The sequence below is a fragment of the Pempheris klunzingeri genome, chromosome 17, assembly GCF_042242105.1.
Source record: "Pempheris klunzingeri isolate RE-2024b chromosome 17, fPemKlu1.hap1, whole genome shotgun sequence".
Classification (NCBI taxonomy): Eukaryota; Metazoa; Chordata; class Actinopteri; order Acropomatiformes; family Pempheridae; genus Pempheris; species Pempheris klunzingeri.
The window spans coordinates 75,713-147,801 of record NC_092028.1 but is presented as its reverse complement, the minus strand read 5'-3'; the positions used below and the strand labels follow the sequence as shown (position 1 = coordinate 147,801).

The following is a 72,089-nucleotide window of genomic DNA, read 5'->3' as shown; positions in this document are numbered from 1 at the left end:
AAAACAGATTAAAAAGATATAAAATAATAAAATAATGTTACAGTATAGTTAATAAAAGGCATCAGCGAACAAAAAGGTCTTCAGTGTTGATTTAAAAGCACTGAGGGTTCTGGCAGACCTGCAAGTTTCTGGGAGTTTGTTCCAGATAGTGGGTGCATAGAAACTAAATGATGCCTCACCCTGTTTACCTCTGACTCTAGGCACAGTTAGAAGACCAGTACCGGATGATCTGAGAGTTCAGGACGGCTCGTAGTAAAGTAGGAGGTCAGAGATATATTTCGGCCCTAAACCATTTAATGCTTTGTAAACCATCAGCAGGATTTTGAAATCTATTCTGTAAGAAACTGGAAGTCAGTGCAAAGATCTGAGGACTGGGGTGATGTGTCCACTTTCTTGGTGTTAGTGAGGACTCGAGCAGCAGCGTTTTGAATCAGCTGCAGCTGTCTGATGGACTTTTTAGTGAGACCTGTAAAGACACTGTTACAATAGTCAAGCCTACTAAAGATAAATGCATGGACTAGTTTTTCCAAGTCCTGCTGGGACATAAGTCCTTTTATCCTTGATATGTTTTTAAGATGATAGTAAGCTGACTTTGTTATGGTCTTAATGTGGTTGTTCAGATTCAGGTCTGAGTCCATGACTACACCTAGATTTCTGGCTTGGTCTGTGGTTTTCAGCATTACTGCTTGGAGTTGAGTGCTAACTTTTTGTCGTTCTGCTACGGCACCAAAAACAATGACCTCAGTTTTATCTTTATTTAACTGAAGAAAATTCTGGCACATCCAGTCATTGATTTGATCAATGCAGGTACACAATGTTTGTATGGGACCATAGTCCCCTGGTGATATAGTTATGTAAATTTGTGTGTCATCTGCATAGTTATGGTAACTTATTTTATTGCCCTTCATAATCTGGGCTAGGGGAAGCATGTAGATATTAAACAGAAGAGGTCCTAGGATGGAACCTTGGGGAACCCCACATGTAATTTTTGTTCGCTCAGATATGTAGTTACCTATAGACACAAAGTAGTCCCTGTCCTTTAAGTAGGATTTAAACCAGTTTAGAGCTGCGCCAGAGAGTCCTACCCAGTTTTCCAGCCGATTGAGTAAGATACTGTGGTCAACTGTATCGAATGCAGCACTGAGATCTAGATTCAAAGATTCAAGATTCAAGATTCAAAGCGTTTATTGTCATGTGTACAGTGCAGAAACGGGTTTCCCCGTACAATGAAAATCTTACTTTGCCATCCGCACTGAATGCCAAAGAGTGAAAAAAGAAGAGGATAGAATAAAATATATAAAAACATATAAATATAAACTACTATTGCTAAATAAACTGCTATTGCTTGAGATATAAATATATTTACAAAATGTGCAACTTAAAATAAAGTACAGTCAGTGTGCAGATGAATGTGCAGATTAGAGGTAGTTGTGACTCCTATCGGCTGTTAAGGAGCCTGATGGCGGAGGGAAAGAAGGAGTTCCTGAGTCTGGACGTCCTGCATTTCAGACTCCTGTACCTCCGGCCTGAGGGGAGGAGAGTGAACAGTTTGTGTTGGGGGTGGGTGGGGTCCTTGATGATGGAGGCAGCCCTCCGGTGGACTCTGTGTCTGTAGATGCTCTGCAGAGAGGGCAGGGGAGTCCTGGTGATCTTGGACGCAGTCTTCACCACTCTCTGCAGGCGTTTACGGTCCATGATGGTGGTGCTGCCGTACCACACGGTGATGCAGCCGGTTAAGATGGACTCAACAACGCAGCTGTAGAAGTTGGTGAGAATTTGTGACAACATGCCAAACCTCCTCAGCCTCCTCAGGAAATACAGCCGCTGCTGGGCCTTCTTCACCAGCTGTGTGGTGTTCAGTGTCCAGGTGAGGTCCTCGTTGATGTGGACCCCCGGGTATTTGACGCTGCTCACCCTCTCCACTTCCTGACCACGGACGAGCAGTGGCTGATGAGGGCTCCTCTCCTTCCTCATGTCCACTATCATCTCCTTAGTCTTGTCCGTGTTGAGGGTGAGGTTGTTGTCCTCACACCATGCCACCAGAGTGTCCACCTCCCTCCTGTAGGATGCTTCGTCTCCACCGGTGATGCGTCCTGTCACAGCGGTGTCGTCTGCAAACTTCAGGATGGTGTTGTCCTTGTGGGAGGCAACACAGTCGTGGGTGAACAGGGTGTAGAGGATGGGGCTGAGGACACACCCCTGAGGTGTGCCGATGTTGGTGATGATGCTGGCTGAAGTCCTGTTTCCTATCCTGACAGACTGAGGCCTGCCAGTCAGAAAGTCCAGGAGCCAGTCACAGAGGGGGGGGGGTGCAGTCCGAGTGAGAACAGTTTGTGGGTGAGCTTGTGGGGGATGACCGTGTTGAACGCCGAGCTGTAGTCGATAAAGAGCATCCTGATGTAGGAGTCTTTATTCTCCAGGTGTGAGAGGGAGGTGTGCAGGACTGCAGCAATGGCGTCTGAAGTGGACCTGTTGGGCCGGTAGGCGTACTGTAGGGGGTCTAGTGTGTCCGGTATGCAGCTCCGAATGTGGGTCAGCACCACTCTCTCAAAGCACTTCATTATGATTGGAGTGAGTGCTACTGGCCTGTAGTCATTCAGGCAGGTGGGCGGGCTCCTTTTGGGGAGGGGGATGATGGTGGTGGTCTTGAAGCAGGAGGGGACAGTTCTCTGGCTGAGGGAGAGGTTGAATATGGAGGTGAGAACGTCAGTCAGCTCGTTAGCGCATGATCTGAGGGCTCGTCCAGGAATGTTGTCTGGGCCTGCAGCTTTGCGGGGGTTGATCTTCCTCAGGGCTTTGTTCACCTGAGCTGATGAGACGACCGGTGGGGGGGAGGGGGGTGAAGTGGTCCTGGTGTCTCGGAGCCTCCTCTCTGTGTGGGGGGTGGAGGTCTCGAATCGGGTGTAGAAAGTGTTGAGGTCATCGGGCAGGCTGTCCATGGCACTGGTGATACTGGAGCTGTTCCTGTAGTCCGTGATGTGCTGCAGGCCCTGCCACATGCGTCTGGAGTCAGCAGAGGAGTAGAAGCCATCCAGCTTCTCTCTGTACTGCCTCTTGACAGCTGTGATGGTCTTTCTCAGTCCGTACTTCGCAGCTTTGTACTCGGTCTCGTTGCCAGATGTGAATGCAGCAGAGCGAGCACGTAGCATGTGACGCACGTGACTGTTTATCCAGGGTTTCTGGTTGGGAAACTTCTTGACTTGTATGGTGGGTACGATGTTATCCACACAAGTGCTGATGTACCCAGTCACATAGTCAGCATACTCCTGTATGCTGACAGAAGAGTCCTCCAGAGTGGCTGCAGCTTTGAAGACATCCCAGTCTGTAGTGGCAAAACAGTCCTGTAATCTGTCCCTAGTCTCTGGTGTCCAGAGTTTAACCTGTGTGGTGACTGGGTTTGATTGCTTGAGTCTTTGTCTGTATGCTGGATACAGGAACAGGGAGATGTGGTCTGAGTGTCCGAAGTGGGGGTGGGGGGCAGCCCTGTATGCACCCTTAATGTTGGTGTATACATGATCCAGTGTGTTCTTGTCACGGGTGGGAATGTCAACATGCTGGTGGTATTTGGGAAATACAGTCCGTAGGTTGCACTGATTAAAGTCGCCAGCGACAACAAAAACAGCGTCAGGGTGAGCCGTCTCTAGTGTGCTGATGACCCCGTGGAGCTTACTAAGCGCCGCTGCAGCGTTGGCCCGCGGAGGAATGTAAACAGCAGCCAGAAGCACAGATGTGAACTCCCTTGGTAGATAGTAGGGACGGCACTTCAGCATTAAAAACTCCACGTCAGATGAGCAGTGCTTATGAACAGTCTGTACATCCCCACACCACGTGTTGTTGATAAACACGCACACACCTCCTCCTTTCGCCTTACCGGAGGCAGCAGTCCGGTCTCCTTGGTGTGTGGAGTGCGTCTGTAGCTGAACGGCGGACTAACACTGTAATCCTGCCATCGTCAGTGTTTATGCGTATGTCATTGAAGACCTTAACTAGCGCAGTTTCGGTGCTGTGATTTGGTCGAAAACCTGACTGGAAGACATCGAAACAGCTGTTCATTGCTAAGAACTCATGTAACTGTTGAAACACAGTTTTTTCAATGATTTTGCCCAAGAACGGCAGATTTGATATGGGCCTGTAATTGTTCATTACACCTTTGTCCAAATTATTCTCTTTTAATAATGGTTTGATGACTGCAGTTTTGAGGGCTTGTGGGAAAACACCTGAGAGAAGAGACATATTTACAATCTGCATCAGATCTGAGGTCATGACATTTGAGACTTTTTTGAAGAAGCCTGTTCGTCAAGACAGCAGGATGAAGACTTCAGATGTTGTACAGTGTCCTCCAAGTATTTACGGTTAACTGGATTGAACAGTGCCATCGTATTTGAGTTGGTTTTCGATGGACATAGATATCTTGGACACGGTAGAGAAGCGATGACTGCTTGTCTGATTTTTTCAGATTTTTTTATTGTTAAAAAAAGAAGCAAATTCATTACAGGCCTTATTGGACAACATTTCAGGGGCAACTGACACAGGAGGGTTTGTTAGCCTGTCCACTGTGGCAAACAAGACACGTGTGTTGTTCCTGTTTCTGGTGATGATGTCAGAGAAGAAAGATTACCTTGCATTCCTCAGTTCCAAATTATAGATCTTAAGCCTTTCTTTATAGAGCTCATAGTGAACCTGGAGGTTTGTTTTTCGCCACCTACGCTCAGCTTTTCGACATTGTCTTTTTTCAGTTCTTACCAGCATGGCATTTCTCCAAGGAGATTTACTCCTCTTAGAGACAGCTTTTATTTTACTTGGAGCGATGGCCTCAATGATGTTGGCCATTTTAGCATTGAAATCATCCACCAGCTCATTTACTGAGGCCCCGGACAGGACAGGTGTTTGAACAAAAGCCTGATTACATTTTTCACTGGTGTTTTCAGTGATACATCGTTTTGAGATGATTTCCTTTCGAACACTTGCGTGCACAGAGACAGTGCTCTCAAAGAAAACACAAGCATGATCAGATAAAGCAACATCAGTCACTACAACCTTTGAAATGTTCAACCCCTTTGAGATGATTAAGTCCAGAGTGTGCCCCTTGCTGTGAGTGGGCTCTGCCACATGTTGAGTCAGCCCAAAATTGTCAAGGACATACCATAATTGTTGGGTGCCTCTGTCCTGAGGGTTATCAACATGGATGTTAAAATCACCAACAATAGCTAAACAGTCAAAGTCCATACATATTGTAGACAGCAGTTCAGTGAGATCATCAAAGAAGTTAGCACAGTATTTCGGTGGCCTGTAAACATTGATGAATATGGCTCGGGAGGAGGATTTTAGCTTAAGAGCCACATATTCAAACGAAGAGAAATTTCCAAAAGATAGTTGCTTACATTGAAGTGAATCATTAAACACTATAGCAACTCCCCCTCCTTTCTTGTGTGTTCTAGTCTCACTCATAAAACTGAAGTTGGGAGGAGTTGACTCGAATAGAACAGCTGATCTGTTGTTATGATCTAACCAAGTTTCTGTTAAGAACATAAAATCAAGCTTGTGCTCAGTGATAAAATCATTGATTAAAAATGACTTCCCTGTCAAGGACCTAATGTTTAATAAACACAGATTCAGTGTCTTAGGAGTGTTATCTATAAGACTCCCAACGATAAGCTGTGGCTCACAAGGAATGGGCTTTAAATTTGAAAAATTTACAGAACCGCATAGAGTTACCTTTGTTTTTCTATTACCTATCAAAACAGCTATTTGCATGAAGGGCCCCGACTTGTCCTGGAAGAAATAATGACTGCCCTTGATTTTGATTTTACAGCCTGGACCCTTCACATATCAATTTGAGTCTTGTGTGGTTTGAGCACAAGCAATATTATCAGCTTTCTTAGCCTTATCAGGTTGAGAAGACAGACAGTGATGGCGCAATTGTGGAGGGGGCTGTGGTGGTGATAAATGACTTAGAACAAGTCGTTCTAAGTTTGACACCAGCAGAGACCAGCTCCTTCATGTGGTCAATAAATTCCAAAAGTGGGGAGGAAGGAGGGAGGGCTATAAGGGAGGAGTCTGACCCTGGTGAAGTTTGAGGGGGTAAAGAAGCTGGAGGCTTTGAGGGGGGTGGAGATCCTTTGCCATGAGTAGAATTTTCCTCCAGTGAGGGCAGTGGTATTCCCTCCTCAAGGTTGTTTTGATGGTGTGTTGTGTCTTTTTCCGGCGCTGTTGTCTCTTTGCTCTTGTCCTCATCCTCGTCAGAGGGAGGGTGATTTATGTAGTAAAATAGGCTAGAGGCCAACAATTTTACTCCCGATTTGTTAAGGCATACTCCATCTGCATTAAAAAGGTGTCGGCGTCCCCAGAATATGTTGAAATTGTCAATAAACTGCACAGCGTAGCGTTTAGATTCAGATGAAAAGAAACTGTTCAGAGCCCACAGCCTGCCGAATCTCTCATCTCCTCCTTTGAGCCCTGGGAAAGGTCCAGAGATGTAGAGTTCAGCTTCCACAGAGCTCATAGTTTCCAACAGAGCAGTGACCTCAGCTCTTAACACCTCGGACTGCCTTTTTGCCACATCATTTGACCCAAAATGAAGCACAAAGTTTGTAACAGTTGGATGTGAGGCCACAATATGTTCATATTTTTTTGTTATGTCAGACACCATGTCTTTTGGAAAGCAGATGACTTTAGTGTTATTGGTGAGCACACGATTCAAATCTTTAACTGCAGTATCACCCACAATCAGAGTCTGAGGCCCAGGCTTAAGCTTTCCCTGTAGCCTTTTTTTAGAGGAGCTTTCAGTCCTTACCCTGCTGCCTGAGGGTGAGATGTTATCCAGGTTTTGAGATGGAGATTCTGGGTCCTGAGAGAATGGAGCAAATCTGTTTTCCAGTGGTAAATTCTGTTGTTGTTGGGGAGGTTTGTTGCTGATCTTTCCTCTCACAGTTGTCCACGGCTGCTTCTTGCTAGGCACTGGGGTTGATGAGACGCTGTGTCTGGATGGGAGCGCTGGCCAGCCTGTCGCATCACAGATCTCTGGGCGCTGTGTTCTGCCTGTTATTCTCACTCCCGTTTCCCGGCAGTGTGATTTATCCTTTGGCCGAGCACCAAGAGAATTCCAGGGAGGACTTATCGATCTTGATTCATGGGCAAGCGATGAGTCCTCCAGGTTCCGGCTAGTTTTGCTAGCACTCATTAGCCCTGCATTGGCATGCTGCGAGTCGTTGCTGCGAGATAATGGTAGGGTTGTGTCATACCCATATAGTCCATCTACATCTGCATTCATTTCTAACCGGTGAACTTTAGTTTCAAGCACAGCAATCTTCTGCAGAAGCTTCTGGCAGTCATCCGATGAGAGAGGAGGCATTTTATCAGATTAGTTTAGCTAACCCGGATTAGTTTAGCTAACTGACAAATTCGTGAGGTAGCCGCAAACACGACTCCAAACGTTGTATCAGTACAAAGTCTGCATCTCCAGTGAAGGTGAGCTGGTGTTGAATCCTCTGTGCCAAAGCCTCCTTTATGCTGAGTTTCTTTGAGTTTCTTTAGTTCACACAGACACTGACCTGAAGGCAGCACCGCGGTCAGGTGACCCGTCCAGAGAACGCCTGCAGGGATGGTGAACACAAACAAAGGTCTGATGGTCTGAAGGTCTGATGGTCTGATGGTCTGATGGTCTGAAGGTCTGATGGTCTGACGGTCTGAAGGTCTGATGGTTTGAAGGTCTAAGGGTCTGATGGTCTGATGGTTTGAAGGTCTGATGGTCTGATGGTTTGAAGGTCTGAAGGTCTGATGGTCTGATGGTCTGAAGGTTTGAAGGTCTGATGGTCTGACAGCCCCCCCCGAGCCTGGCACTATATAAATAAAGATTGATTGATTGATTTTAACTCTAGGCCACCAGGTCGTCCTCATGTGGTGCTGACTGAGTGTTGGTCACATGAGGTCCAGCAGAGGGCAGCAGCTGCACACAGACTCAGTAGAAACACTTTCTATTGTGTTCACAGCAGTTTACGGTTGAGCAGAATAAAAGTGAACCCGAAGACGTCCATCATAGTGTGACAGGACCATTACAGTTGGTGTAGTACGTCACATTTATTCTACTGTCAGAAACTAGAGCCAGCTCATGACTGTGGACAAATCAAGACTACACAAATCATCCTGATTAATTATTATTTAATGACGAACATCCAGATGTTTCAAATCTATTTCAATTGATTTAAAATCTTGAAACATAAATGAAACTTCTCGTTATGTTTGGAAGTTTTAATATATGCGTGCAATATTTTCTTACTTACCCATGATTCTATCATGTTTTTCAGCTCAGATTTCCTCTGAAACACACGACTGAAACAAGAAACTCAGTGTGTGTGTGTGTGTGTGTGTGTGTGCTCAGTGTGTGTGTGTGCCCAGTGTGTGTGTGTGCTCAGTGTGTGTGTGTGTGTGTGTGTGCTCAGTGTGTGTGTGATCCTCAGTTTGTGTGTGCTCAGTGTGTGTGTGTGTGTGTGTGTATGTGTGTGTGCTCAGTGTGTGTGTGTGTGTGCCCAGTGTGTGTGATCCTCAGTAATGTCAGTTCTATTGGCAGCTGTTGCTCTTCTTGTCTTTCTCTTTGAACTTTGGCCGCTTAGATGTGACAACAGCTGCTGCTTTTCTGCCTCTGAGCTCGGCAGGAAATGGAACCATCACCCCTGAGCAACATAACATGGAGGAACACGTGTGTTTGAAGAAGACTGAGAGCTTTCTGTTAATGTTTTCTGTAAATATCGCTGTTGATATTTCTGGATATATTTCTGTTAATATCTCTTATCATCTCATTTCACCTTTTGTGTTCTGTCAGCTGGAGGAATTCACACAAAGCTAATTAAAACTCAACACAAAGTTCATCCGTTGCTGTTGTCAGGTTTATGTAGCAGCAGAAGGACTGACTCCAGAGCGCCTCCTGGCCGCTCACAGTGCAGTGCAGCACAGCACAGCGGCAGAGTCACATTGAGGATCAGCAGCAGACTGCTGGACTTTAAGGATTCAAGGAACTTTATTGTCATACCATCACACATTTACACATGAGATGGTACAAAATTTCGTAGGGTACAGAGCACCGCCAGAGTTCAGCTTCTGGAAAGAAGCTGTTCCTCAGCCTGGTGGTCTTGCTCCAGATGCTCCGCAGCTGCCTGCCTGAGGGGAGAGGGTCAAAGAGTGTGTGTGCCGGGTGGGTGGAGTCCTTCATGATGCAGATGGCCCTCTTTCTGCATCTGTTGGTGTATATGTCCATGGTGGTGGGTAGGCCGCTTCCAACAATCCTCAGCCTTCACCAACCTCTGCAGAGCCTTCCTCTCTGCAGCAGAGCAGCTGCCGTGCCACACAGTGATGCTGGTGCAGAGGATGCTCTCCACCGCACATTGGTAGAAGCTCCTCAGGACTGAGCTCCCCAGTCTGGCACGCCGCAGCTTCCTGAGGAAGTAGAGACGCTGGTGGGCCTTCCTGACCAGGCGGGAGGTGTTGCAGCTCCAGATGAGGTCCTCGGTCAGATGTACACCCAGGTACCTGAAGCTGGAGACCACTGCCACGGCTGCTCCTCCGATGTGCAGGGGAGGGGTTGTCTGTCCCTCCTGAAGTCCACCACCATCTCCTTGGTTTTCTTCTCGTTGATGCAGAGGTTATTTTCTCTGCACCAGCCCACCAGGTGCTCCACCTCCTCTCTGTACGCGGACTCATCGTTGTTGGTGATGCGTCCCACTACTACTGTGTTGTCTCTGGTTTTTCGCAGAGCAGTCATATGTCAGCAGAGTGAACAGGAGGGTGCTTAGCACACAGCCCTGGGGGGAGCCACACCTGGCTGGGAGGGCTGCGGCATGGGCCACAGCTGAGTGGTCCCGGCAGGCTCCTAGCTGCCAGGACATAAGACTGTTTCAGGACACACTGAGTCGGATTTTCGACCACACCTCTCCGGCAAGAGAGGCTTCACGAGCCCTTCTACAGCGTGAGCAGGGGATGGGCTCTGTGATTGACTATGCCATTGGTTTCCGCATGCTAGCTGCCGACTGCGGCTGGAATACACCGGCGCTGGTGGACAACTGTTTAAGGGGCCGGGCGGGGGAATGACGCCGGGCTTCCAGCCAACCTGTTGGCCACCCAGGGCTCTCCTCTAAGCCGTCGGAGTCTCCGAGAATGGTCCCGCGTTCACCCCAGCCTTCTGGACGGAAGGCACCACCGGCAGGCAGAGAGGAGCCTATGCAACTGGGATGGACCAAGCTCAGCCCAGAAGAGCGACGACGACGCTGCTCAGAGGGGGCCTGCTTCTACTGCGGGCAGCAGGGCCACCTGTTGACATCGTGTCCATTAAAAGACAGGGCTCACCAGGCGGGAGGAGGGCACTGGTGAGCCATTTTTCGAACAAAGACTATCCTCCTCGCACCTTGCCATCAGCCGTGCCACAAAGAGGGCACAGAACATTATCAAAGACAGCACACACCCACAACACACACTCTTCACACTCCTTCCATCTGGCAGACGCTACAGGAGCGCCACCGCCAGAACAACAAGACTGAAAAACAGCTTCTATCCACAGGCCATCAGGCTCTTAAATAAATACATATAACCTGTCGTAAGCTGTGAAACGCACTACCTCTGCAACCATAAATACCTGTATACTTTTTGCACACTACTTTTTGCGCACTGTATTTGCACTATCTTTTAAATTATTCTTCTGTACATTGCCCTCTTTTTTATATTTATAATTGTTTTTCTATTTTTATATTCTTGTGTCTATGTGGAGGGAAACGAACAAAGTAAGAATTTCATTGCTCAGTGTCACCATCGTGTTCTTACTGTGCATATGACAAATAAACCTCTTGAATCTTGAATTGTAAGTCTTGGAGTCGGTAAGGGGTCCAGAGACCAGGAGACACTCATTGACTCAGGGGCTGATGAGAGTCTTATGGACTGGTCGCTGGCCAAAGAACTCCAGATAGAGACTATTCTCCTTGCCCAGCCCATCAGTGCGAGTGCTCTGGATGGGTGGGTGCTGTGCCAAGTTACTCACCGGACAGAGCCGATTCGGGTGACTATGGATCCAGGCCATACAGAACTCATGCACTTTCATTTATTTGACTCTGCACAGCACCCCTTGGTTCTGGGGTACCCATGGCTCCAGAAGCACAACCCCCATGTAGACTGGAAATCAGGACGGATTAAAGGCTGGGGGGAGGCCTGCAGGGGGTGCCAATCTGATTTTATTTCCAGGGTCAGGCACTCCCAATCAGATTCAGTACTGGACCCCGCTGACTACCCCAACCTTGCCAAGGTCCCCGGGTGCTATAGGGATCTTAGGGAGGTATTTAGTAAGAAGTGGGCCACATCTCTGCCTCCCCACAGACCTCATGACTGTGCCATTGAACTGCTTCCCGGCGCACCCATCCCCAAGGGACGACTGTACTCCATCTCTGGACCTGAAAGAAAGGCCATGGATGAGTACATTACGTCGTCCCTGCAGGCTGAGATTATCAGACCATCCTCATCACCTGTTGGAGCAGGATTCTTTTTTGTGGGGAAGAAGGACGGTACCTTAAGACTTTGCATAGACTATAGTCACCTCAATGCTATAACTGTAAAAAAACGCTACCCACTTCCATTTTCCTCAGCCTTTGAGTTGTTGTAACAGGCCACTGTATTTACCAAATTAGACCTTTGCAATGCTTATCATTTAATCAGGATAAGAGAGGGGGATGAATGGAAAACTGGTTTTAATACACCAACGGGTCACTATGAATACTGGGTGATGTAAAGCACTATGAGACACTCTGTTGTGATATTGGGCTATACAAATGAATTGAATTGAATTGAATTGATGCCTTTTGGTCTCACAAACGCCCCCGCGGTGTTCCAGGCATTTATCAATGAGGTGTTGGGGGAATTCCTGAATGTCTTTGTGTTTGTGTATCTGGATGATATTTTAATCTTTTCCCCTGATTTAGACTCACACCAAGCCCATGTCAGGCAAGTCTTGTCTTGCCTGCTGCAACACCAGCTGTTTGTTAGGGCAGAAAAGTGTGAGTTTCATGCTTCCACTGTCGCCTTTTGGGGATATATCATCACAGCCAATCAGATTCGCATGGACCCGGAAAAAGTTAGTGCTGTCGCCAACTGGCCCACACCAGGTAACCGAAAGAGGGACCAACAGTTTCTGGGTTTTGCCAATTTTTATTGGAGATTCATTAGGAATTTCCGTGCTGTCGCTGCTCCTATGCAGCCTCCAATTAGGGGCTTCATGGACGATCTAACAATAAAAACTTCTTCTCACGTTCAAGCAAGGTGGATCCTTAAGACACTGGAAGATGTTGCATCATGTGCAAGGATGACATTTAAACCAAAGAAGTCAAGATGCATGGTGATCAGGAAGGGGGTAGTGACAAGCAAGTTCCAGCTCCAGGTCCAGGGAGAGGTAATTCCATGAATTGTGGAGACTGGAGCCCTTCCGCATCTCTTTCCTGCTCCGATCAGTGTACGATACTCTGCCAACACTGACCAATTTGCACAGGTGGGGCTTGATGGAGGACCCTCTGTGCAAATTATGCAGAGAGAGAGGCACACTGGCGCATACACTGGTGGGATGCAAGACGGCTCTCAGCCAGGGGCGCTACAGGTGGCGCCACGACAAGGTCCTTAGAGTGCTCGCTGATATATTGGAGCAGGAGAGAACAAAAAAGCAGAAGATCCATGTAAGACCAGGTCCGTCAATCCAGTTCGTCAGGGCAGGGGAGGAGCCATCCTCCTCTGAGAGGACAAAAAAGAGGCTCCTACAAATAGCACCATCATGGGAGATGAGGGTGGACTTGGGGAGAAAGCTGATTTTTCCCGCGGTCATCCAAACATCCTTAAGGCCAGATGTGGTCATATTGTCCCAGGAGAAGAAGAAGATCATCCTGATTGAGCTGACGGTCCCGTGGGAGGACAGATGTGAGGAGGCTTATGAGAGGAAAGCCACCAAGTACTAGGACTTGGTCAACCAGTGCCGGGACAAAGGTTGGCAGGCCTGGCTATTCCCAGTGGAGGTTGGCTGCAGAGGTTTCCCGGCACAGTCCGTGTGGAAGATGCTCACAGCACTGGGAATGGCAGGAGGAGAGCGAAAGAGAGCTGTATGCAGGTTGGGGGAAGCAGCAGAGAGAACCTCTTGTTGGCTTTGGAATAGATGGGAGGAGTTGAGCTGGAGGCCAGGAGAAGATGGGCAGTGACTGGCCATCACTGCCGACCCGCCGACCAGAGGGCGTTGTGTTTCAGGGTCGAAACGCCCAATGAAAGTTGGTCGCCACCTGACGACATCTTCTTCTGGCTGAAAGCCACAGTCATGGCAGCATGACTGAAGAGGAGCGCATCCTAGTGATGTATGTAAATAGTGTATATGTATATGTGTGTGTGTGTGTATATATATATGTTTTACGGATGCCATGATGACCGACCTCACACCTGACGTGTGGAGTACTTTGCCCTCCAGAGGGTCTTTGGGAATCTTTCAATGCTGTTTTGAATGTTTCGAGGCTGTTTCAAAAGTTTTGAGGCTGTTTCAAATGTTTCGAGGATGGTGCCTGAGCTAAATGGTGGTCTTGTACTCACGCTGCCAGGGGTAGGGGGAGGCAGACTAACATGCTTACCCTTGGACAGATGGATCATTTGGTGCAGGTGACAGGATGTAAGTAGACACCATTTTTGTTAAGACTGCTTGTCATTCGCCCGTTTAGTGGTGTGTATGTATGATGGAAGGGGGGCATGATCGCCAACTACCAGAGGGGACTGTGTTATACCAGACAAATGCAGCAAGTTTGGGCAAACTATCACAGTGAGTTGGAGGAGATGGACCCAAACACAAGACAGACGAAGCAGCAGGAAGAGCTGGTTAACTTTATTCACTCTGTGAGGCACAAATAAGCAGGAATGAAGAAACTGAACGCATCAAACCAGAGAACCAGACAACAATGAAGTGAAAACCAGGGCTGAAATACTGACTGAACTAACGAAGGAATGGGGAACAGCTAATGAGACATGATGAGCAAAGGAGCTGATTAGTTGGTGAGACACTGGGAATGAGACTGGGCTAACAAAGGTGACGCAAGACAGGTGTATCAAAGAAGGAACCGTGACAAAATAAAACAGGAACACAGGTAAAACAAGACAAGAGTATGACAAAAACAGGAAGCAGAGACTGGACAAAACCACAAGACACAAGTAGGGAAGAGCAAACATGAACTCAACTGAAACGTCAATCAAAAAGACAGAGACCAAAGAAGTGGATCAGAATAGAAACAGCATTGTATTCATGTATTGGTCTGCATTTTATTTGCATTATAATGTAACTGTAGTGCTGGTGGAAACACTGCATTGACAACATGAGAGACAACAGCATGTTGTGTTCACTGTCCCTGGTAAATAGATTAATTAATTAATTGATATAAAGATAAATGTGCACAGAGTAAACTTCAGGTGAGTGTGAAGAACAACAGCACACAGATTTTCTGGAGACTCTGCAGCTTTAATCATTTTGTCCTGACTGACAAAGTCAGGACTGACTGACCTTCATCATCCTTACTGGCCAATCAGGAGGCTGATGACACTCATCCACCAATCACATGAAGTGATGTTTCTTAACAACAACAAGCCATAGTTTGACGAATGTCATCTCCAAGTGAATTCTTTAAAGAATAAAAGATGAAAAAACTGATGTTACAGGTGAACAAAGATTACTACACAGATCAATACTATATCATCAATAATGATAACCTAACCTCATACAAAAAATACGTGAAATTAAGAAATTCAGAAAAGACAGCAAGAAAGAAAGAACAGAATAGAAGGGGGGTCTGCTTAGAGAGACCTGCAGAAACTAAATCAGATCAATTTAAAGCACGTCCTCGGTCACTTTTCATTCACCTGTTTTTGTAATCAAAAATATATTTGTATTGTCTTGAAAACTGAGTGTAAACACAGTGTAATTTCTCATTTGGAACCAGCTGTTATTGTGATGTAAAAACCTTTTTGATGTCTACATCACAAACAATTCACAAAAGGTGTAATATTTGCAGATCCAAGATCCAAGTAGGATCCAAAACACTGTCAGTATTAAGTGAGTGTGAAAGGCGTTACTCGTTCTGTCGCTGAAGCTGTTCACTGATGACCGACAGGACATTACTCCTTCATCATAGTCAATCAATCAATCTTTATTTATATAGCGCCAATTCATAACAGCGTTATCTCAAGACGCTTTACATAAAGAGCAGGTCTAGACCAAACTCTTTAATAAGAGAGAGACCAAAGATTCAGGAATTCAACATTAAGGATTCAAGAATTCCCACATGAGCAGCATCAGATATTATATTGAACAACAGTGGAGGAAGAACTCCCCTTTAACAGGAAGAAACCTCGAACAGAACCAGGCTCAGAGGGGGGCGGCTTTCTGTCAGGGTCCGTGTTGGATGGAGGTTGGAGCGAGAGAGACAGAGAGAGAGAGAGACACACAGAGAGACACAGAGAGAGAAACAGTCACAACCCCTGAGGTCTGGACCTAACCAACTTTTTCCTGTGGCTGTTTTTTTTAGCTCCCTCTTATAAATGGAAGACGTTTTGTCGCCTCTATAATGTCTTAGACATTTGCCCATGAAGCATTAAAGTGTAACCGAGTGTTTTAAGAATCTGTCACTCGCGTCTCACCGGAAAATTATTCAATCCACGTGTTTTTATGCTTCAGATCCATGTCTGTGGCGTTTAGTGCACAGACGGCTGTTTGTGTGTTAGGGTTGGGGTCAGGGGACTTATTAACAGGTCTCCACGGACTGATCAGAGCTCCAGTCTGCCTTTGAGCTCAATGTTTCACGAACCTTACTGGGGGGGGCATCAGTGTATCAGCAGGCTGCATACAAACACTGATGGTTTCCTCCTATGTAACTTTCTGCTGTCAGTCAGCCTGGTGAAGGTCAGCCGCCGCCATCCAATCAGCTCCCAGGAGCTGCTGCTGACAGATGCAGGACGCCGTTTACGGAGGGCGGAATCAGTGTGGACTGGACAAAGAGACACATACACACTGTCCACCTCTCGCCTCCTATGTGGACGGACAGGGCTTTGATGATCAATGTGATTTTTCTGTCTTACACTTGACGTCCAGCTGGTTAATACTGATCAGAAGTCCTCATGTTGAAGGGTCACACAGTTGCTAATAACCTTTCACTGCGCCGTCACTTAATATGCAGGAGGGGATTACTGATGTTTAGAATACATCATTACAGCTGAGAAATGTAGGATTCTGTAGGAGTCTGTCACGGTCTGTAACAGCAGTTCTCTGTGTAAGCAAATTAAGTATAATGTGCTGTGTAACCCTGCTGTCACGTGTAAAACCTTATGAATGCTGAATTTATAATACATTATGTCTACCACTTATAAACCTGTCATGCATGATTAGTATGATGTAGATGTGTATTATGAAGAGTTTTATAAAGCCTTCTAAATGCACTGTAATGTCTTATGAATGGGCCCATAGTGCATTTTAGACATGAGCCTGGGAAGTTCTAGCTCGCTTTCTACATGGATTGGCCACAAGCGCTGTCCCCTTTAACATAGACAGAAGTGTTATATGGGTTAGTTTTACTAATAACCTGAATAGGTAGTTAAATCAAGTTTATCTGTAATGTTTAATGTCAAATACAGTGTCTCAGTGAGCCAGCCAACAGCTGACACAGCTCAGCACAAATAAAACATGTGGAAAGCCAGAGGAGGAGCTCAGAATCAACCGGAACAGTTTCAGATGTTCAGGATCTGTAGCGTTCACTCATCAAACCGACAAAACTTAACTGACTCATCTCTGCTGTGGTTCATCTTTACAGAAGCTGAAGCTAACAGAGATCAGAGATCAGTCCCACAGCGCAGAGGAAATCATGGCAAACACTGCCCGTTATCACACGATAGACTCCCTCAGGTTCTCATCTCGCAGGAAGTCAGGGGTGTTGAGAGGAGGAACGGCGTGGAGGAGAAACTCACTCTGAAGCTCCACCTGGGCGGGAGGAACCTCACCTGAAGCAGCTGAGACAGACTCCTCTGTTTCCACGTTGTCTCCATACAACTGACTGATCCGTTTACACAGAAGTCCGTCTGTCTCCGGCGGGGTGTCCTTGTCTCGCCGTCCATCTGTCTTCTCTCTGTATTTGTAGGAAGCCAGTTTGACTGTTCGCTGCAGGAGGTGTTTCCTGTATGCTCGCTGGATCACAGTGGCTGCCACCTCTTCCTGTTTCCTCCGCAGAGTGCTGCTGATAGGTTCATACGACACCTGCAGGCAACAAGAAGGTACAAGAGTACAACAACTATAAGAATAAGAATTGTCTGTGACTTCAGTGAATCGGAAACTATATCAGCCTCATCTGAACTGTGAAAATGAATTAAGATGAGATGCTGTCCCGAAGAAAGTCAAACAACCGAGAACAGCAGAGAACCAAACAGGGTCCTGATCCATATCACAGTGCTCATCACTGAAAAACTCAGATATGAAGGTCTCCAACACATAAACTCTGCAAGGCTGGATAACTTCATTAAAGAGTTGATTGTATAAAAACTACCACCATGTGAAAGTCTGCTGCTCTGTCATCAATGGAAAGTTTTACAGTGCACAAAACAGAACTGTAGTGAACAGTATGAAATACTTCATTCATATGCAAAAGTGTGAGGTTAAATGAATGAAGATAAACTTGGGTGTGGGTTAAGACAACAAATGAAACTACAGAGTTGAATAAAAACCTTAGAGGGGTTGTTGGCCATGAACTTCTCCTCCATGCTGGCTTTGAGGGCGTCCATCTCTCCTGAATCACCCAAAACCTGCACACATACAACCGAATATGATTTCATTTAACACAATGTATAGAAAACAAAAGCTAACACAACACAAAATAATGTAGCATAAACGAAGTGGTAACGAAGTGTAAGAGGAGGGACAAGGGCTGTCCTCTGTCACACCTGTCCTCTGAAACACCTGTCCTCTGTCACAGCTGTCCTCTGTCACACCTGTCCTCTGTCAAACTTGTCCTCTTTCTCACCTGTCCTCTGTCACACCTGTCCTCTGTCCCACGTGTCCTCTGACACACCTGTCCTCTGTCACAACTGTCCTCTGACACACCCGTCCTCTGTCACATCTGTCCTCTGTCCCACTTGTCCTCTTTCTCACCTGTCCTCTGTCACACCTGTCCTCTGTCCCATGTGTCCTCTGTCCCACTTGTCCTCTTTCCCACTTGTCCTCTGTCCCACCTGTCTTCTGACACATCTGTCCTCTGTCCCACTTGTCCTCTTTCTCACCTGTCCTCTGTCACACCTGTCCTCTGTCCCATGTGTCCTCTGTCCCACCTGTCCTCTTTCAAACCTGTCCTCTGTCACACCCGTCCTCTGACACACCTGTCCTCTGTCCCACTTGTCTTCTGACACATCTGTCCTCTATCCCACTTGTCCTCTTTCCCACCTGTCCTCTGTCACACCCGTCCTCTGTCCCACCTGTCCTCTGTCCCACTTGTCCTCTGACACAGCTGTCCTCTGTCACACCTGTCCTCTGAAACACCTGTCCTCTGTCACAGCTGTCCTCTGTCACACCTGTCCTCTGTCAAACTTGTCCTCTTTCTCACCTGTCCTCTGTCACACCTGTCCTCTGTCCCACGTGTCCTCTGACACACCTGTCCTCTGTCACAACTGTCCTCTGACACACCCGTCCTCTGTCACATCTGTCCTCTGTCCCACGTGTCCTCTGTCCCACTTGTCCTCTGACACATGTGTCCTCTGACACACCTGTCCTCTGTCCCACTTGTCCTCTTTCCCACCTGTCCTCTGTCACACCTGTCTTCTGACACACCCGTCTTCTGTCACATCTGTCCTCTGTCCCACTTGTCCTCTTTCAAACCTGTCCTCTGTCACACCCGTCCTCTGACACACCTGTCCTCTGTCCCACTTGTCTTCTGACACATCTGTCCTCTGTCCCACTTGTCCTCTTTCCCACCTGTCCTCTGACACACCTGTCCTCTGTCCCACTTGTCTTCTGACACATCTGTCCTCTGTCCCACTTGTCCTCTTTCCCACCTGTCCTCTGTCACACCCGTCCTCTTTTCCACCTGTCCTCTGTCCCACCTGTCCTGTCACACCTGTCCTCTGTCCCACCTGTCCTCTGACACACCTGTCCTCTGTCACACCTGTCCTCTGATCCACCTGTCCTCTGACACACCTGTCCTCTGTCACACCTGTCCTCTGACACACCCGTCCTCTGTCACATCTGTCCTCTTTCCCACCTGTCCTCTTTCAAACCTGTCCTCTGTCACACCCGTCCTCTGACACACCTGTCCTCTGTCCCACTTGTCTTCTGTCACATCTGTCCTCTGTCCCACTTGTCCTCTTTCCCACTTGTCCTCTGACACACCTGTCCTCTTTCCCACTTGTCTTCTGACACATCTGTCCTCTGTCCCACTTGTCCTCTTTCCCACCTGTCCTCTGTCACACCCGTCCTCTGTCACACCTGTCCTCTGTCCCACTTGTCCTCTGACACAGCTGTCCTCTGTCACACCTGTCCTCTGACACACCTGTCCTCTGTCACAACTGTCCTCTGACACACCCGTCCTCTGTCACATCTGTCCTCTGTCCCACTTGTCCTCTTTCTCACCTGTCCTCTGTCACACCTGTCCTCTGTCCCATGTGTCCTCTGACACACTTGTCCTCTTTCCCACTTGTCCTCTGTCACACCCGTCCTCTGACACACCTGTCCTATGTCCCACTTGTCTTCTGACACATCTGTCCTCTATCCCACTTGTCCTCTTTCCCACCTGTCCTCTGTCACACCCGTCCTCTGTCACATCTGTCCTCTGTCCCACTTGTCCTCTTTCCCACTTGTCCTCTGTCACACCTGTCCTCTGACACACCTGTCCTCTTTCCCACTTGTCTTCTGACACATCTGTCCTCTGTCCCACTTGTCCTCTTTCCCACCTGTCCTCTGTCACACCCGTCCTCTGTCACACCTGTCCTCTGTCCCACTTGTCCTCTGACACACCTGTCCTCTGTCACAACTGTCCTCTGACACACCCGTCCTCTGTCACATCTGTCCTCTGTCCCACTTGTCCTCTGTCCCACTTGTCCTCTGTCCCACCTGCCCTCTTTAATGTGCAACATTTGATGTGGGACATGAGACAGATTATGGATTAAGGTTTTCCACCATCTCCACCATCCAAGGATTATGGATGTCCACAAGTGCGAAAACTGTTTCCAGAGCAGCGTCCTCGCCACGCAGAGTGACACACCTCCACCTAACAAAGCCATCCTACCTGTGCTGGACAGTTTTCACTGGTTTGCACAATAAACGCTTCATGTCGGGCTGAACAGCTTATTAAATAACACAATATGACAAACAAAAGACATTGTAACACCACACAACACACATAAATACACACAAGACAAATACCATCACATGACGTAACCTGACACAGCATCCTGTGAGACCATGTTACCTGAGCAGTGAGGGCGAGCAGGATGTCCAGGCAGTGGATCTTGTCTCCAGGAACCAGAGGCAGATCCATGTGGATCAGTTTGATGGTGTTTGGTTTGGAAATCCTCAGAGGATCCTTCAGGGTGTCGCAGAAATCCGACAGCTTGCTGTGAGGCCAGACAGGGCAAATTTATTCATATATCATGCTTTACAGGGACATAAAACACAATAAAAAAATAAAAAATAAAATATATAGTTTAAGAGAAAGCTTAAGAGAATATGCATTATAAGACAATAAAAGCACATGTAAAGTAATCAGTAATGTTTTAAGGCCTGATTTAAAAGCGCAGTTTCAGCGGAGCTCAGGTGTTCAGGAAGCTTATTCTACAGGTGGGGAGCATAGAAACTAAAAGCTGCCTCACCTTGCTTGGTTCTGATTCTGGGAACGCTGAGTAAACCTGCACCAGATGACCTGAGGGGTCTGGACGCCTCAGACCTTATAAGTAAGTCAGTGATGTATTTGGGTCCAGAACTATTTATTGATTTGTAAGCAAGTAATAGGATCTTAAAATCTTTGGCCCACTGGAAGCCAGTGGAGGGATTGAAGAACTGCTGTGATGTGCTCCACCTTCTTGGTGTTAGTGAGGACTCTGGCTGCTGCACTCTGGACAAGCTGCAGGTGTCTGATTGATTTTTTATTAAGAACCTTGAACACACTATTGCAATAGTTCCATCTGCTGAAGATAAATGCATGAATACTATTCTGGCACATCCACTCATTGATATGTTTGATACATTTGTTTAGCACATGTAAATGTAGTGTAACTGTAGAAGACAGGAGAGTCCATTAGAGTTTCTGAACAACACCTCAGAGATAGAATAAGGATAAGACAGAATCACCTGTACTGTATAAACTGTGAGGCGTCAGGGTCGAACTTCTCCCAGGTTTCATAAAACATCTCAAAGTCGTCCTCACACAGTGGGTCAGTGCTCTCCTCGGTGGCCACGTTGAAGTTCTCCAGGATGATGGCGATATACATGTTGACCACCACCAGGAAGGACATAATGATGTAGGTGGTGAAGAAGACGATTCCTATTGCCGGGCTGCCACAGTTTCCTCGAACCATCGAGCCTGGGTTCTCTATGTCAGGGTCGCAGTCCGGCGGCATGTTCATGATGGGACTGAGCAGACCGTCCCATCCGGCCGACGTGGTGATCATGAACAAACAGATCATGCTGTTCCCAAACGTCTCAAAGTTAAACATGTCGTCGATCATGGCCTCCTTCTTCACATAGGCAAAGTTAGACATACCGAAGATGGAAAAGATAAACATGATGAGGAAGAGGAGCAGGCCAATGTTGAAGAGGGCAGGAAGTGACATCATCAGGGCGAACAGCAGTGTTCGGATTCCCTTGGCTCCCCGAATGAGACGAAGGACTCTCCCAATACGAGCCAATCGGATCACACGGAACAGCGTGGGCGAGACGAAATACTTCTCTATGATGTCAGCAAGGAGGAGGCCTGGAAGGAAGGAAGGAAGGAAGGAAAGAACAATACTCAATAAAAACACGTTTTTCTCTTATAGGCTAAAGACAAAATGCTTCTTGTGGTATAAAAATTAAATTAAATGTAAAGACTCATACTCTCACTCCACCTCTGGTCAGATGTAATTTTATATAATTTAATGAAATTAAAATGTATAAGGAGATTTTTGGTCCTTAAATCTAAAGACGTCTACAAGACATTTGACATGAGAATAAATGTTGACACGATGACATCATTAGACACCAGTTTGCCAACTTACCTACGATGGACAGGATGACGACCACAAAGTCAAAGATGTTCCAGCCAACAGCGAAGTAGTGCTGCCGCAGTGCGATGATCTTCAGAGTGCACTCTGTGGTGAAGATGACGATGAAGACGAGGTTGACCCAGTACAGGATGATGTCTTTCTCCTTGCTCTGCTCATCTGTCTCCACCATCATGGTCACCATGTTGAGGCAGATCAACACCATGATGAAGATATCAAAAACCTGTTTGGTGACCAGGTCAAAGACCAGACCCTGGAACTTATTCTGGTGAGGCAGAAAGAGGAGAAACAGATTATGTTGACCCAGAGTCAAAGGCATCAAACAGAGATTTCAGTCCTGGTTCCACCTGAACGTTTCACGCCTTTGTTAGTGTCTGATTGTAAAAAAGTCAGACAGGAAGTGCTTGAACTGACCTCAGGTCGTGGAACAGGTTTCTGAGGTTTCTTGGAGCCCAGTTTCTTCATGGCGTTGTAATATTTCTTCTGCTCCTCCGTCATGAAAATATCTGTTCCTCCCAAGTGGAGACAAAAGAGAAAACAAGAGTTACCTCACTGATAAGATTTGGAGTCTGGGCCAAGCTGAAGCTGGTCTTTGACTTAAAGCACAGGCGACTGTGACATCAGCCTGTCTGTGACTGAGAGGAAACATATCTTGGCTTTCTGCTGGTTGAAGTTGTCGATGATGACTCCGATGAAGAGGTTAAGGGTGAAGAAGGAGCCGAAGATGATGAAGCATACAAAGTAAAGGTACATGTACAGATTGGCCTCGTACATTGGCTGGGACTCCACCTACACACACACACACACACACACATACGTGATGTGGTTGGAACAATGACAACTTTGTACCAGTATCAGTATTACTTCCAGAGTCAGCATCTACACCACCATCAGTGCAAGGATTTGTAACAGTGCTTCTGTTAGTGTTGGTTTGTGGCGACCCGACCCCGCCAATCCTGGGGCATCTGTGTCAGTGGGGGGGGGACCTGGGCCCAGTGTCCACAGCCTATAAAGTTCTGTTACTAAAAGTTCCTCTCTATCTGTTCCTCCTTGGGTCTTTTTTTATGTTGTTTAAATGCATCTCACAACACTCATGCATTATCTTCACTCTCATGCTCACCCCACACCATTGATTCTACTGACCTCCACACTCATCCTCTATTTCTGTTTTTTGAATCTTTATTGTTATGAATTTATTAAAAGCCGTGTGAGTTCTTGGGAAAACCTACCAGAAGACCATTTGCACGCTTCATGCATGCAGGAAAATTATGCTAGTAGCTTCAACTGACATTGCAAGGCCATTCTACTGTACAGCAACAATTCTATGAGAATCATCATCCTGTTTTATGTGCACTTTCCTCCATTGAATCAGACTTTCAGCCAAATCTGAAGGCACGTTTGTAGAACAGCCAATAGGAACGCTCTCTCTTTGTTTTGTCATGGCCTTATGATCCAGTACAAGAACCAGTACTAGTATTAGTACCAGTACAAGAATCAGCACTAGTATTACTATCAGTCACAGTACCAGTCTTGGTATTACTTCCAATACCAGCACCAGTGCCAGTATCAGTACTAAAATTAGTATTAGTACTAGGTGCAGTTCCAGTATGATGGAGCATTAGTACCAGTTTTTATACAACTATACAACTGTAAGTTGGTGTACTGACGTCTCTGGAGTCCACTGCTGCGTACATGATGTCCATCCATCCTTTAAATGTGGCCTGAAAGAGACGAAACTCATGAACATCAGTCTTCATTGAAAGAGCAGAATATAAGAAGTCCAGTCGTCTGCATACAGTTAGAAACAGCAGGTCAACTAAGCGCTGTGGATAAACCTGTGGACCCAGACATAGTGCAGAGCCTTACAATGAAAAGGTGAGACGATTGATATTGATTGGTATTGATACTGGAATTATTGATACTGGTTACTCTGACCCGCTGGTCTGCTGGTTACTGTTTTCTATTGGACTGAATCACTCATGTATCTCAGTGACATCACATATGTTTAGTGTTGAGACTCACCACTTGGAGCAGCGACAGGTAGCCCATCCCCACATTGTCATAGTTGACCTTAACGTTCTTCCAGCGGATCTCAGTGATGTTTAGCTCTATCAGAGCTAAACACTCACTCCTGTTGTTGACGTCTTCAGGGAGAAACACCTCCTTAGATGTCTCATTAAAACAGTAGTAAAACTTTCCTGCAAACAGATTCACTCCCATAATGCTGAAGATCAGCCAGAAGATTAGACACACCAGCAGCACATTAAAGATGGAAGGGATTGCTCCAACCAGGGCATTCACCACCACCTGCAGACAGACAGGCAGGGAGACACGTCTATACAATAAAAAAAAAGACTACTTATACAGCACATTTTGAACAGAAGTTACAAAGTGCTTTACAAAGACAGAAAACAAAGAAATACCAGATAAAAGTGGAATTAAATAATTGAATGCAATTAAAATTGTATAGTAACGAATTAGGTTAAAACATAATTGCACTTAAACAGTTAAAACAGTTAAAAAGTATGCGGTTCTTAAATAATGTGTTTTTAAGAGAGATTTAAATGAAGAAACAGAGCTTGTGTGCCTGATATCATCCTGGATGTGGGTCCAGAGTTGAGTAAATCCGAGAGCATCAGTCTCATCAACTACTATACTACTATTAACCCTCAACTACTAACACGTGGGTTCAACTGTCAGAGACATGGACAGGAACCAGCCTCATACATGTCAGGTTAAAAACCTGTTTTAAAATGTACAGGCAGTGTAGAGATGCTATGATTTGGGCTATGTGTATTCTCCTGTTGGATGGTGTGAGAAGTCTAGACCGATTGAAGCTTGGGTAGGTTGTATTGACTAAACAGGGAAACACAGGAAATAACGAGTTACAGTAAGCTTCTACCCCAGTTCAGATGTAATGTTTGAAATATTGTGCAGGAAGCTGGACTGGATGACAGATGTTGAGGATTTAACGCAGTAGGACAAAGAACCTCCATGGAAATATGATCAGTGGAAGTCTGGACTGAAATGGTAACCTCTGGTTTATCTGAGTTTAACTGGAGAAGGTCGCTAAAGGCAGACTGAGTTGTAGAGAGAGAAACAGGTAGATAGTGAGACTGTTAACACTGGGAGGTCAGTACTATTTGCTGACAGACAGGTAGACAGACAGACAGGTTACCTGCTGATAAACCTGTCTGTCTGAGGGTCAGTGTTTGAAGTGCTTGTCTCACCCTCATGCCCTCGAAGCGAGATAGGGCCCTCAGGGGCCTCAGAGCTCTCAGAGTCCTCAGGGACTTGATGGCCCCCAGCTCAGAGTATCCCAGGATGTTTGCTGTCAGAGACACCAGAGACACCTGGAAAACAGAGCATACCTGGTAATGACATCACACTGCAGGTGCACCTGGAGCAGAGACAGGCCTCTGCGTTTTACTGTGTCAGCATCAGCACTGTTTTTATGGTCACCTGCTCCTGCATATATTCTGTTTATTTTACTTTACTCCCATGATCCTTTGCCTGTCAGTGACCGTCTGCCTCCTGCTTGCCATCTGAGGCTGCTGCAACATGCATGTTGAGATCATAATGGGACAAAACATCACCTTCTCAAAGTTTCTGTCAAACAGCCAAACATGAGCCAATGCTACACAGCAGCGACACTCGGTTCCTCAGATGACCTCGTGTAGTCGACTCAAATGCCAGGTAGAGTCACACTGCTGCTGATGGATACAGAAAACGAATGCCTCGGAGCACGGAAAACACCTGGGCTGAACCCTAACCCTTCGTCAGGTAGACTGATAATGCCTGCTCACATAATGAGTTATGTAATAAATAGTCAAACTACCCATTTATTTTATATCCATGACATAAATATACAGACGCCTGCCTATTAGGCGGCAATTTGCATGAAAGATAAAGAAAAAGAGAAAAAATTATTTAGAATAAAGTGGTTTACACTGTTTCACCTATAATCACTGTAATTGATTGTGTTCTTACATCTACGATCAGGAAGTCCAGCCAGCACCAGGCGTTGGTGAAGTAAGTCTGGAACCCATAGGCGACCCATTTGAGAATCATCTCCACCACGAACACATAGGTGAACACCTGGTCTGCGTACTCCAGAACTGTCTTTATGACTCGACGTTGCTCCATGTAGATGTCCTCAAACGCCTGTTCACACATAAATTAATGTTACCACCCAGACAGGTGCTCATTGACAGCACACCTTCTTCACCTGAGGATGGTGCCTCAGCTCACTTCACAGAAGAAAATATGTTTCCATAATTCCATAATAAAAAAACAAAAAGCATCAGGTTTGATGTAAGTTAATTTATACATTATTCACTCATTAGGGCCCGAACACCAAGCGGTGCAAGGACCCTATTGAAATGCGAGGATGCAAGAATATGTCAGGGGGGTAAGAAAATATCAGGGGGTCAAGCATCAAGAAGTGTGAGGACCCCATGGGGGTCGAGCACCAAGGGGTCGAAAACATAATTGAAATGCAAGGAATTCTTCTTCTTCTTCTTTTTCTTCCCCGAAATGAATTGCTAATTTGGGGGCCTGAACATGCACGAAAACTCAAGAAACTTTGCATACGCATCAGTTGTGGTGAAAAATTATGTATTTTAAAGGTCTCACGAATGGGCGTGGCAAAATGGCTCCATAGCACCCCCTAATTTCAAGCCCCAGAACTGCGTTTTATGTACATATACGAAATTTGGTGGGTTCATGTATCTCTTCAAGACGTACAAAAAAGTCTCTTGGAGCAATGACCTAAACCCAACAGGAAGTGAGCCATATTGGATTTTTCACACATTTTTGGCGATTTACAGGGGACGTAAATGAACGAACTAGTCCGAGGGGGTTGAAGCGATCGATTTCAAACTTGGTCAGCTGGTAGAGAAGACATCAACGATGAAAAGTTATTAAAGGTCTCTACAAAACTTTAACGGTTTGGGCATGGCGAGCTGTCAAACTTCAGTGTCTCGCAGTCAAACAGGAAGTTGTTAATAACTTGACTATACATGATCCAATCAGCACCAAACTTGACATGTTTGATGAGAGTCCCGCCCTGAAGACGTCTACATGCCAATATTCATTCACAGTCACAGAGCCACCTGGTGGCAGCAGGAAATGCTATGTTTTACACTATGATGGCTCAAGACCAGCCACTTCAAATTTGGTCAGGAAAGCCTCAAGACGTTGATGTTGGTCTGTAGTGAAAACTGTGAGTCTCCATCAAAAGCTGTTGCTGTGACGATGCGGCGAATTTCGATCAAACATTTTCCTTCGCCATGAGCATTAAAAGTGCTGTAACTCCACTGTACAAGGTCCTATCTTCACCAAATTTATACCGTTTGATGACTGTCTGGCTCTGAAGACATGTTTATGCCAATTTTGAATCATAGTCATAACGCCACCTAGTGGCGAGAGGAATAGCATGTTTTATTCTCGGACGTCTCTCTCACAACAGGTTAATCACAGCCACCTCAAATTTGACCAGTGGAGAGAAGTGGGTCTGCCTCCCTCCTCCACTTTGAGCTCTCAGTTAACATGGCAGTCAATGAGGGAGTCGGTTGGCACTCCCATCGCTCCGAGGCTCTTAGTGGGAGCTGCGTATGTTTCTGTGTGTTTTGACTCACATCACTGTTTCACTCAATTTTCTGATGATTTTTCTGCTCCTCTTCACTCTAGTGATCACCCACTCTAGCCCTGAACATTCCATCACATACACACTCATGTAAAATGTGAAAAAGGAGGGAAAAACTTTTTATTTTCGAAAGGCGACCGTGATGAAAGGGTGAATGGCACGAAGGAGGTGGAATGATGGACTGAAAGAGGACAAGATGGTGAACGTTTTAAAGCTTGAATGGAGTTTTTGATATGTTTGTTATGAAGGAGCTATGAGTGCTTGAAGTTGGTTGAAGAAATGGAAATTTGTGCTGTAGCTTGACTGTCCAAGGTCCTAACAGTCTGAACACAGTCCCAGTCTGAAGACATCTACACACTCATTCTGAACTACACTCATTGCGCCACCTGGTGGCAACAGGAAGTAACACCTCTGCGCCAATAATCATTTGATTTGCATGAAATTTTCACAGTGTAGTCAACACTTCATATACTGGAATATAGGACATCATTAGTGGCTGTTCTCTAGTGCCACATATGGGACACAGGAAGTGACATGTAACTCCTTCATGCACTGTCAAAAATGCATGAAAATTCTGAACCGTGTGCAAGGGTCGAAGTCCAGGAACAGGACGAAGCCACCGTTTTATGGAAGGTCGCTATCTGTTCTTTCATTGTTTACTATGACATCATTATTCAGTATGATGTCAGTGTTTGTGTCTTAGGGTCGATAAATGTGAGTTAAAACATTTGAGTTAGTTGAAGGTTATCTCACCTTTGTAAGTTGTGGTGGCCATATTAGTAGTCAGAATGTCAGCCATTTATGTAGTCCACTGTTAGCCTTGTCAGCCATGTTAGTAGCCCTGCGGTCAGTAAATCAGTGCTCTCCTGTTGGCCATATTGTCCTCACAGGTTAGTACTTGCACTGCAAACATTCCTGAAAACCAATCAGATCTGAGCATCTCAGTCATGTGATCAGATGAAACAGACCACGCAGCATCCAGGAGGACTAAGCAGCAGTCAAACCTCTGGAGGATTTTAGAAAACAATGTGCTTTACAGAAAAAAACAAACAAAACAAAAAAACAAAACAAAGATTTTTGTTAAAAACTGATCATGTTCAAATCAATCAATAATATTATATAATATCGTATAATATATACCAGAGCTCCGCTGCTCAGCAGGATCATGAAAATGATGAAGGTCTCAAAGTAGTTGTGTTCTACGATGGAGAAGCACGTGCTCCTGAAGTTAGCCCAGACCTTCCCTCTGCCCTGGGACATGTCTATGTCCAGGAATGGACAGCGTTGGTAACAATCTGAAAAACATGAACACCAAAATAAATTGGTTTATTTGAACAAGCCAGTTATAGTACAAGTGTCTTCAACACCTGAGTTCATCTCCAGCAGTAGAGACAACCTGTCATACCTGACATGCAGCAAACCTGCTGATTGTAACTGTGAGAGAAAAATCTTTCTTTAGGGCCTCTCCAGGTCATGTTTAGGCCAGCTGTAAAACCTAAAACAGGAGAGACCCCGTCTCTGTGTTCAGCTGTCTGAGTGTTTGAGTTGGCTGGTGGATAAGGAATGACGCTCTGTTGTCATGGTTAGTGTGGTTGCATGTGATTGTTGTGCTGAGCTCCAGACATCGAAGGACAGACCATCTCCTGTTGGAGAAACGGGCTGACTGTGAGATTCATTCAATGTGATCTGCAGAAATGTGAGGGATCGTAGATGAAAGTTTAGATTTCAGACAGCCAATGTGGTACATCTGAGCATGGAGTGATTCTGGTGCCTAGCAAGGTTAAAAGACTGGCGGCAGCCTTCAGGACTGAGGTAGTTCATACTGATTTTCAGCTGTTTTCATTCTCATCGATCAAACATCAATAAACAATGAACCCCAGCAAGCTTTTCCTCAGAATCAGAGCTAACTGAATCTGAAGGTTTCCTCCACAGTAACAACAGGCTTGTTCGAGATGAGCCAGGCCTGCGCAGAATCCATCATCTGTGATCATCACACAATGCATGCCGGTTCGATTAGTGTCTGACTCGCTCTGACGCCATGCATGTGGTGGCAACGTTCTATTGGCCTAACACTTATGCCAGATACACACATTCTCATATATAAATATTCAATATTCAATTCAATCAATTAAAAATTATTAGAAGAAAGTTTTATTCATAAAAAAAAGTTAAAGTTTTATGCTTTTCCTCCCTGCTGTGTGCAGGCTGTATGGAACTGACAAACCTTATTTTATTTATTTTGATAAATCCAACTGGATGGAAATATTTTGGTGGCTTCCTGTAAATTCTTTGAAAGATGCTGGCAACTGTCTGACTTGACTGCAGCTGTTTGCTGCTGCTTGTCTCTGCTCCCTGTCTGTTTCATACAAATTAAACTATATACAGCAGTGCATAAACTATATGGAACAGGAAAAGGATTGGGCGATGTGTGGATGAATTGTGAATTATGAATTATAAATCGTGCGATTCCTCTGTAGAGTCACTGTTTCAGGACCCTCATGGCTTGAGGCAAAAACATTCCCCCTCATCCTCTCCGTTTTGGTCTTCAGGCAGCAGTAACGCCACCCTGATCGCCACAAACAGAAATGTCTGTTTGTTTCAAACTATGCTATGACTGATATGTATGTGTGTGTGTGTGTTTGTGTGTTCATACTGTCACTGCAGCAGTTCTCAGGTGTGTTTGCATCGTGATCTTCACTGTCTTCATCCTCCTGAACTTCAGGAACTCTCTGTATGGTGCTGCAGACCGACGACTCGTCACACTGAAGAAACACGAATACAGTTTACACTGAAACCACCAACAGCCTCATGTTCCCGTTCATAGATAATAATGCTACATTTTATTTATAGAGCATTTCCAATCAAACTCAGACTCAGTTAAAACACTTCCTAAAACCATAGAATGCATAACACTAACCACACATTAAAAGCTGTTCTGAAAAGGTGATTGGATACCTTTGGAATACAGTTTTGGCAGCTGGGAAAAATGCCATTACAAAGAAGTGGATGGTACAGAGAGACCCAACCATCCGGGACTGGACCCAAATAATGACTGACATTTACAAAATGGAAAAGATTACTTTTGCAATGAACTTAAAAATGGACACTTTTTTCTTACACTGGAAAAAATGGGAAAAATATGCAGAACAGTATATGCCTGACATTGCATAGAATATGCCATTCATAAATGTTTATCCAAAATGTGACCAGCCTTAGACCCGATGCAGTACTACAATGTTCTATCTCTGGGAGTTTCAATGTTATTGTTAAAAATGTAATGTAATGTAAAGTAATGTAATGTTAAAAAAAAAAAAAGGACGGAGACGAAAGATTTGTCTGTTCCAGTAACCAACCATGAATTGGAAGCTTGGTTAAATGTGGTGGACAAGTCATGCCTGCCAGGTAATTTAAAAACCTGGATTTACCAGCACAGCATGCTACCAAATATTCGCTGGCCCCTCTTGGTTTATAAGATCCCAATCCCCACAAAGGAAGGCTCTGAGAGGAAGATGAGCAAGTTCCTTTTAAGGGGAGCATGCCTCAGAGCCTGAGCAGCATCGCTATCTATCAGCAGAACAACAAGCTGAAGCTCCCAATCAGCAGTCTGAATTAAAAATTCATTCAATCTGCCCACAAAGAAGACCACTGCTTTCATCAGGGATGAGGCCAGTTGATAGGATCATCTCTAGTGGCCTAGTGGAACTTAAGGTTGACTTGGGAAAGCAACTTAAGTTCCCAGAAAACATTTTAACAACAATGAGGCAAAACATGGTGCTGCTTTCTGTAGCCTCCAAACAAGTCCCAGAACTCCTCCCAGAACTCACCATCCCATGGAAGGATAGCCCTGAGGAAGCCAACGAGACGAAGACACTTGACTAACGCTGGCTGGGTCACCTGGATGAGGGTGTGTAATTGCTGAAAACACCTGAAACACCTGATGACCCAAGGTAACATCACTGATGATGTGTCCAGGTGCATCACAAGATGTATTCTACAAAAGTCTTTTGATCTCAGTGAGATTACCTGCTTGAATAACGGTTTTAACTTCATGAGACCTGTGAATGCACCATTGCATCACAACTTAGGACATTACAGTGGGTTAACGGCTGAAATAGAATAGAATAGTCTTTACTGGATAGTGCTTTTCTTCCTCCTCTTCCTCTTCCTCTTCATCATCCTCATCCTCATCGTCATTGTCAGGCATTTCAAAGTCTGACTCTGCCTCAGCGATGGGGACCCTAAGGGAGGTGATGTTGTGGTAGTTGCTGGTTAGGTTGCTATGGTTACAGCTGAGCAACTTGACCTCTGACACCGGCTGGTCTGAGGTCACAAAGGTCAAATCTAAAAACTCCTTCGTCATCCTATTGTCCTCCTCACTGTCAACCCCTAACAATGAAAAGCAACATGAAACAGTAAATCACACAAAATATATTCAGTTTTAAAATATGTAGTTTACAGAAACACAGTGAAATAATAATAAGAAAAAGCACTGAATAATACTTTAATGCTAAAGAATTTGACAACTAATACACTATAAAAAAATATGTAAATACATAAATGAATAAAGTTGCGGTAGTTCCATGTCAGATCCTACCGGTGTGGTCTGGATTGATGTGATTCTTCTTTCCCATTAAAGTCCAGATATGTTTCAGGATCCAGGCCACAGCCCTATTGATCCGGTTTATGGCGATCTGCAAGTTGTTTTCTCCTTCATCTTCTGGAGCTGCAAGATTGTCACCGCTGAAAGAGCTCAGCAATAAGGCCAGGAACAGATTCAGAACCTGAAACAAGAACAGGAACTGTTGGGCTTCACCAGGAAATAGTGAGTCCTCAAGTTTTCACACATCAGCCACCATTGGCCAGTGTGAGACACATGACCCCACAACCTCAGGCCACTAAACCAGATAACCCCCACTAAACTTCCTCTTTTAACCTCAATTCACTTTGTTATTTATCTGCTTCTTGTTTACATTTTGTACCTATTTTATTTAATTTGTTAGGCACTATTTCTCTGCATCCACTTAGACACTTTACACACTTAAACAGTTTACACTTTGTACTTTGCATTCTTATTTTTATTTTTATTTAATTCCTTTTGTAATTGTTTATACTGCTTCAACTTTTGTATTGTATTTTGGCAAAATAATTTCCTTCGGGATTAATAAAGTTGATCTTATCTTATCTTATCTTTTCAGCTCTGGACCTCGGAGGGTCAACTGAGCTAAGCTCAGTGCTCTCTTTCTGCCTTCTCATCTGGATTGAGGAGAAATCTCCCAGAGAGCCCTCTCATATTCCTGAAGGCCTCTGCCTTAGTGTGACCTATACCAGACCAGGCCACCCTGTTTCATGGCAAAGCCCTAACTGAACCAAGCTTATCAGCGCCAGCAGGTATGGCCCAAGAGTCTGCCAGCTGATCATCAGAGCAACAGGAGCACACCAGCAAAGTTTGCACTGAGCTGCTAACTACCAAGGGACAAAGGAGCGACCGGATTCCTCCAGCCTGCAACCACACAGCAAGGACAAAGAAGTACACTTTTCCTCCAGCCGGACTCACCAACAGGCTAAGAAGCAGCACACTCAAGGACACTTGAGTAAAGTTGAATAAAGTCCAGGCTGTTATGTGGATAGTGGGAGCCTTAAAAACTGCTGAATGTGATCAGAGAGAGCTCAAGGCTGAACAAAACAAAAACAGAAAAAGTACCAGAGAGCACAGAACCAAGACTTTCCAGAATTTCCCCCCGGGGATCAATAAAGTATTTCTATCTATCTATCTATCTATCTATCTATCTATCTATCTATCTATCTATCTATCTATCTATCTATCTATCTATCTATCTGCCGTTTGTGCTGCCATCTTGTGACTGCACGTCACTATGTTACACTGTACTCCAGTGCACTATATTATACTACATTGTACTACACTATACTACAGTATATTTTACTATACTTTTCTACTCTGTCTTGACATATTCATTACACAGTGTTGTACTGTTCATACTGGTCATCTTATTTATTTGCTAAATTGATTTTTGTTGTCTCAGCAGCTGGACTCTATGTCATTCAATGGAATGACAGTAAGGTTACAAAGGTATTTGTCTGTACCTGACGATGATGGAGTGGTTTCACCTGATGAGAGCCTCTTGCATGGACGGTTGAAAAACTCTGAAATGCTGAGTAACATGGGGTCTTTCTTTGGACACCTGTCTGTGGAGCGGTCTGCTGATCTGTGTGCTCTTGTAAATGATTGATTGTGTTTATTCAATGATATACCAACTAAAACACACTTAATCGAGCATTACATTGACATGGGTGATGCACAGCCAATCCGCCAGCGTTTCTACAGGGTGTCAGCAGTGAAACACCAGGTGATAAGATAAGATAAGATAAGATCAACTTTATTGATCCCGAAGGAAATTATTTTGCCAGAGTACAATACAAAAGTTGAAGCAACAATACAAAGTTGAATACAAAGTACAACGTGTAAAGTGTAAAGTGTCTCTAAGTGTGTAAAGTGTCGTGGAAAAAGCAGAGAAATAGTGTCCAATAAATTAAATTAAATAAGTACAAAATGTAAACAAGAAGCGGATAAATGGGCTGACCCCAGACCTTTGACCACAGACCTTTGACCACAGACCTTTGAACTCAGACTGCTGACCCCAGACCTTTCACCACAGACCGCTGACCCCAGACCTCTAACCCTTGTTAGTGAGTTTTGACTCCAAACTGACCCCAGACCTTTGACCCCTGACCACAGATCTCTAACCCCAGACCTTTGAACCCAGACCTCTAACCCCAGACCTTTGACCACAGACCTTTGAACTCAGACTGCTGACCCCAGACCTCTAACCACAGACCTTTGAGCCCCAGACCTTTGACCCCAGACCTTTGATCCCAGACCTCTGACCACAGACCTTTGACTCCAAACCTCTGACCCCAGACCTTCGACCCCTGACTCCAGACCTCTGATCCCAAACCTGACTCCAGACCTCTGACCCAAGACCTCTGACTCCTGACCTTTGACTCCAGACCTCTGACCCCAGACCTCTGACCACAGACCTTTGACTCCAAACCTCTGACCCCAGACCTTTGACCCCTGACCTCTGACTCTTGACCTTTGACTCCAGACCTCTGACCCCAGACCTCTGACCACAGACCTTTGACTCCAAACCTCTGACCCCAGACCTTCGACCCCTGACTCCAGACCTCTGATCCCAAACCTGACTCCAGACCTCTGACCCAAGACCTCTGACTCCTGACCTTTGACTCCAGACCTCTGACCCCAGACCTCTGACCACAGACCTTTGACTCCAAACCTCTGACCCCAGACCTTTGACTCCAGACCTCTGATCCCAAACCTAACTCCAGTCCTCTGACCCCAGACCTCTGACTCCTGACCTTTGACTCCAGACCTCTGACCACAGACCTTTGACTCCAAACCTCTGACCCCGGACCTTTGACCCCTGACCTCTGACTCCAGACCTTTGACTCCAGTCCTCTGATCCCAAACCTGACTCCAGTCCTCGGACCCCAGACCTCTGACCACAGACATTCGACTCCAAACCTCTGATCCCAGACCTTTTACCCCTGACTCCAGACCTCTGATCCCAAACCTCTGACTCAAGACCTTCAACTCCAAACCTCTGACCCAAGACTTTTGACCCCTGACCTCTGACCAGAGTTTTGACTCCAAACCTCTGACCCCAGACCTTTGACCCCTGACTCCAGATCTCTGATCCCAAACCTGACTCCAGACCTCTGATCCCAGACCTCTGACCCCAGATCTTTGAACCCAGACCTCTAACCCCAGACCTTTGACCACAGACATTTGAACCCAGACCTTTGACCACAGACATCTGACCCCAGATCGTTGAACCCAGACATCTAACCACAGGCCTTTGACCACAGACCTCTGAACACATTCAGAACCTCAGAGGGCAGGAAAAGAAATTTCACACTCAGCTCTCTCTTTGTGCCAAGACCTTTGACCTCTGACCACATACCTCTGAGCCCTGACCTTTGACCTTACATCTCTAACCCTTGAAGTTTGACCCCCAGACCTCTGACCACAGACATTCGACAGTGAGGACACTGAAGAGACACCACCTGTCCTCAAGCGTACTGGTGAACTTCTACCGCTGTGCGATCGAGAGCATCCTGGCCAGCTGTGTCACTGTCTGGTATGGGAACTGCTCTGCCGCAGACCGTAAGATGCTACAGCGGGTGGTGAAAACTGCCCAACGTATCACAAGGACTCCTCTTCCAGCCATTGAGGACATCCAGAGGAAACGCTGTCTGCGTCGAGCTCGCAGCATCCTCAAGGACTCCTCCCACCCTGCCCCTAAACTGTTTGTCCTCTTACCCTCCGGCAGGCGCTTCAGGAGCCTCCGAACCAGGACCACCAGACTGAGGAACAGCTTTTTCCCCAGAGCTGTCTCCCTACTGAACTCTGCCCCCCACTGACCCCCCTGCCCCGACACATCACCATACTGTCCTCTGTAAATATAGTATTTAAATCTAGGTAATATGTATATCACCTCAATCTGTATACACCTGTATTATATGTACATTCCACTCTCAGTCTAATCCGTATATTATATTAATATTTATACCGTAGTTACTAGCACACATGTTCATAGCACTACTCTGTATATAGCACCTGTAATTCTGTAATTCTGCATATTCTGTACATACCTTATATATATTTCTGCACTTTTTCTACAAATTGCACTTCTGGTTAGATGCCAAACTGCATTTCATTGCCTTGTACTGTACAGGTGTAATGACAATAAAGTTGAATCTAATCTAATCTAATCTAATCTAATCTAATCTAAACCTCTGATCCCAGACTTTTGACCCCTGACCTCTGACTCCAGACCTCAGATCCCAAACCTCTGACTCCAGACCTTTGACCCCTGACCTCTGACTCCAGACCTCAGATCCCAAACCTCTGACTCCAGACCTTTGACTCCAGACTTCTGTCCCCAGACCTCTGACCACAGACCTTTGACTCCAAACCTCTGACCCAAGACTTTTGACCCCTGACCTCTGACCAGAGTTTTGACTCCAAACCTCTGACCCCAGACCTTTGACCCCTGACTCCAGACCTCTGATCCCAAACCTTTGACCACTGACATCTGACTCCAGACCTCTGATACCAAACCTCTGACTCCAGACCTCTGACCCCAGACCTCTGACCACAGCTACAGCTTACCTGCTGGACTCCAGAGGATTACTAACATAGTAAAGCTGGCTCAGATCAGAGAGTAACTCACCACCAGGTTTCCGATGACGAGGACCATCATGAAAACGATCAGACACATTGTCTGACCTGAGACCTCCATGCAGTCCCACATTGTCTCGATCCACTCTCCACACAGGACCCTGAAGATGATGAGGAAGGCGTGGAAGAAATCATACATGTGCCAGCGAGGAAGCTCGCAGTCATCTGCAATGCGACAGACGCAGTCTTTGTAGTTCTTCCCAAACAGCTGCATGCCGACGACGGCAAAGATGAAGACGATGATGGCCAGAACCAGAGTCAGGTTCCCCAGAGCCCCCACTGAGTTCCCAATGATCTTTATTAACATGTTGAGAGTTGGCCATGACTTGGCCAGCTTAAACACTCGCATCTGGACAAGAAAAAGGTGAGGAGGCAGATGAGAGGACAGGTGAGATGTTTGGAAAGCGACAATGACGATGATGATGATGTCACACTGACCAATCGGAACGAGCGCAGCACAGACAGGCCCTGAACGTTAGCCAATCCCAGCTCCAACAGACTCATTGTGACGATGATGCTGTCAAATATGTTCCAACCCACCTGCAGCCATGACAAAAGAACATTCACAGACAAATGTTACCATGGGAACAGCCGTCAGTCATCATCACTTGCTTTTCTCATCTCTCAGGTTCCTGTGGATCCTGGTCCTGCTGCTGTGGCTCGCTGGCTTCATGAATCACTGCTGTGGATCGTCAGCCACTCATCATGTTTTTCAGTGCTACCATAATGATAATTTGTTAGTCTCATTCCTATTGTCAGTGCTATAGCCGCTGTTAGTATGTTGGTTGCTGTTTGTGTTGTCTCTCTCTCTGTCTCTTTCTCTCTCTCTCTCTCTCTCTCCCTCTCTCTCTGTCCAACCTCCACCCAACATGGACCCTGACAGAAAGCCGCCCACATCTGAGCCTGGGTCTGTTCAAGGTTTCTTCTTGTTAAAGGGGAGTTTTTCCTGCCACTGTTGCTCAATATAATATCTGATGCTGCTCATGTGGGGATTCTTGAATCCTTAATTTTGAATTCCTGAATAGTTGGGTCCCTCTCTTAATTAAAGAGTTTGGTCTAGACCTGCTCTTTATGTAAAGTGTCTTGAGATAACTCTGTTATGAATTGGCGCTATATCAATAAAGATTGCTTGAGTGATTGATTGATTACAAATAATAGGAAGTCTGACCTGGAAGTAGTAGTATGGGTCCATGGCCAGAAGTTTGAGGACCATCTCAGCTGTGAAAATCCCTGTAAAGACCTGGGGTGGGGTAATAATTAGTTACATTTACTGCGTTTTTAGCAGTAGACTGTACTTTTAATGCAGTAAAGAAAGAGTCATCACTGACCAGATTTCCAATACTCAGAAGCTCCTCAAACTCCTCTGTCATTTGGTAATGCTCCATGGCCATGAATACAGTGTTGAGGACGATGCAGATGGTGATTCCAAGGTCGACGAATGGATCGGTGACGAAAATGTAAAGATACCGTTTCAGCCACCGCCAGCAGCCACAGCAGTTCCACTTTAGGAAGATGTTGGCGAAGGCATACCAGCATGGAGGACATGGCCTCTGGTCTTCCTCAAAGTCTGAAACACACAGCAGGTTAGAGGGACGATGTGCTTGAAAATGCAAAGTCCTCACTAAAAGATCATCTCATATTTATCTTCTATAGACTTTCAGGTCAGAGGTTCCATCCATCCATTATCTTCCGCTTATCCGAGGTCGGGTCGTGGTGGCAACAGGTCAGGGCACTGCGAATGTCCTTCTCCCAAGCAACTCTTTCCAGCTCCCCCCTGGGGGATCCTGAGGTTTTCCCAGGCCAGCTAGGTCGGGTCTGCTCCAGGGTCTCCTAGCGGAGGGACATGCTGGAGGGACAGGCTCTACTCCGAGCCTCTCCCGGATGTCCGAGCTCCTCACCCTATCTCTAAGGCTGAGCCCAGACACCCTACAGAGGAAACTCATTTCAGCCACTTGTATCTGCGGTCTTGTTCTTTCGGCTCATGACCATCAGTGAGGGTTGGAATGTAGATCGACTGGTAAATCAAGAGCTTTGCCTTCTGGCTCAGCTCCCTCCTCACCACAACGGACCGATACAGTGCCTGCATTACTGCTGATGCCGCACCAATCCGTCTGTCCATCTCATGCTCCATTTTACCCTCACTCGTGAACAAGACCCCGAGATACTTGAACTCGACCTTTTTCCGGCAGAGAACCATGGCCTTAGACTTAGAGGTGCTGACCCTTATCCCGACCACTTCACACTCAGCTGCAAACTGCCCCAGCGCATGCTGAAGGTCACAGTCTGAGGAAGCTAGCAGAACCACATCATCTGCAAAAAGCAGATGTGGACGCTCTCCTCACCTCGGCCATCAAGCCCTGTTTTCAGTGTGGTAGTGTGAATTTCTCTTAATTTCTATAAATCTTCTGACAAATTAATCATTCATGAGTTTGTACGATATTTTTATATTTTTATCTGTGTTTATCTGTTTTATCATTATATCATTGCTCAATAGGGCGCCGAGTGACAAATGAAGTTTACACTCATTACTTTCGTTCATTTTAAAAAAGGTGTTTTTAGCTGAAGATTTTATTTTTTCTAGATTTACAGAGTAAAAACACAAGTCACATGTCCAAGTCTCTATGGCTGTCTGTGTGTACCTTCCATGGCAGTGTGATCTTGCTCGTAGCTTTTTATTTCTGCTGATGAATTCATCTTCTTTGCTGCTGAATCCTGGCTGTCTGAGAGCGCTGCCCTGCTGGCCGCCTGCTGACAAAATAAGAACAAGAACAAAAGTTCAGCTGTGTGTGTTTTTCCATGGAAACGTTTGTGTCGTCTTTCAGATCGAACCTCCTCCTCTCTCTTCTTCAGTGCGTCCAGAATCTGAGCGTACTCTTCCTCCTTCTGTTTGGCCTCCGCCATTGTGGCCTCGTTCTGCTCGGCGTACGCCATGGCAACCACGGCCAGGATGAGGTTAATGAGGTAGAACGAGCCAAGGAAGATGACGACGACGAAGAAGATCATGTAGGTTTTACCTGCTGCTCGCAGTGTCTGCAGGATGGTAGACAGGCAGAGAGACAGACATATAAGAGATAGACAGGTGGAGGGAGGACAGGTGAGAGACAGACATGTAAGTGTAAGACATGTAAATTGTTTTATTTGAGTTCTATTCAACTTTTTCTTTAACTTTCTGCACAGACTTCAATATGTCGTGCCCTTGTCGTATCAAATACGACAGAGACACACTGGTGAACATTGGCTTACTCACAAATTCATCTACTTTGGCTCCCAATACATCCTGGCCCAGCGAGATCCTGCAAGGGGCCGACAACAACAACAGCTACACTCCGCATAAGAGGCCCCGGGGAAAACGAGCCAGCATCAGGAACAGGCTGAGGCTCAGAATATACAACCCTGCTCGCCCAACCTGGAACTTTTAACAGTAAAATGCTGGCTCTTCTACCTCCCCCAGGAATTCACTTCAGTCATATTCAGTGCCATCTACATTCCACCACAGGTGGACATGGACGCTACGGAAGCGGTTGTGGGATTTATTTGGAAATTAGTGGAGGACTCTGTCCCTAAAACTAAACTAAAACTATCAGGGAATTTCTCAACAAGAAGCTGTGGGTGGACAAAGCCATCTGCTCTGTCCCGCACTGTTGCCTACAACACGGGACTTGCCACCGGAAACATGGAATCATACCGGATTGCTTTCTACGACGTCCGCAGAGCCACGAAGGAGGCCAAACAGTGGTACGGGAAGAAGCTGGAGTCACAGCTACAGCAGACTGAAAGCAGGGGACTGAGGCAGGGACTACGGACAATAACAGGGTATAAGGCAGCACCTAAGTCCGTGGTGTGTGCTGACATCATCTGAACAGCTTGAACCAGTGTTCACGGAAATATTCAACCTCTCCCTCTCCCAGTGCTTCATCCCCACCTGCTTTAAACAGTCTGTTATAGTGCCTGTCCTCAAGAAAGCCTGGCCCAGCTGTCTGAACCACTACCGGCCCATTACCCTTACCTCTGTGGTGATGAAATGTTTTGAGAGACTGGTCAGAAATTTCATCATCTCCTCCATACCGGCCTCCCTGGACCCCCTACAACTTGCCTACCGGCCCAACAGATCCACAGATGATGCCATAAATCACCTGCTTCACACAGCCATGGCCCACCTGGACACCAGGAGGGGAAACTATGTGTGAATGCTGTTTGTGGACTTCAGTTCAGCGTTCAACACCATAATCCCCTCCAGACTGGTCACTAAGATGCTGGATCTCAGACTCACCCCCTCCCTGTGCAGGTCGGTCTACAGCTTTTTGACCAGCAGACCACAGGTGGTTCGAGTGGGGAAACACCTGTCATCCCCACGCACCCCGAACATCGGTGCCCCCCAGGGCTGTGTGCTGAGCCCTCTGCTGTACTCCTTGTACACTCATGACTGCCTGTCCACATCAGACTCTAACACCATCTTGTAGTTTGCTGACGACACAGCTGTGGTGGGTGTGATCTCCAACAATAACAGGGAGGACTATTCGACGGAGATCAGCCATCTGGAGGACTGTGCAGAGACAACAGCCTCCTCCTGAACGTCAGCAAGACGAGGTGATTGTGGACTACAGCAGGAAGCAGCAGAGGAGCTACCAACCACTCAGGATCAGCGGGACCGAGGTGGAGAGAGCGGACAGCTTCAAGTACCTGGGTGTCAACATCACTTAAGATCCGACGTGGTCCTGTCACATCGATACCCTGGTGAAGAAGGTTCGACAGGTCTACCACCTCAGACGCCTGAGGGACTTTAAGCTCCCTCTCAATGTGCTCAGGAACTTTTACACCTGCACCATTGAGAGCGTTCTGGCTGGGATCATCACCACCTAGATGGGTAGCAGCACCAAGCGGGACTTCTTGGCCTTGAGGAGGGTGGTCTGCTCGGCTGAGTGCACCATCAGAACCACCCTCCCCAACCTGCAGGACATTTACCAGCAGCGCTGCAGGTCAAAGGCCAGGAAGATTGCGAAGGAGCCCCCCCCCCCAGCCACAGACTGTTCTCTCTGCTGCTGTCAGGTCAGCGTTACCGCTACCGTTAACACAGAGAGGATGAGGAGGAGCTTCTTTCCTCAAGCCGTCAAGCTGAACCTGAAACAATAGACTTTATGGACAATCTATTCACAACCTGCAATACTCTGTCATGCTTGTATATACATCCACACATTTTGCACAGGTTTCAGACTTTGATTTATTTATTTATCTCTATCTCTATCTTTATGTGTGTGTGTGTATACATATATATATATATATATATATATATATATATATATATATATATATTTATTTTATTTTTTTTCCCCTTTGTGTTTCTACTCTTATTGTTTCACTTTGTGTGTTTATTTTATATTTATTTTAACTTTATTATTGTTTCAGACAGGTGTAGAAATAGACAGGTGAGCAACATAGGTAAGGGTCACTGAACTAGGACCAGACACTGAACAGGGACTGACACACAGGCAGGCAGACAGACAGGGAGAAAGACAGACAGACAGATGGACGGACGGATGGACGGACGGACGGACGGACGGACGGACGGACGGGCGGGTGGGCAGGCAGGCAGGCAGACAGACAGGGAGAGGGACCAGTCACTAAACTGGGACCAGTTACTGACCAGCTGGAAGAGGTTTTCCCAGAAGTCCTGAGTCATCAGTCTGAACAGAGCCAGGAACGCCCAACCAAATGAGTCGTAGCTGGTGTATCCATAATTAGGGTTTCCCCCCGCCTTCAGACACATGTAACCCTCCGGACAGACCCTGAACACATCATCATCATCATCATCATCATCATCATCATCATCATCATCACCATCATCACCGTCATTATATCATCACCATTATCATCATCATCATATTATCATCATCATCATCATCACATCATCATCACCACCACCCTCATCATATTATCATCATCATCAGGAGAATTTCTGTCACCATCTGGGGCAGACAATAAAGTCTATCTATTCTATTCTATTCTATTCTATTCATCATCATCATCACCACCATCATCATATTACCATCATCATCATCATCATCCCCATCATCGTCATCATCATATCATCATCATCATCACATCATCATATTATCATCATCACCACCATCATCATATTACCATCATCATCATCATCATATCATCATCATCATCACATCATCATATTATCATCATCATCACCATCATCATTACCATCACCATCATCATATTATCACCATCACATCATCACCACCAGCATCATCATATTACCATCATCATTATCGTCATCTCCATCATCGTCATCATCATATCATCACCATCATCATCACAATCATCATCATCATATCATCACCATCATCATCACAATCATCATCATCATCATCATCATCATCATCACCATCACCATCACCATCACCATCATCATATTATCACCACCACCATCATCGTCATCCATTACATTATTATTTTGATACTGTGTTCAGCCATGTAAACGTACCCGGTGTCAGAACTGTTTCCACACAGCAGAGCATCAGCATGTCCAGGAAGGTAGAAGTAATTCTCTATGAGAGACAGACAGACAGGGAGACAGGCAGGCAGACAGACAGACAGGGAGAGAGGCAACATTTGTTTGATTCAATGAGATTTCTGGCATAATCGTACTAGTAGTAGTTGCAGTGGTATTAGTATTAGTAGTACGAGTAGTAGTTGTACTTCATATTTAACCAGCAGCCAATCACAGAGCTTCACATTCTGCTGTACTGAAGCTAATTTTCACTCTCTGTAGAAACCTGGAACAGCATTGACACCTGTGGCTACAGCAGCTAGGGATCATGAGTATTATAGTGTTCAGAGACAGATACCTGGGTTGTTGATGTGCTCATAGAAATCAAAGTCACCGTTTCCCGTGTTGTTGGCGTGGGTGTGGTTACCATGATAACTGTTGTTGACATCAACGGGCAACGTGTCGTTGCTAAGCAACAGCGGTGGTATTAAGACACATTTTTGCCGCAGATTTCCCATGAACAGCTGCAGACCAATCAGAGCGAAGACACTGAGGCAGAATACTGTCAGGATCATGACATCAGCCAGCTTCTTCACTGATTGGATGAGAGCTCCAACAATCGTCTTCAGACCTGGGGCGGGGGTTATATAAACATGGAGTCATCAACATACAGACGGACTGGCTCCAATGTCAGCGAAGCTAATTCTGCCTGATGGATGACAGCATCGTTAAATGGGACACTGACCAGGGATCACTGTGATTGTCTTCAGAGCGCGAAGAACTCTGAATGTCCTCAACACGGAAACATTCCCCAGGTCTACAAACTCTGTCAGGTATCTGAAACACAGACACAGTGAGTGGGGTCCAGTTCAGGTGTATCTCAGGTGTATGTCAGGTACTTACGCCATGCTGATGACCATGAAGTCCAACCAATTCCAGGGGTCTTTGAGGAAAGTGAAATGTCCAACACAGAATCCTCTAGATAGAACTTTGATTGTTGCTTCGAATGTGTAGATGAAGGTGAAAACGTACCTGTTCAACCAGAGAGAAACATTAAAAACACCAAAGTCTGCAGATGGACTGAACCCCCCCAAACACCAGCAGGACAAAGATCTGTCGGTAGTCTGCTGTCATCCACAACCAAACCACCAGAGTTCACCTGGATCCGGTCTGAGACGGTTGGGTGGTCTCAGTGTGGTTGTTTGATTGACAGGTGTCACAGCAGCCTGAATATGTTCACCAGAGGTCACTCAAGGTCAAACTGTCTGAACTTTAGTATTAGTGTGTGTGTGTTAGTGTGTGTCAAGGAGTGTGTATGTGTGTGTGTGTAGCAGTGTGTGTGAATTTGTGTATGTGTGTGCGTTAGTGTGTATCAGGGAGTATATGTGTATGTGTGCGTGTGTGTTAGTGGTGTGGACTCACTCCACTGTCTTGCTCCATGGGGGGGCATCACTCATGGTCATGAACGCACAGTTGGTCAGAATCGTCACCATGATGAACAAACTGAACAAAGTTCTGGTTTTAAGGAAAAATAAACATCATCAGCTGATCATTTATTAATAAACTGCTGATCGACACTGAGGTCTCCTCACACTGACCAATCGGGGAGGAGCATGGTGTGACATTATAAAGGATATGAATGAATGAGGATCCTGATGGCGGCCGTCCTCAGCGGGTTGAACGGACTCAGCAGGTAACAGGCCGGCTCAGCGTTAAACCTGTAGATGATGTTTCCTTTACCGAGCACAATGAACGTCTGCAGAGAGACAGACAGGTCAGAGATAGACAGACAGATGGGGCAAAGAGAGAAAGAGACAGACGGGTCAGAGAGAGAGACAGACAGGTCAGAGAGAGAGGCAGGTCATAGAGAGAGAGAGACAGACGGGCCAGAGAGAGAGAGGGACAGACAGGTCAGAGAGAGAGACAGACGGGTTAAAGAGAGAGAGATGGACAGAGAGGTCAGAGAGAGAGAGACAGATGCGTCAGAGAGAGAGAGAGACAGACGGGTCAGACAGAGAGAGACAGACGGGCTAAAGAAAGAGAGAGGGACAGAGAGGTCAGAGAGAGAGAGACAGATGCGTCAGAGAGAGAGAGACAGACAGACGGGTCAGACAGAGAGAGACAGACGGGCTAAAGAAAGAGAGAGGGACAGAGAGGTCAGAGAGAGAGAGACAGACAGAAGAGAGAGAGAGACAGACGGGCTAGAGAGAGAGATGGGTCAATGAGAGAAAGAGGGAGAGAGACTGGTCAGTGAGAGAGAGACAGACAGACAGACAGGTCAGAGAGAGAGAGACTGGTTATAAAGAGAAAGACAGACGGGTCAGGGAGACAGATGGTCAGAGAGAGAGAGAGAGACAGAATTGGGCTGAGGGGGAATGTGTGTGTGACCAATGAGAGACACCTTCTGTGATTGGTAGAAGGGATCCAGCTCCTCCAATGGGGTGTTGAGAAGCTCAGGGGGCGGGTCTCCATAGATAAATGGGAGGGGCTTTCCAGCCTCCAGATCACTGGCCGGTTTAGGAAGGTCTTCCTCTGCTATCTGTCAGACAGGCAGTCAGAGAGACAGCTAGTCAGAGAGACAGACAGTAACAGACAGAAAGTAAATCAGAGACGTGTGAATGACAGCTGATAGTTTTGTACTTCTATGTTCTTCTCCTTCCTTTGCTGTTGCTGCTTCTCCTCGACTTCGTGTCGTCGTTCGATTTCCTCCAGCGAGGCTGGCGTGAAACGTCTGAAGACCTCTGAACCAACAGGGGGCAGCAGAGGCGCCATCATGGCATCATGTAGCAGCAGTCAAACCTTACGTCGCCTAGCAACTGCCTAGTAAAGGTGGTGGTGGTGGTGGTGGGGGGTGGGGGGGCACAGGTGGAAGATCCAAAAAACAGCTCACTGCACATCTACTGCTTTGAATGCACATTTACTGTAATCACTGCACATTCACGACAATCATTGTAATTTTTGGAATAAGTCTTTTCATCTTTGAGATTCAGAAACACTGAAAACATCAGCGATGTTTTTATTTTCCCTTGTTCACTGCAACACACATTGTCTTCACACAATAAACAAGGAAGTAGATAAATTACTCAGCATTTACTGTCCTTACTGTCTCCGTATGTCTGAAAGACTGTTTGATTATAAACCTGCACACAGCCTGAGGTCAGATGGTTTCAGAAAAAAAACAACCATTTTGATAAGGTTTAGATGTGCTATAGAATTATATATGTGTGTGTGTGTGTGTCTATAGAATTATGTATATGTACGTCTGTGTCTATGTATGATTATTGTTGTTACTTTTGTACTTTCATCAACATGAGAAAACAAACTACAACCTTTAACTCGTCTCTGGTGCCGTCAGCGTTGCCAGGGTTGACCCCACCCTTGCGTTGCCATGGCAGCAGCAGCTGTCTCGAGTCATCAGTTTGACCCTCTGGTGTAACGTTACAGTCACTACGATGACCCAGCTCATTCCAACACACACACACGCACACATACACACACACACACACACACACACACACAGACACTCACTTCATTCCTCTTTCTGTTCCTACATGATTTTCTTTCAGCCCCTCCTCACCTCCCTCTGATCAACCGCTGACCTCCTGCTCCTCTCCTTGTTTTCTCCCTTATAACCTTTTCTTGTTTCCCTCCTTAACCCCCTTGATTTGTTTCCTTACCTCCCCTCCTTGCCCCCCCCCCTCCTTTCCTTGTCTCCCCTCCTTGCTCTTTTTGCAGAGCTTCTCCCTGTCCAATGAGGACAAGCTATCGTTAATGTGCTAGCCTTGTTGGCCCCATTGGCGAGCCATCTCAGTGTTAAACAATGCAAGCTAGTGATCGGTGAATCAGTTTCCCACAATGCCTGGTTAGCGAGTGCCTTGCCGTGGCCGGAGCTTCAGTGAGGCTCACAAGGCTCACAGTGGAGCCAGGCTCACAACATCACTAGCTTGTTCAGATCAGATCAGCCTCACTGGTATGTAAACTGGATAATAAAAATTTCTGTGAGTTTCCCACTTAATGCAACATCAGCTAAAATTAGGTATTTCCTGTCTACGGCTGAAGCAAAGATCCTAATTCAGACCGTTGTTTCATCCACACTTGGTTCTTGTAATAACAGCACTTTAAGTCTTCAAATGTTTCAGAGTGCTGCACCAAGAATCTTAAAGCCACAACATTAGATTGTATTACACTACTTGTAGCATCACTTCACTGTGATCAGACTTTATGCTGCTCCTGATGACTTGCTATATTGAGAGTGAACTCGCCCTCTGCCGACGTATCTGATCTCTTGATATCTTATATCCATCGCAGGCTCCATGCCCTCAGAGTACAGGGCTCCTGTCTGTCCCCAGAGTTTAAAAGAAGCCTTTGAAAATCTAAATTCATCTCTGTGCATTAACTTTCAATTAGCGCTTATTCTTTGATTAGTCCAGGTCTTGGAGGTCCTGTGGTTCAGGTCCTCTTCAGGTCTCTGTGGTGGACAGGAGGTCCTGCGGTTCAGGTCCTCCTCAGGTTTCCATGGTTTACACGAGGTCCTGTGGTTCAGGTCCTCTTCAGGTCTAGGTGGTGGACAGGAGGTCCTGTGGTTCAGGTCTTCTTCAGGTCCTCTTCAGGTCTCTATGGTTTACAGGAGGTCCTGTGGTTCAGGTCCTCTTCAGGTCCTCTTTAGGTCTCGGTGGTGGACAGGAGATCCTGTGGTTCAGGTCCTCTTCAGGTCTTGTTGGTGGACAGGAGGTCCTGCGATTCAGGCCCTCTTCAGGTTTCCATGGTTTACAAGAGGTCCTGTGGTTCAGGTCCTCTTCAGGTCTCGGTGGTGGACAGGAGATCCTGTGGTTCAGGCCCTCTTCAGGTCTCGGTGGTTGACAGGAGGTCCTGTGGTTCAGGCCCTCTTCAGGTCTCAGTGCTGGACAGGAGGTCCTGTGGTTCAGGCCCTCTTCAGGTCTCCATGGTGGACATTAGGATTTCTTCCTGATCCAAACTGAGGGTCTAAGGATGAAAGGTGTCGTTTGTTCTACACACTGTAAAACCTCTTGAGCCAATTTGTGATTTTGGGCTGCAAGAATGAGTTTGCTTTGACTTGAAATGAAGTGAAGAGAGATGAAGGAAGTGGTGCTCATGTGTTTTCTCTTATCTGGACTGTAGTTGTACAACAGGCAATATGGACCAGCGTATTGGGGATATGCTTCCTGTGCTCGTATACAACCCTGAAACTTATGGCAACAGAAGGAAGATATTTGGTAACTGCACAGGACTGTGACACTGGGGCTTCTAGATCATGTCATTCAGGGTTAGGGTTAGGTTTAAAGAGGTGGTCTATGGAGTGCCTGTGACTCAGGTGCACATCTTCTTTCTGTGATCCTCACAGACTTAAAGTAAAACAACCCCAACAAACTTGATTACATTCTTCAGTACTACTCTACCTGTGGAATCAATGTTTTTACTTTGCTGGTGGCAGGCAGAGATGTCAGTTCTTCTAAAAACAAGGATCTGTCTATATAAATGGCTAGTGGTGTCGTCAGTGCAGTCATCAACACAGTTCTGGTTCTGGCTCCGGCTCTGTTCTGGAGTCTCAGAACCTTGGTGCTTTCTGGCGAACCAGCCTGCGTTCACACCAGTTTAAGCAGAACCAAAGTGGGAGGACGTTACTCCGTGTTACTCAGGCGGAAGTAAACACAACACCGGCAAAATGGTGAATCGCATTGATTATCAGCAAGCTTTCGTTGACACACCTACTGATGATGTCATGGTTTGCGAGGATGAGTTTTGGTTCCAGCTGAGAACCAACTTTTCAGTTTCCAAACCAATTTTTTTTCGGTTTGAACATGCCAGCCGGTTCAAAATTAAGTTCGGGAACCGGAACCGGCACGGAGCCCTGCCAATGTGAAAGCGCTATCAGTGGCCGATTGTTCCAGATTGATGTTGAGATCTTGTACCCGATACCCCTAAAATGATGCAGCAACACCATCCAGAGGCACACGGTTTGTCGTAGTATACATGGACTGTGGCAGTTTGGGCATAACTGTCTGTCTGCTGTCTCTCTCTCAGATCGTCTATCAGCTCAGTGACTCTGCTGGTTCCCACAAATATTAGGCTACAGGCAGCTAAATACAGCCACACACACACACGGACACACACAAGGACACGCGCGCACACACACACACACACACACACACACACACACACACACACACACACACACACAGTTAATCTTTTATCTATTTTGTGAATTTGAGATTAGATGCTTTACTGTACACTAAACAAACAATCATGTTAATTTATAGAAAAAACAAAGTGTCTTTGACCATATGTATGAAATGGGCAATCAGTAGGTCATGGAGTAAGTGCATGGATGTGTGACAGTATAGTGTTGTACAGTGTAAAATCAAAATAAGTGCAACTAAACTGAGCCAAACAAAAGAAAACAAAAGAGCCGGTGATGGCGAAAAAGAGCCTGGGTTAGAGTGGAGATGGACCGGCCAGTGCACCCAGCTGCATTAGTGTAAACTCTACCCACCGCGACCTGAGTGGAGTCCAAACATAAACTGCAGCCAAGGGCAAGAAAGATGCCCCTACAGGCTGAGTCAGAGGGCCAAAGGGCAATCTCAAGCACAGAGAAATGTGTGTAATCAAATGTGAAATGCTCAGCTAAGGGGTGGCCACTAACACAGCTGCCATCCACCTGAACTCACTCGGGCGATCTGCAGATGAACAACAACTAGTCGCTGCTTCACTGTGAGGCAGGAAGTCCCACCGGCCACAATAACATGAAATCTTAGCAGCTGCGGTGCCAGTTGCCCTAAGCAGTGGCAGCTATTGGTGTCTTCCACAAGTGGCCAAAGCATGTGTCATGACTGGTTAGCATTTATCATGGAATCTCACCAGGGACCGTGACAAACGACACAGAGAGACAGAGCAGAGTACTCAGACCTGAAAGGTGAGTGTAGACCACAGTGTGAGCTACAGGGGCCTGCTGAGGGCAGCTGAGATGGTTTTGCCTGCCAGTCCCTGTGCAGGGCCAACATGCTCCATGTCATCACAGGACTGAACAGTAATGTTCATGAACCATCAGCACGAATGTGGATCAACACAACCTGAGGTCTGATCAGCTGCAGCTAAACAAATTTGGTCAAGATTTCCTTCCTGCCTGTTCATATGTCATCACACATTTCACTTATCATTAACACTCAGTGCAGTCTTTCTTGGTCGCCTAGAAACTTAAACCAGGTCTATTTACCAAATGCAAGCTTAATCAGCACCATGAAATTGCTACCAGAGATCAACAAAAAATCCAATATATATGGACCTTGGCTCCAATTATGAAAAAATAAAATACACAAACACAGTGAAAAAGGCACTGATGGGAAAAACACAAAAATGCACAGTCCTGTTCTGATCTATTCAATCTTCAGCATTTGGCCCGAATCACATCTTCTGTTGTGTCTCCCTTGTCCACACATCGTTTTCTCTCTCTGCTCCTCTGTTCTATATCCACACTGAAAAAAATCCCTTTTCCTTTTAAAGGGGAGTTCTTCCTGCCAATGTTGCCTAATACAATATATCTGATGCTCTGGATGCTGGAGTGGCAGCTTTACACTATATTTAATGTTTTGAACATTAAGTTTTAATTTCTGGCAGGCTGTGTGCAAGCATTTTTAAATAAGAAAGATCCATAATTTTGGTAATGATTAAGCTTGTCTATAAAGAAAATGAAAGCATTTTAGAAATGTGTAAATTGAATGCATGTTCTGTAAAACCACATGGAATACAGAAGGATGTTGTGTTTAGAGTTTAGAAAATCACAAATCCTCATTAATACTCAGTAACTAACATCAACAACCATGAACCTAAAGTATTGTTCTCAGCTTGTAAAACATGAAATAATTCATGAACACAACATATACAATCAAATACAAGCATGTGAAACATTAATGATGATAGAAATAATTAGTCTTACTGTATTCAGCTGCTCTTGGTTTCCTTCACTGCTTTAAACTGAAGGTGTGTGTGTGTGTGTGTGTGTGTGTGTGTGTGTGTGTGTGTGTGTGTGTCCGTCACTAACATGTCATCCGGCCTCTTGTCTTGGTGATAACAGGCGCCACACACAGACTCACCGAGACAAACGGCATTAACGTCACTCATAGTGTCGTTTTTCACCACAAGATGGCACCAAATCAGGTTATAGTATACAGAAAAAGTATATATTTGTAACATAACAAATATAAAGTCCACAAATATATTTAAAACTGGCAGACCCTGCTGTATGTATGTATTGATCAATGTACAGCTAATATTTGGACAATACGTTTTCATGTTCTGACAAAACCAGTATCTTATGTTTAACGTTCATGTAATTGCCATTTTACGACACAGCAAAATGTTAGTTGTAGTACCTTTATGCTACACAAGAAAAACCATTTATCTCTGGAGTGAGAAGGATGAATGAAAGGATCTGACAGCCTGAGGAGTGAAGTTGCTCTGTAGTCGGGTGGTCCGACAGCAGATTTGCCTGTATGTCTGTCCAGATGGCAGCAGGGTGACCAGGCTGCTGCTGGGGGGGTCTTTTAATATTGTTTGGGCTCTGCAGGCACCTCGCTGCACTGTTAACTCTAACACTCAGTAGACAGGGACCAAAGATGCAGATGATACTGTGATGGAAATTTGAAGAAAGGGTTAGAAGAAAGAAATGTAAATACACAGTTTGATCCACCAGGGTGTGCCTCGACCAGACTACAGAAGAAAGAGGTGCTAAAACATTTGGTCTGTCAGGATGCATCCCGGCCAGGTATGGGAACAAAGGGGTGTTAAAGTAGCGTCTGATCAACAGGATGTGTATTTGTCTAGCATATTCCAGGTCTACAGGCAAACCCCCAAGTCTACAGGTGAACCCCCATTGTCCTCACCACATAAATAGCAACACCGGGAGAGACTCTGGGAACTCTGTTTCAGAACTGTTAGACTGCATCATTGTCTCTGTAACAGCTGTTCCTTTTTGCAAAAATAAATGCGCACAAGAACTCCTTGCAGCAGACTTTATCTTTCAGAAATTTCCACGACAAACTTGGTGTCAGGAGTGGGATGCCTCGACTGATCGCCTGAGCTGGCCGACGAAGGATGGTGACTGATCAACCTGGACCTGAGGTTCCAGCCTCAACCTCCACGTAAGAGAGAAAGGGGGCCATTAAAGTCGACTCAGGTCCTCAGCGCTGGCATCCTACGAACTCAAAAACCTCCAAATTAAAATTGGTAAAGTAAAATTTTTTTGAATTACTATAATTTAAGATAGAATACGCCAAACCTATTGAATCCTCATTTTTCTCAAGACTGATGAAAAGGTAAAAAAATAAGCTTTTTATTGGTTGTGTGCTAAAAACAAAACCAAGTTTTCCGTTAGCTTGTACCGAAAACGAAGCTAGCCCTTGTGAAGACGTTCACATTGTAGAAATACGTATATACGTCTGTGTTCCGAGAACATGGGAAATAGCAATGGGAGGCAGGATTATAGTCCGCCAAGCGGACCCATTGTTGAGATCATGAGAGGAAAATGGGGAGAAAATAGTTTGGCCTGTTTGTCTGTATGGAGTTTGAAATATGGGTTCCCAGAAAATGGCACCATAATAATGAAATTGGCAAAATGCTGCGCTGAAACAGGCTTAACCTGGCCTCAAGCCCTCCCTCTTGTGCTAATGTACATGAGGACCGGGCGACGCGCACGCACTAATCTCAGTCCATTTGAAATATTGCTCGGCAGACCACCAAATCTAGGCATAAACCCTCCCACAAAACCACTTCCACCAACACCTCTCTGTGATGATGCTATGTTACAGTACTGCAAAAATATGTCTACCCTGCTCTCAGAGATCAGACAGCAGGTAAAGGCGGCCCTCCCCCAACCTGCTGATCACACGCTGCATCATTTCAAGCCTGGAGACTGGGTGGTCATCAAGGACTTCTGACGACGCCACTGGAAAAACCAACGTTAGCAAGGTCCGTTCCAGATTCTCCGAACCACACACACACACAGCCATAAAGATCTCCGAAAGAGTCACCTGGATCCACGCTAGCCACTGCCGAAAGGTCCCAACTCCTGAGGACATCTCTCCTCCTGTGCACCAACTTGAAACCACAAGAGAACGCACAGAAGTGAACACTCGCTCTCGCACAAGACGAGGGAGCGTTGATTCTTCCCAACACTAAGTGCGAGCCAAGCGCCACTTAGTGTTGCACCGGTGAAACACATAATGCACATACACAATCCAGAGAATACACATACATGAGTAGACTTGATCTGCCCATGTTGGACAACGATGGAGCGCGGACGTGGACTCCGATGGAATTTGTGTGAACAGCCTAGGCTGCATGGACTTCATCACCCCCCCAACTCTTTTCAAAATGTGCCCCAGAAAGACAGCATTATTTTCTCATGAATACTTTATGATGACGAACCTTAAATCTACCTGAGGTGGTTTTGTTGGATGTAATATTCTTGATGTTAATATCGTGATTAATGTATAATCAAAAGGGAGGAATTGTGATGGAAATTTACATGACAGAAGACAAAGAAATGTAAATTCACAGTTTGATCCACCAGGGTGTGTCCCGACCAGACTGCAGAAGAAAGAGGTGCTAAAACATTTGGTCTGTCAGAATGCATCCCGGCCAGGTATGAGAACAAAGGGGTGTTAAAGTAGCATCTGATCAACAGGATGTGTATTTGTCTAGCATATTCCAGGTTTACAGGCAAACCCCCAAGTCTACAGGTGAACCCCCACCGGGAGAGACACTGGGAACTCGGTTTCAGAACTGTTAGACTGCAGGACTGTCTCTGTAACAGCTGTTCCTTTTTGCAAAAATAAATGCGCACAAGAACTCCATGCAGCAGACTTTATCTTTCAGAAATTTCCATGACAATATCAAATTATATTTGAATCCAGTCAGTTGACTAAACTCCAAGTCTGCCTTAAGGACATAAAGTCCTGGATGAGCAGCAATTTTCTGCCAGTAAACTCAGATTAAATTGAAATTATTGTGCTTGGCCTCAAACACCTTAGAGACACATTTTCCAACAATGTAGCTATGCTGGATGGCATTACTCTGGCCTCCAGCTCCACTGTGAGGATTCTGGGAGTTATCTTTGATCAAGATTTGTCCTTTAACTCCCACATTAAACAGATTTCCAGGACTGCCTTTTTCCATCTACGTAATATTGCTGAAATCAGGTCCATCCTGTCTCTGAATGATGCAGAAACACTAGTCCACACATTAGTCACTTCCAGGTTGGATTATTTCTGTTCCTTATTATCAGGCTGCCCCTATAAGTCCTTAAAGACTCTCCAGCTGGTCCAGAACGCTGCTGCTCGTGTTCTGACGAGAACTAAGAGAAGAGACCATCTTTCTCCTGTACTGGCTTCCAGTAAACTCCAGAATAGAGTTTAAAATCCTTCTCCTCACCTCCAAAGCTCTCAATGGTCAGGCTCCAACATATCTTAAAGAGCTCATAGTACTGTACTACCCCACTAGAGCACTGTGCTCCCAGACTGCAGGCCCACTGGTGGTCCCTAAAGTCCTCTAAAGTAGTGATGGAGCCAGAGCTTTCAGCTATCAGGCTCCTCTCCTGTGGAACCTCCTTCCAGTCTGGGTTTGGGGGGCAGACACCCTCTCTACATTTCAGAGTGGACTAAAAACCTTCCTTAGTGATAAAGCCTATAGTTTAGGGCTGGCTCAGGCCTTGGAGCAACCCCTAGTTATGCTGCTATAGGCTCAGACTGCCAGGGGACTCCCATGATGCACTGGGCTCCTCTCTCCTCCTCTTCCTCTCCATCCTGATGCTTCATGTCTCTTTAATGTCTGTTACTAACTTGGTATCTTCCCCGGAGCCTTTCTGTGCTTTTCTCATCTCTCAGGTTCCTGTGGATCCTGGTCTTGGTTCTCCTGCTGTGGTTCTCTGGTTCCTGTGGATCCTGGTCCTGGTTCTCCTGCTGTGGTTCTCAGGTTCCTGTGGATCCTGGTCCTGGTTCTCCTGCTGTGGTTCTCTGGTTCCTGTGGATCCTGGTCCTGGTTCTCCGGCTGCGGATCACCAGCCACCGACACTTTTTACTGATATTAGTCCTGTTATTATTATTCAGATATTAACTATTGTCATGTTTTTCACTGTTACCATATTACTCACTATTAGTTATATTCCTATTGTTAGTACTATAGTCACTGTTATTATAATGGTTGTTTGTTGTGCTCAGAGCTGCTCCCAGAGCAGTCAGTGGTTTGGTGGCTTGGGCGTGGTAGTGCCCAGGAGGTGAACAGGCACCTCTCCAACTAGCAGTCCATACTGACTGGACTTGAAGTGCCAATTTGCCTGATTTGAAACCAAGACCCCATGAGTTCAGCTACTACCACCTGAGTAAGTGACCTAAAGCCACTCTGCTGCTAGCCTTTGTGCTAATCTATGCTAACAATTTCCCCCTTACTGATGTTGGGTGCATCGAATTGGTGAGGACGACATGTTTCTTTGTCTTTTGAACAAAGGGCTCCCTCTGTGAACTCAGTTTCCCAGAGTCCTTTAGTTTCACACATATGTGCTAAACGCACCCCTGGACCCAGATTTACAGCTGTCATTGCTTAATGTGTGACACATGACCCTACAACCTCAGGTCAACAAAACCTGAGCTCCCCCACTACTCTCTCTTTGACTTCTCCTCTGGACCTCTGAGGGTCCAGCTGCGCTTCAACTTGGGATCTGCTAGAGACCAGTTCAGTGCTGCACCTCATCTCACTGGGACCCCTTGATAGTCCAGTTCTAACCCTGCAGTTTTCTCCTCCAGCCCCAGCCTCAGTGTGACCTGTACCAAGCAGACCACCTTTTTCATGGCAGCGACACGCCCGCTGATCTTCAGAGCAATAGGACCACACTAGCAAGTTAGCACTGAGCTGCTAACTAGCAAGAAACAAAGGAGCAACCAGATTCCTCTAGCCTGCAACCAGGACGGCAAGGACAAAGAATCACAACCTTCTTCTCCCTGTTTATATTGTTGCTGCTGTAACAAGAAAATTTCCCCCTATGGGGGATCAAATAAAGAAGTCTAAGTCTAAGTCTCCAGCCTACCTTCTTCTTCTTCCCTTTTGAGGACTGGTAACAAACTCTAACTGGGCATATATAGCATAGCGTTACTGTATACATGGCTAAGCAATGGTTTAACCTTGTTAATGTATTGGTTTTAATTCGCTGTAATGTTCATTGCATTGCATTGCAATCACAGACATGCTGTTATCCCTCATACCATCCACATGTAATACAGTGCTGTACAGAGGGAGTGACGGTGACTGCAGTACACAGTCTGTCATTCTAGTACAGCATAGCACAAAAGTACGCTGTGCTGCTGTCTTTTTAGTAAAATTTGTGTTTTTCAACTTGCATACAAAATGTATGTATGTAGGCCGACACTCAGTAACCAGCACACTGATGGTCGGTAACTAGTAGACTAATGACCAGTAACTAGTCAGCTGATGATCAGTGAGTTGTAGACTTATGATCAATCACTTTGTCGGCTGTATTCGGGGAGTAAAACTTCTACAAACTGGGTATTGTGTCATAACTCTTCCTTGCGTGTTTGTGGGTGCCACATTGCAAAGGTCGGAATTTTGGTCAGAACACTGTGTATGGTAGTTTTCCTTTATCCACTAACATTCAAAGCATTTACAGTGTTACAGCACTGTTTTGATTTTCTCTCCTCTGGATGCTCTTCAAGGGTTATTTGTTAGTGCTGTGGTTCTACAAAGCCCCCAATATTCCTCTGAAAACCCTTTCTGATCCTAACCCATTACCCTGTGTAACCAGGAGTCACGTAGTGTGTGTTTCTAATGGCCTGTGTGCGTGTGTTTGTGAGGTCAATGTTCGATTCACACCCAGGAGTTCGAGATTTGTATGTTGGATGAGTTTTTAAAACTGTGTGTGTCTGAGAAATCGGTCAGTTGCTCCAGGAAATGTGTCCAAGCAACAAAAGTGTAAATGTTGCCTTTCCATTCGTTTGTCTTTCTCTCAAAGAGATAGACAGGTGACTCATGAAGCCCTGTCTGACATGACTCACTCACTCACTCACTCACTCACTCACTCACTCACAGCTGTTATCAGTGTTGTTGTTCCAGCAGAGTGTGATGTTGTGTCACACTGATAGAGAAAAGTCCTTCTGCTTTTAACCGTGTGTGCGTGTGTGTGTGCAACTGTAGACCACAGAATGTTGTTGGACTCAGTCAGAGACGCCCGGCATTTCCTCTCTCTGTCAGCTCTCCACGCTAAAATAAAACGATGTCTGTGTGTGTGTGTGTGTGTGTGTGTTCCAGCGTCCTGCAGGAAATGAATGACAGACTACAGCTGACAGACTATTGCAGATCAAATGATTTCAGTAAATACTGACTACAAACAGCTTTATAATTTATGTTAATGCCTATAAAATAATAAAATCACAACTTTAATAAGATCAGTGCAGTGGGTCGACTGTAGCGGATCAGGTGTGACTGTATTGGATCAGCTGTGACTGTATTGGATCAAGTGTGACTGTAGCTGATCAGGTGTAACAGTACCAGGGTTAGGGTTAGGGTGACACGCCACGTGTCAGTTGTAGCTGGTCAGTGTCGTAGCCGCTAGCACTTGGTGTAGCCCTGGTGTGAGTTACATACGTCAGAGAACTTTTTGAAATTAAAATAAATCTCTTCAAAGTTTCCCTGTGGACCGTTTCACATCTAGTAACATGTTTATGGAGTACACCCACACAAGCAACACAGTCCAATCAGAGGTTTGACACTGTTCCACATGTTTACAGGTGGCAGTAACATGCTAAAATATACAGCAGTGAACCAATAAGAGCAGCGATGAGTAAGACTCGTATCAGGAACGAGAGTGTAAACCAAAAAAAACTCCAAAGAGCAGCATTAACGATCTTTAATATGAGCTATGATATGTGGTGGAGTAAAACCTGGTTAACCGGACAACTGTAGAAAACGTTTACATCAACCTGACTGTTTTTTTAGCCTCTATGTAAGACATGTCAAACTCAAGGCCCACGGGCCACGTCCGGCCCACGATACAATTACATACGGCCTGCGAGATAATTTCATGTGACTTTTAACAATGGCCCGTCGGTAAACAGCACTCCCACCTCTCATATTACAAATCTCACAATGCACTGAACAGCTGCCCAAAATAAATGGCTAAACGAAAAGTGGACTTTGAAAACAGGGACTTTCACAGCAGGTGGGAGGAAGAGTTTTACCTGTTTGTCGATGTCGGAGGTAAAACCGTGTGTCTTGTTTGCGGAGCTAATGTAGCCGTTTAATTATTATATTATAAATATAAGATGATACTATGAGACTCAGACCGTGTTTTAAATTTTGGCCCCTTCTTTGATTGAGTTTGACACCCCTGCTCTACGTGAAACCAGAAACCAATATGTTTCATTTTCCATCTGTAATATCTCACTGACGGCAGCCATTAGCCTGGACAGTCAGGAAGGGTCACAACCAAACACTCCTGTTTAATGTTTGATCATCAGCTGATGGAAATTCAACACCAGAGCTGAACTATATCTGAGCTGCTTTTCCATGCTCACGGGTGACTGATGGGCAGTAACTGGTTAGTAACTGGTTAACAACTGGTTAGTAACTGGTTAGTGTGGTCCCAGCTGACTGAGGTGATGATTTGTGCTTGTTAGAGGTTTCCTCATCCAAACCATCAACTTGTTTCCTAGACCCCATTCCTACTGGGCTACTTAAGGAAATCCTATCCTTAATTAACACGTCCTTACTGGATATGATCAATCAGTCTTTACTAACAGGCTACGTACCACAGTCCTTTAAAGTAGCTGTAATTAAATCTCTCCTGAAAAAGCCCACTCTGGATTCAGGTGTATTAGCCAACTATAGACCTTCATCCAACCTTCTCTTTCTCTCCAAGATCCTGGAGAAAGCAGCAGCCAATCAGCTGTGTGACTTTCTAAATTCTAATAGTCTATTTGATGACTTTCAGTCAGGTTTTAGAGCAAACCATAGCACAGAGACACTGGTGAAGGTTACAAACCACCTCCTTAAGGCATCAGACAGAGAACTTCTCTCTGTACTGGTCTTGCTAAATCTGAGTGCTGCGTTTGATACCATTGACCATCATATCCTATTACAGAGACTGGAACACTTCACTGCCATAAAAGGAGCTGCATTAAGCTGGTTTAAGTCCTATTGATCAGATTGATCAAAGAATTGAAGATTCAGTTTGTACATGTTAACAATGAGTCCTCTGTCCACACTAAAGTTAGACATGGCGTTCCACAAGGTTCAGTGCTTGGACCGATATTATTTACCTTATATACAGTGGCATGCAAAAAGTTTGGGCACCCCATGTCAAAATTTCTGTTAATGTGAACAGTTAGGCAAGTGGAAGATGAAATGTCTTCCAATAGGCATAAAGTTAAACATGAAACACTCTTTTCAATATTCTAAGCAATATCAGTGTATTATTTTTATTTTGTACAATTTTAAAGTGAAAAAGGGAAAGCAGCACCTTGCAAAAGAATGGGAACCCCAGGAGATTTGAGCTCTCAGATAACTTAATTAGTCTGTTAGGGTCATGGCTTGTTCACAATCATCGTTAGGAAAGGCCAGGTGATGCAAATTTCAAAGCTTTATAAATACCCAGACTCCTCTAACCGTGTCCCAACAATCAGCAACCATGGGTTCCTCTAAGCCAGGGGTGTCCAAACTACGGCCCGCGGGCCAACTGCGGCCCGTGGTCCAATTTTCATTGGCCCGCAGGAAATTCTAAAAATGTATTGTAACACGGCCCACACAGGGAACTTGCATTGAACTGTATTGTACTTCTTAGTCTCACCACTAGGTGGAGTAACTGTCTTGAACGAGGCAGCTTCTCTATAAAATGAGTAATAGAAAAAGAAATTTGCTACAGATGACCCAAAATGGCAGAATTAAGGAAACGTAAGAGAGCAAGTGAATGTAGAAAGTTTCAGACGCGGTGTGCGATGAGAGCACAGCTAATAACTAATGACAATCACTTTTGCATTACGGAGGAGCTGCTTGATGTTAGCAGTCTAAAGAGCACCACGACGGGTGAGGATGTTTTTGAAGCTGTGCCAGGTGCAGTTGGCGTGATCTGAGTTAAATGGGATGAGCTGTGTGGAGGTACGACGGATGGGGCTCCAGCTGGGACAGGCCAGCGCAAAGGAATGGCCTCTATGGTGTCTGCCGAGGAGCAAGAAAGTGGAGGTAAGGCTGTTAATTCGAGCACCAGGGCTCTAGCACAGATTATTTCAAGCTTCCCTCTCTGATGCTGGGGGGGTGCTCGCTCTACCATTCTCATGTGCGCTGGCTAAGTCGTGGCTCTGTGCTGCAGCGGTTTTATTCCCTGAGATCAGAAATGGACCAGTTTTGAAGAGAGAAGGACCTCTTCATGAGCTCAGTGACCCTCTGTGGTTGGCATTTTTAGTGGATCTCACTGATCACCTTAACACACTGAACAAGAGCCTACAAGGCAAAGACCAGCTTGTACCATAACTAATGAATGAAAGCCCACTAATGGAAAGGCTGTTTTTTTTTTTTTCTTCTAATCATATTCAGTTATCAAGCAGAATTTACCTACATTTGATTGATTTTGCCAACTTTAATCCACTAGAGGTGAGGAGACATACATCACCTCTAGTAGATTAAAGTCAGCAACATAGCTCACTTCTAGTGAGTGGCCCAGCTCTTTGTATGTTTTTCTGTATGTGGCCCTCAGTGAAAAAAGTTTGGACACCCCTGCTCTAAGCAGTTGCCTAGCACTCCGAAAATGAAAATGATTGATGCCCACAAAACAGAAGAAGGATATAAGAAGATAGCAATGCGTTTTCAGGTACCCATTGCCAGGATGCTTGCTCATGTGGGGATTCTTGAATCCTTAATGTTGAATTCCTGAATCGATGGGTCTCAGTGTTCCATGTTGGTGTTCCATGTTAGTGTAACATGTTGGTTTAATGTGTTGGTGTTACGTGTTGCTCTATGTGTTGGTGTTCCCTATTGGTTTTATGTGTTGGTGTTAGGGTTAGGGTGTGTTACTGTGACGTGTTGGTGTTACATGTTGGTTTAATGTGTTAGTGTTACGTATTGCTCTAATGTGTTGGTGTTCCATGTTGGTGTAACATATTGATTTAATGTGTTGGTGTTATGTGTTACTGTAACGTGTTGGTGTTACATGTTGGTGTAACACGTTGGTTTAATGTGTTGGTGTTACATGTTGCTCTAATGTGTTGGTGTTACATGTTGGTTTAATGTATTGGTGTTAGGTGTTACTATAACGTGTTGGTGTTACATGTTGGTGTAACATGCTGTTTTAATGTGTTGGTGTTACGTGTTTTGCTCTAATGTGTTGGTGTTTCATGTTGGTGTAACATGTTGGTTCACCCATTCACACATCATTCATACAGGAGGAATGTAATTTGGAGGAGACTATTCTTTCATACTCAGCAAATTGGGGTTCAGTGTCTTGCCCAAGGACACTTCGACATGTTGACCCATAGGAGCTGGGGATCAAACCCCCGACCTTCTGATTGAGGGACAACCCACTCTACCACTCAGCCACAGCCGCCCCGGTGGTAATGTGTTGGTGTTAAGTGTTACTGTAACGTGTTGGTGTTACATGTTGGTGTAACGTGTTGGTTTAATCTGTTGGTGTTACGTGTTGCTCTATGTGTTGGTGTTCTGTATTGGTGTTACATGTAGGTGTAACATGTTGGTTTAATTTGTTGGTGTTACGTGTTGCTCTAATATGTTGGTGTTCCATATTGGTTTTATGTGTTGGTGTTATGTGTTACTGTAACATGTTGGTGTAAGATGTTGGTTTAATGTGTTGGTGTTATGTGTTGCTCTAATGTCTTGGTGCTATGTGTTACTGTAACTTGTCGATGTTACATGTTGGCTTAATGTGTTGGTGTTACATGTTTGTCTTTTGCAGTGAGGTTTTGTTTGAGTTGAATCAAGCCAGAAACTCTCTGAAACTTTGGAGTTTTCTCCAGTTTCCATTTAAAATCTCAACAGACACAATATGAGCTACAGTATAGACTTGCTGCTAGACATGAAACATATACCCATATCTGTGTGTGTGTGTTTGCCACTGTGTGTATTTGTGTGTGTGTTTGTGGGGGGGTGTTTGTCACTCTGTGTGTTTGGTGAGGATCACATTGCGATGCAGATGCCAAGTAACTTCTAACTCTAGTGTCCAAATGTGCTGCAATCACATGTCGTTTTTCCTCCTCTGCTCTTAGGGTATTATTTATATGTATATATACATATATATGTACATATGTGTAAATATATATATATATATATATATATATATATATATATATACAGTGCTGTGAAAAAGTATTTGCCTCCTTACAAATTTCTTCTGTTTTTGCTTTATTGTCACACTTACATGTTTCAGATCATCAACCAAATTTTAATATCAGACATAGATAACCTGAGTAAACACAAAAAGCAGTTTTTGAATGATGATTTCATTTATTAAGGGAAAAAAGCTATCCAAACCAACCTGGCCCTATGTGAAAAAGTAATCGCCCCCCCTTGTTAAATCATGAATTAACTGTGATTGACCACATTTTTGAAACCTGAGTTCAATTTCACTTGCCACACCCAGGCCTGATTACTGCCAGAGCTGTAGAATCAATAAATCACTTAAATAGACAACATGAAGTAGGCTAAAAGATCTCAAAATGCAACACATCATGCCCCGATCTAAAGCAATTCAAGAACAGACAAGAAACAAAGTCATTGACATCTATCAGTCTGGAAAGGGTTAAAAATCCATTTCTAAGGCTTTGGGACTCAAGCGAACAACAGTGAGAGCCATTATCCACGAATGGAGATAACATGGAGCAGTGGTGAACCTTCCCAGGACTACCGGCCTACCAGAATTACTCCAAGAGCGCATCGACGACTCATCCAGGAGGTCACAAAATAACCCCGAACAACATCTAAAGCACTGCAGGCCTCACTTGCCTCAGTTAAGGTCAGTGTCCAGGTCCAGGTCAGTGTCCTCAACAATAAGAAAGACACTGGGCAAAAATGGCCTCCATGGAAGAGTTCCAAGGTGAAAACCACTGCTGACCAAAAAGAACACAAAGGCACATCTCACACTTGCTAAAAAACATCTTGATGATCCCCCACACTTTTGGGAAAATATTCTGTGGACTGATGAGACAAGAGTGGAACTTTTTGGAAAGTGTGCGTTCCGTTACATCTGGCGTAAAACTAACACAGCATTTCGGAAAAAGAACATCATACCGACAGTCAAACATGGTGGTGGTAGTGTGATGGTCTGGGGCTGCTTTGCTGCTTCAGGACCTGGACAACTTGCCGTAATTGATGGAATCATGAATTCTGCTCTCTACCAGAAAATCCTGAAGGAGAATGTCCGGCCATCAGTTTGTGACCTTAAGCACAAGCGCACTTGGGTTATGCAGCAGGACAATGATCCGAAGCACACCGGCAAGTCCACCTCCGAATAGCTCAAAAAAACCAAAATGAAGGTTTTGGAGTGACCTAGTCCAAGTCTGGACTTAAATCCAATTGAGATGCTGTGGCATGACCTTAAACAGGCCATTCATGCTCGAAAACCCTCCAATGTGGCTTGATTGCAGTTGTTGCCGCCAAGGGTGGCACAATCAGTTATTAGGTTTAGGGGGCAATTACTTTTTCACATAGGGCCAGGTTGGTTTGGATAGCTTTTTTCCCTTAATAAATGAAACCATCTTTTAAAAACTGCTTTTTGTGTTTACTCAGGTTATCTATGTCTGATATTAAAATTGGTTTGATGATCTGAAACATGTAAGTGTGACAAAAAAGCAAAAACAGAAGAAATCTGTAAGGGGGCAAATACTTTTTCACAGCACTGTACATATATATATATATACACACACACACACACACACATATATATATATATATATATATGACATCTGCGTCATTCTCCAGTCAGCCAGATGGAGACTCTGAACCATGTGACCGCTGGAGGTCAAACCAGGTGAGGGAGAAGCTGCTCCATCAGTCGGTCTGTTTCTGTCCCCTCAGGGACTCTGATTGGCTGCAGCATATTTAAACAGACTGCAGGCTGTTCAGGTGTGACTCCCCAGTGAAGGATACGTGGACTCACTGTGGTCTCTGATCACACACTGATGGAGGTCATTGATCTGACCATTGATGTGATCATCACCAATAGGCTGATCAATGTTCTGGTCTGTCTAATCAACTGCATCAGGAGCGAGCAATTGGTTGGCGTTCTCTCCTAACCCTAACCCAGCGGTGAGGAAAAACTCCTTTAATGGGAAGAAACCTTGTTGAACAGAACCTGTGTTGTCTAGATGGGTGGCCATTAGGGATGGGCCATGATTTTCGATTATTAGCTAAATTATAAAAAATGTTATAGTTTACACGACTTGTCTCGTTTTAAAAAGTATATTTTCCTCTGTTTTCACCGGCGCCTGGTAGTACGCCCGTAACAGTAGATTTATAAGGGGCATTGATATGGAGCCAGCTCTGTAAAGATACAGTCTCTGATTTTTCATTATTTGGGTAGTCCCATTTCATCCAGCCCATCTTCCAGACCAGACATTAGCTAGAAGCAGCCTTGAATACAAAGCTCTGATCCTCCTCCCGTGATGATTGCTCCTCCAACTGCAACGCTTGGTCCTGGTGGACGGAAAATGTTGTGGGCAGTGATGAATCAACTTCTGTTGAACCCTTATTGCAAATTAGGTGTATTGGAAAAATGTAAAAACTTTCAGTTGTGTTCAATGAACAACTCAAATATGAACAATTGAAATAGCTCAACACAACTAATAATACAATTCAATTCAATTTATTTTGTATAGCCCAATATCACAACAGAGTTGTCTCACAGTGCTTTACAAAGTTCACTGAAATAAACAAGAAGTGTAAGCGAACAAACAATCTAATAAAGAGTCCAGCAGTCGATGAGGCCAATGGATCAGTCCAATGGATCAGTCTGAGGCATCGCCTGCCCTTTATGACCCTCCATCTTCGGGAAGGAAAAACTCAAAATACAGGTGGTTTGTCCAAATTCAACACAATATGACACTTTTAATGACAACTGCAGTCTCAAATTATTCAACCCCTTCAACAGAATCCCTCATGAGAGTGCTCATTTACAAATCAGGTGCTGTCTCAAGCACACCTGATACGAATGCGGTCCATGATTAGTTGCATCAGATAGAACACATCAAATATTCAGGCTCGCTGGATACAAAAAGATATAAAAGGAACTAAATGTTCCTAGTGATACTGTTGGAAGCAAATCACTGGCTGCATGACCTGGACATGGCAGAAAGAGGAACCTATCAAAATCTGCCACCAGATTTCTGAGGAGACAGGTGGACAAAAACCCTTGAATGTCTGCAAAAGACTTACAGCAAGACTTGGTGGCAATAGGCACTGAGCTTTCAGTCTCTACAGTAAGGTGCATACTAAACACTGAAGGTCTCCATGCTTGAACTCTAAAACGTGACCCAAAAGCACAAGACAAGTCGGCTAAAATATGTTTGAAATCATATAAATAAGTTTCAGAAGTTTTGAGGCATACGCTGTAAAGAACAGCCTGCTTACAGTGAAGCATGGCAGAGACTCTGTGATGCTCTGGCGCTGCTTTGCTTCTTCTGGCACCAGAAACCTGCAGCGTTTGGAGGGCAAGATGGCTTCAATCCAGCATCAGGAGGTCTATGAGGAAGCTGAAGCTTGGGTATCATTGGTCCTCACATTTGCAGCAGGTCATAACAGCAGGGTGCTCTACTAAGAACTAAAGATGCTTGTCAAGAAGGGATTCAATAGTTTTGAGACTGCAGTAGTCATTAAAAGTGGTATTTTGTGTTGAATTTGGAGAAACCACCTGTAATATTCATTGTGTTGAGCTATTCCAATTGTTCTTGTTTGAGTTGTTCATTGAACACAGCTGAAAGTTTGCAAATGTTGCCAACACACCTATTTTGCAATGAAGTTTGAATAATTTTGAGTGCAAATACATATATTTATGTTTGTAAATATATATACACTTTATATCAGTGAATATATAATGACGTAACTTTTTTGTTTTTGTTGTTTAAATTTGGCAGATCAATCTTCATGTACTCATGATCACGTCATTGTCCAGGCAGACTCTCCAGATTGTTGGACAAATTATATTTTCCTTCTTATTTTATAATTTTATGCTTTGACAGCATTGTTGTTAAAACCATCATGTTAATGAAGATCACTGAACTGTACTGAACTGAATGGAATTGAAGTGATGGAAAGAGATTCACAACAACTGTAATGATAATAGAAACAGGAGTAATAATAAATCTCTTGGCTGATTAGCTTGATACATTTAGCTGGATGTTAGCTGCTTGCAGCTCAAATGTTTAGCTGGTGGCTATTAGATCCTCTGTCAGGCCTCTGTTGATATCTTTAGCAACCAGATATGTGTGATAAGCCATCATTATTAAAGCTTTCCTGAGTCAGGACTCGCTGCCTCGTCTTATAGCGTACATGCTATCCTCAACTGAAGCTAGCAGTGCTAATGTGACTCACTAAATGCTATTTCCTCTGGCAGGCTGTTAACCTTTCAGTGTGACCCTGCTCAGTTAGCGGTTAGCCTGGCCACAGCCACACTGAGCTAAATTAGACTGCAGCAGTTGTTGGTGGCAGCAGTTGTTAATATCTGATCCCTGATCAGCTTGTTCAACACAGTCAGTCAGCCTATAAATACTGAGCCTGCTGGCTTATCTTAAACTCTAACCCCAACATGTCACCTCAAGTCAGCGTTCTGTCTTATAAAACCGAGCCCGAACCATGCCATACAGCCAATGAGCTGCTCTTTAAAACTATTAACAGTCTGAGTCACATGTAGCATGTAGCACAGTAATGCTAGCCCCTCATTCACAACATGGCTGCTGCAGTAGTCTGAACATTAACAAACCTAAGTGGACCAGTGTGTCATCCTGAGTACCTCCTAGTAACACCAACTGGTCCTCTGCCTCACACAGAGCCCACAGACAGCTGAGCAGGTGAGACGCCTGGACAGGTGAGAAGCCTGGGCAGGTGAGACGCCTGGGCCAGATGCACAGAACTGTGTGTTCTCAATTAAAAGTGTGCATTGAGGAGATGAAGAAGAAGAAGAGCAGTTTAGGCATTTGTGCTGAATCAGTCAGGTTGATTGATTGATTGTACAATCAAGAGTTTACAAAGAGCCTCACGGTTCATGATCCAATGACAAGATCAGTATGAGGAAATGATTCTGACACCAAGTCATGAAGAGATGAAGAGGTTCGACAAAGAGCCTTTGATGAACTAGTGTGGACACAAAGAATTTGTGTGTGTGTGTGTGTGTGTGAGCTACTCTCAGGTCTGTGTGAGGAAAAGGTGCACGCAGTATTCGGTGTGAACACATCGTTTCCACATCTGGGCCCTGCTGCACGTCAACACCCAGTGAGCCTGTTCCTGTCTGCTTACATCCTCCCCTTGACTTCCAGTCTGTCTGCTGTCTGTTGCTATGGTTACCTGCTGGTTTAAAACAGTAATTAAACTGATGGTTAACTTCTGAGTGTGTTTCTGACTCAAACGTAACACAAACATGAAATCATAAAAAGGTTGAAGGCCAATAAAAGACAATTAATGAACTCCTTGAAAACTTCTCCAGATGCAACTTCTGACGTGAACGATGCATTCAAAGTCGGCCCAGATTCATTAGTGATTCTTCTGTGGTGTTAAAATTTTCTTTTCTGGAACTTCTCATCAAATAATCAGACTCTTAATGAAAAGATTTAAAAAATCAGTTCCTGTAAATTTTAAACCTGCTTAGATCTGAACCTCTGAAAACCTCAGGATTCATTGTTGTGAACGTAGCTTCATACAGAGCTCTTCATCACCACACACACACACACACACACACACACACACACACACACACACACACACTCTCTCAGTAAACAGATGATGGTTCAGTCTTACCTGCTTCTGCTATTTATTCCAAAATAATTCCAGTAAACATCACAGTCACTACAGATTCCCTCTGTCTGTCTGTCTGTCTGTCCGTCTCTCTGTCCGTCTGTCTGCCTGTCCTGACTGTCTCACTCTCTCTTTCACCCTGTCTGTCTCTCACTCTGAACTGTCTGTCTGGTGTCTTCTGGCCTCGCCTTGCTTCGCCTCTCTGAGTGAAACCTGAGAGATCAGGTAGTGTGTCATCACACACACACACACACACACACACACACACACACACACACAAAGTCACATGTTCACTTCTTCCCATCACATCTTTTTCAAATTATTTTTTATTCATAGAAATAAATGATCTTAACATTTAAAACATGTAAAATCAAGACAAACGTCGTTTTTCTGTTTTCCTTCCTCCTCCCGTCTCAATGTGTGTATGTGTGTGTGTGGGCGGAGCTGCCAGTTTCCCTCCAGAAGATCACTCACCACAAACCATTCAACTGCACACGTGACGCCCATCCAGTCAACCTCTCCAGGTAGAATTTAAATTGGTGTAGATGCTTCGGCCAAAGTCTCTTGTTTCCTCGTGTTTGTGTTTTTTTTCCCCTACTATCCTGTGCTCCAGGTCTCCCGTCTCCACCAGCCATGCACACCTCTCACTGGGTCTTTGTCTCCTGTTCCCTACTGCTGGGAGTCTCCTGGTCAGACATACCCTCTCTCTCACAATGACCCACCTCTGGCTTCTTGAGACTCCTTAGAACTGAACCTAATACATCCATGATAACAGCACTCTGAGCTCCTGGACCCCCAGTGGAGCTATACTGGGCAAACTGGGAGTTTCACTAATCAGTAATTTTGCATTTACATACTGTGTTGTATTATATGTATGTCATAAGGGATGAAAATTACAATAAAGAATAATATAACTGACATCGTTGTGGGTTAATGACTCATTCTTGCAGCCACAGCAGTTCAACAATGAGCCACTGGGGCAACGCTGGCAACCACATCAGATGACCCAAATCAGACACCACCAGGTGCACGCTGCAGGGTTAGGGTAGCAGTGACATACATTTACTGGATTGGTCATGCTGGGACACAGACGGAGTGGACTGGTTATACTGGGACACAGACAGAGTGGACTGGTCATACTGGGACAAGGACAGAGTGGACTGGTCATACTGGGACACAGACAGAGTGGACTGGTCATACTGGGACACAGACAGAGTGGACTGGTTATACTGGGACAGAGACAGAATGGACTGGTCATACTGGGAGAGAGACAGAGTGGACTGGTCATACTGGGACAGAGATAGCTGGTCATACTGGGACAGAGACAGAGTGGACTGGTCATACTGGGACATACATACAGTGTGTAACTTTCAGTGAGAACGTACTGAGACGGTTAAGATGTGTGTGATAGTTCGTTCTCTGTTCATTCTCACTGACAGCCAACCAAAGTCTTCATTTAAGAAACATCTCAGCTGACAAGTGGACAAACTGGTTGTCTGTCTGTCATTTCCTGGAAGACGCTGCCCTACACTGGTGAAAGAAGGGAAATACAAAAGATAGAAGGTGAAGGAAAAAAGAGAAAAAGGCAGGGAATCTTTATAACTTTGACATTTCCCAGCCTGTACAAAATAAATCTTCAATAATAATAACAATGATGATAATGTACAAATCATTTGTCCACCAAAATAAAGGAGAACAATGAGTCAATGAGTTTTATATTTAAGGAGGTCTCAGTAGAGAACAGTAGATGTTTTCTATTTAAGGTGGTCTGAGTAGTTCAGTAGAGGACTGTGGAATTTGTTTCACATCTATTTGAAGTTTGTCTTTCTGCAGTAGGAATCCTGAGAGGATTCATTCATGAGTTCAGTCTTTGACCATAGATGGACCTGATGGACTCTGAGTGTGGCAGCTATTTAAACTGCCTCACAGAGGAATCTCCCCTGTTTTCTCTCCTCATCTTCTCTGCACTTAGCCTTCCTTCATTTTCGTTCTGTTACCTGCTTTGTCGTCCTTATTTTCTGTCTGTCCCGCCTCAGGGTCCATCATGGCCCCCAAGAAACCAGAACAGAAGAGAGAAGCAGTGAAATCGAGTCCAGAACCAGAACCTGCCAAAGAACCTGACTTCGACCCACACAGCATCAAGGTCTGCCTCTCTGGCTGTCTGTCTGTCTGCCTGTCTGTCTCTGCCTCTCTCTCTCTCTAGAAGGCTTTCAGGGGGTTGGTGTTTGTCCTGAGCTCATAGCTGGAGGATGAACCAGTGGGATTAGATATTGATTATTTATCTTAATATTAATATTTTAATATTGATTATTTATTGAATACTGACGGTAAATGGTCTGTATCTGTATGTGTCCTTTCTAGTCATTTCAACCACTCAAACTTACTAAAGGTCACTTCGACATGCAGACTGGAGGAGCCAGGGATCGAACCACTGACCTTCGGATTGATGGACAACCTGCTCTAGCTCTGACACCTCTACCTCTTAATCAATGTTCAGTTCAAACAGGAAAATAAAAATACTGAAGTTTAAAAGAAGCAGCTGAACATGTGGTCAGAGTTCATCAATAATCGTGAACCAATTTTCTCTTTTGCAGATCGAGTTCAGTGCTGACCAGATAGAGGGTAAAACACATGCGCGCGCACACACACACACACACACACACACACACACACACACACACACACACACACACACACACACACTACCAGAGATGGAAACATGCACACACACCTTTGATTTTTAAGAGTTTGCAGCTGTTTACAGACAGATATTTTCACTACTTACAGTATGAAGACTGTATGTGTGTGTGTATGTGTGTAGAGTTTAAAGAGGCTTTCCAGCTGTTTGATCGGACTCGAGAGAATCAGATGAAGATCTCGTTCTCTCAGTGTGGAGACGTGATGAGAGCTCTGGGACAAAACCCGACCAACGCTGAAGTCCTCCGAGTGCTGGGACGGCCCAGACTTGAAGGTACACACACTCACACACACATACACACACTCTCACACGCACGCCAGTCTGCATGTTGAAGTGACCTTTGGCCTTTAGACCCTGAACACCAACCTGCTCCTGCAGCAGCTTCACTGTGTGAATGAATGATGGATGAATGAATGATGGGTGAATGATTGATGGGTGAATGATGGATGGGAGAATGATGGATGGGTGAATGATTGATGGGTGAATGATGGATGGGAGAATGATGGATGGGTGAATGATTGATGGGTGAATGATGGATGGGTGAATGATGGATGGGTGAATGATGGATGAGAGAATGATTGATGGGTGAATGATGGATGGGAGAATGATGGATGGGTGAATGATTGATGGGAGAATGATGGATGGGTGAATGATGGATGAGAGAATGATGGATGGG

The 72,089-nt window shown here is 45.1% G+C and overlaps 2 protein-coding genes across 2 annotated transcripts in view; one reads left to right on the top strand and one right to left on the bottom strand.

Annotated features, from left to right (window-relative positions):
- Positions 1-16,698: 16,698 nt before the first annotated feature.
- Positions 16,699-46,464, bottom strand: scn4ab (sodium channel, voltage-gated, type IV, alpha, b). The gene is made up of 30 exons (XM_070847926.1): positions 46,333-46,464; positions 46,094-46,231; positions 45,330-45,448; positions 45,115-45,204; positions 44,596-44,724; positions 44,438-44,529; positions 44,051-44,323; positions 43,687-43,750; positions 42,835-42,976; positions 40,023-40,223; positions 39,833-39,941; positions 38,522-38,760; positions 38,362-38,433; positions 37,632-37,733; positions 37,186-37,542; positions 32,508-32,694; positions 32,046-32,299; positions 30,567-30,675; positions 29,054-29,208; positions 26,257-26,430; positions 25,497-25,619; positions 24,289-24,573; positions 23,934-23,987; positions 22,918-23,055; positions 22,681-22,785; positions 22,261-22,531; positions 21,356-21,977; positions 20,478-20,622; positions 17,746-17,823; positions 16,699-17,281 (listed from the first exon to the last, which is right to left on the bottom strand). The coding sequence occupies exons 1-30, from the start codon at positions 46,462-46,464 to the stop codon at positions 16,913-16,915; spliced, it is 5,328 nt and encodes a 1,775-aa protein (XP_070704027.1). The 3' UTR covers positions 16,699-16,912.
- A 24,295-nt stretch (positions 46,465-70,759) lies between these two features.
- Positions 70,760-72,089, top strand: part of myl4 (myosin, light chain 4, alkali; atrial, embryonic) — a 2,185-nt gene continuing 855 nt past the window's right edge. The window contains exons 1-3 of the mRNA XM_070847277.1: positions 70,760-70,858; positions 71,310-71,337; positions 71,537-71,686. Of these exons, the coding sequence (XP_070703378.1) occupies positions 70,760-70,858; positions 71,310-71,337; positions 71,537-71,686 (277 nt within the window). The remainder of the gene's footprint in view (positions 70,859-71,309; positions 71,338-71,536; positions 71,687-72,089) is intronic.

Coding starts and splice junctions, on each gene's coding strand:
- scn4ab (XM_070847926.1), bottom strand. CDS start 46,464: ATGGCGCCTCTGCTGCCCCCTGTTGGTTCAGAGGTCTTCAGACGTTTC. Junction 32,300..32,507: donor CATCAATCCAGACCACACCG/GTAGGATCTGAC, acceptor TTTCATTGTTAG/GGGTTGACAGTGAGGAGGAC. Junction 22,786..22,917: donor TCAACCAGCAGAAAGCCAAG/ATATGTTTCCTC, acceptor TTTTGTCTCCAC/TTGGGAGGAACAGATATTTT.